This window comes from Notechis scutatus, chromosome 3 (genome assembly GCF_049901735.1).
Source record: "Notechis scutatus isolate UNSWTSFEM ecotype Mainland chromosome 3, rNotScu1.2, whole genome shotgun sequence".
Classification (NCBI taxonomy): Eukaryota; Metazoa; Chordata; class Lepidosauria; order Squamata; family Elapidae; genus Notechis; species Notechis scutatus.
Window position 1 is genome coordinate 22,714,784 of NC_142011.1, and position 72,089 is coordinate 22,786,872.

At 39.1% G+C, this 72,089-nt stretch overlaps 1 protein-coding gene across 1 annotated transcript; it reads left to right on the forward strand.

The window, feature by feature from the left end:
• Window positions 1–30,625: 30,625 nt before the first annotated feature.
• LOC113410342 (opsin-5-like) lies at window positions 30,626–60,172 on the forward strand. The gene is made up of 5 exons (XM_026664866.2): window positions 30,626–30,713; window positions 41,060–41,222; window positions 42,698–42,825; window positions 55,135–55,463; window positions 59,448–60,172. The coding sequence occupies exons 1-5, from the start codon at window positions 30,626–30,628 to the stop codon at window positions 60,036–60,038; spliced, it is 1,299 nt and encodes a 432-aa protein (XP_026520651.1). The 3' UTR covers window positions 60,039–60,172.
• Window positions 60,173–72,089: the final 11,917 nt, after the last annotated feature.

Sequence of the window (72,089 nt, forward strand, 5' to 3'; positions counted from 1 at the left end):
TCTTAGTTGTCAGTATAGGGAAGGAGAGAGAAGGGGAAAAAAAGCCAAACCTTTCCCTTTTCACTTTCCTTCGCTGCTTACGACTCTTCTTTGGGAGCGATGTTATTTTTTGTAAGTTTAAATTCCAGGGTACCTTGGTTGTTGCCAAAACTTTCACTTCTTATCTTCCTCCTGCACATTCTTTTCCGGTCGAGTTCTCCTTTGTAGTGGCCATTTCTGACCACCGCTGCAACCGCCTTCGGGAAAGGGTGTAATGGCCAGCTGAGGAGGAGAGATGCGGCTCTCCTTGACCCTGCTGGTGGTCTCCCCCCTCTTCACCACCTCTACAGGGTGGCTTAGCCCTGAAACCAGCCGGCTCGGGGCGCTCCAGCAGCGAGCCCAGGCAGAAACCGTGCACGATCACGGATTTCTGTCTGTCACCGAAGCCCTTCAACCCGGAAGCCCTGGTTTAATCACTGATTTTTGATACAGATTCTGGTTCTTTGTTTCTCAGTGGCACTGGACAATGGAAGATTTTTTTTTCTTAAGTGTGAGAAAGAGAGCAACAGAAATTATTGAATTTTTGTACCAGTGTTTTTATGTAAAAATGATTCAATCTATGAATAGGGTGAACAACATTCGTAAAAAAACATGTTAGAGCATATATGAGAAAAATAGACATATTTGTGCCTTCTAATAATGTTTTTGATTGGCTTTATGGTTCTTGTGATTGAAAGTGCAAAAGTAACATAAATCCAATCAAAGCAGATAAAATATTTTTATTTTTTAATATTTTATTAATATGGCTGCCTGTGTTATACAAAACAATCATAAGTGGCTAACATATACACAAATAATAAAACACAAGATTAAAAAAAGATTAAAACCATTAGCTTTGTAAAATGGGATCAGGGTTTAGTATGCCTTCAAAAGTTCCCAATCAGTTCTAACTTCAACAATGACTTTTTGAGTCTATGGAAATTCTCAGAAGCGAGAAGCGAAATGTCTTCAAAAAAACAAACAAAGAAACAAAATCCAGTTGCCTTTTGAAAAAACACCTTTAGGATATGACTTTGTAATTGTAATCTAAAAGACAATATTAATGAATGTTGACTTGACAATTATCATTTGCATATACTTATATAGCTCCTATTACATGATAATAACCATGTTAATTTTTCTTATGTTTATTTTATCTGATCTGTATAGCTTTTCATCCTCAATCTAGAATGAATGAGCTACATGCAGATGAAAGATTCTGTAGAAATGAGCAATTATGCCTCTGGATGGATATCTGAATCAAAATGCTTAGATAGGCCCTGTGATCCAGTTGATTGCATCTTTTGATTCCTACCTGATTATCCTTTTTAAAAATTCTATCCCTCTTCAGCACTTCCAGTGCCATATATATTATTCCTATTTTATTCTCCCAATGGCTCAACAAGATAGTCTATGTTGAAAAATAAAAATGGCCTAAGAGCATAGACCAGTGTAAACAGATGATAAAATTTAACAATGGACTAGAATGAAAAATGACAAATATAAATGATGGTTACTGGATTCCCTCTCATAATTAGGTCATGGACTGCCATATCATTTTTTTCATGAAATATTTTTTTAATCCCACGTATAGGTACAGAATACAGAGACTGGCTCAATAACAGTTAATGTGAGAGGGATCTTGGATTTCCAGTGAACAATCACTTAAATATGAGCCAGCACAGTGCTGCAGCAGCCAAAAAAGCCAGTACAGTCCTAGGATGCATTAACAGAGGGATAGAATCAGGACCACAGTAAGTTCTAAAACCACTTTACAAAGCCTTAGTAAGTCCACACTTAGAATACTGCATCCAGTTTTGGTCATCATATTATAAAAAAAATGTAGACACTCTGGAAAGAGTGTAGAAAAGTGCAACAAAATTATAAGGGGGCTGGAGGCCAAAACATATGAAGAATGGTTGCAGGAATTGGGTTTATCTGGTCTACTGAAAAGAAGTGCGAAGGGTGACATAATAGCAGTATTCCGATATTTGAGGGGCTGCTACAAAGAAGAGGGGATCAACCTATTTCCCAAAGCACCAGAAGGCAAACAAGAAACAATGGATGGGAACTAATCTAGGAGAGAAGCAGTCTAGCATTAAGGAGAAATTTCCTAACAGTGAGAATAATTAACCAATGGAACAGCTTGCCTTCAGAAGTTGAGAGTGCTCACTGGAGGCTTTTAAGAAGAGACTGGACGGCCATTTGTCTGGGATGGTGTAAGGTTTCCTGCTAGAGCAGGAGGTTGGACTAGAAGACCTCCAAGATCCCTTCTGTTATTATACCACACTGTTTTTAAACCATGCATACTGTACTTCAAACTACAATTGAATCTTAGCGCAAACATACAGAATGACAGATTATATCAAATCACATCCATATTGAGGTCATAGACCAGTGTAAACAGATGATAAAAATGAACAATTGACTAGAATGAAAAATGACAAATATAAATGATGGCTGCTGGGTTCCCTCTCATAATTAGGTCATGGACTGCCATATCATATTTTTTTTGTTTAGTTTTGGTCAGGAGGGGAGGAAATGACATAAAGAAAAAAATATGGGGGTGACATTAATAAAGGGTAAACTCAGAATTTCCTTTTAAAAAAATCTAAATATGATCCATAATCCTTGTGGGTGGATGCAGGCAAGAGGATGAAAAAACATTCTATTAGTTCAGAACTGTTTTGAAAGTACATAGAAAGCCTGGTTAAAGCTATGACTTTTTTTTTTTTTTTTTGAATTTCCAAACACAGCTTCTTTCCGAAGATTAATTGCCATTCAAAGAAAAGGAGGCCTTTGCTAAATTATCTAGATATCACTTGCTTTTCTTCTGGTAAGACAGCAGAGGTCCCTGAAACTTTATCTGTACATGCTTACAGCATCTGTAGCAAGTATCAGTGGCTTTTGGTTCATATCATATATATAGAAACAGGAAACACTCAAACCTGTTATGAAACAGCCCACAATTGTTACTCGGTGAGCAGACACACCAGAACCATCCATGTTGGTCTGGGTGGATATTTTCAGAGCAACTTGGAGTTATTCATTTCTGGGGCTTCATTTACATCTTCAAAGTATGTGAGGCTGTAGGTCACTTGAAAAGTCAAGAAAAGCCTTTAATTTGTTTGACATCTTTTGGGGGCAATGGAAAACAAGAGCAAATGAAAAAAGAAGCATTGATGGAAGCATTTAGAGCATATGTTTGCATCCCAAAATCTGATGCCAACCTCCAAAGTATTTCTAAAAGTCTGTAGAGATTCTCAGTCATCCAGGTCTTGGTTGTCCCAAAAGTGCTTTTTCGGGAGGCAATTGGACTTCCTTGTTTTTTCTTTTGAAGACATTTCGCTTCTCATCCAAGAAGCTTTTCAATGACCCTCTAAAAGGATGTAAATATTATATTCCAGCTGTCTGCAAGGAATATAAATCCTTCCATTTCCCATTATCCTGTCAGAGCTGATAACGCCTCTTGGATAAGAAGTGAAACGTCACCACCTTGAGTTATTTGTAAAAATAATAAAAATGGGATACAAATAAATAAAGTTGTGGCAAAAAAAGTTGTAAAATCGTTTAACAATGATCTCACTTAGCAACAGAAATTCTGGTGCCAGTTGTGGTCATAAGTTGAGGACTACCTGTGCTCTTTCATTATTCCTGATGTCTGCAACATCATCTTTCTGAACTGAAAGAATCTTCATTTGTAGTCCTATTGATGCAGGAAGTCCATCGGAAATCTCAAAAATAGCTGTATCTGCGTGATCAGATCATCCTTTTTATCTGTGTACAGTTAAAAAGAGATGAGGCTTCAGTCATATTGTTGTCATGTTCTTTTGTCACACCCAAGACACGCTTAACTGTAGACCACTCATCTTTTAAATTTGCCCTTAAAAAACAATAAACGATTGGGCCATAAGTAACCATGGAATGGGAGGAGCTCAGCTGTCTGTAACACAGGATTCAAAAAAAAATATTTCATGAGAAAGTTTAGATTTGGGTACCTACAGTAGTGGCCAAAATTGTGGAAAACTTTTGGGAAAAGTGTATTTTTATGCTATGACTACTAAACACGGAGATCTTGGTCTCATCACTCCAAATAACTCTGTCCAGGTAACATGGGTTTTAGCCCAGTTTAGTCTTTTCAACCTTTGTTTGAGAGATAAAAGTGGCTTTTTTCATGGCATTCTAGATTTTAGGCCAAATTCCTGCAGTCTGCGTTGAACAGCCTTTGCACTCTACTTCACATTGCATTGTGCCATTTCATCTTGTATACACCCAGGTGATTTTCTTCTGTCACGTGGGCACAGTCTCTTAATTCTTCTATCATCACTTGCAGTTGTGCACCTTTTCCTGCCTTTACCAGTGTGGTTTTGTAGTGATTGAGTCTCCTTATACCTCTTCAAAAACTTAGAAATGCCACCTTTGGTTAAGTTTTCACCAATTTTTCTTTTAATTTCTTTATAACTGTTGCCTTGTTCACTTAATAATACTATTTTACATCACTTTCTGGGTGACCAGTCAACTCTTTGCACCATTACTTTAATTTTAATATGTTTTACAAGCTCACTAAATGAAAGAACCCAACCCCCCCAACCAACTTGATAGCGATCACATAACACACTGACAAATGTCCTCCTCTCAGCTTCAATACTTGACATCAATAACTGAACCCTACTGTGATCTGATTGGCTCATTGCCAAAACAAGATGACACCTGATTGACTCTCTAATCTAAACTTTGTTGCATTACATTCTTGATTAAATTATCTTTCCATTGATATATAATTTTATGGTACTACTCCCCCCCAAAAGTGGTGTTATTAGCCATCAAACCTCAAAAATACATTTCCCCAAAAAAGTTTCCACAATTTTGGCCGCTACTGTATATAGAAACAGATATAACATGCCAAGTTTCACACAGGAGGAGACGGGAGGAGGAAATTCCGGAGCTCAATCTCTCCAATCTGGTCACATCCAGATGTGTTGGGACTAGAACTCTCAGAATATCTGGAAGCACCACCGATTTACAGCTTTATATGTTTATCCTACTCTATTTCTTTGACCCTCCCTTTTCTGTTTCCAGTTCAGCATAGTTTTTCATCGTGCTCATGCTCAAATGAATTTGAGGGGAGGGTTTTGCTGTTGTTAAACAAAAAAAACCCTTTAACTTGTTGAGAAAACCTTAAAAGTTCTCACACCTAAGTTTCTGAAAAGAGTGTGAAATACAAATCCAAGAATACATACATTCATATCAGTGATGGTATGCTACCGGTTCGGCCTGGTTTGGCCAAACCGGTAGTAAAAAAAAAGCCTCCGATGATCAGCTGAGAGGATGTGTTAGGTGACTGCGTGTGTCAGATGCGTGTGCGTTAGATGTGTGCATGATCACTGAACTGGTAGTAGAACAGGTAGGATCCCACTGCTGATTCATATATTTAAAATATTTCATATATTTAAGTTCGGGGTGCTATCAAAATCCAAGGAAGGCCAGGCTTTTTTAAAGTCAACTTGGAATGTAACTCATAGGACAAAATTCAAGCCTGGGTTTGCACAAGGAAGACAGAATCAAGCTTGATCTTTTTCCCCCTTTTTCATCCTCTGAGCTTTTCCCAGTAATCTGAGGATGAAGAGGACGGTGCAAAATTGGGAAGAAGCGAGACCCAATTTCCATCAAAGCAGGGTGCTGGACTCGAATCAAATTGCCCTGTGAAGAAAACTTGTTGCAGTAGCAGCCCGCAGAAGCAGCCAGCTCATTTGCAGTTGGCTCACATCTCAAAGTCAATAGCTTGTCTGTGCCAAAATGAAATTTCATTTTTAAAAACAACAGAGGCAGAAGTCTGGGTTAAGTGCAGTGGAAACATGCCCACCTGTTGCCCAGGAACATTTTCATTCAGTTCTCTGAGAGACGAATGGGGGGCACTGAAGAAGACAAATTGGCTGTTTGCTGCGCAACAAGCTGTGGGGATTAAACTGTTTGCAAACAGCTGCAATAAGAAGAGGGTTGAGGGCAAGGGATGTTTCTCCATTGCAACGGTGTATTTAGTATCATCGGTGCTTATGTCATGCCAGCAAATCAGGCCCAGGGGGAAAATTAACTGGATTAAAACACTTTCATGTACGGTAACTTTATTCCACTGCCCCAATACTGGCCAACTGAAACAATCCCCCTTTGCTACCAATGCATACAAACAGAAGGGTGTACCTTAGGCAAGGAGCAGTCTACAAAAGTTGAGCTGCCTGTCAAAATTGCAAGGCTTGCTATTGGTTGCTTTCCTGCATACGTTATAGGCAGTGGTGGGATTCAATTTTTTTTTTACTACTGGTTCTGTGGGCGTGGCTTGGTGGGCATGGCATGGCTTGGTGGGTGTGGCAGGGCAAGGATACTGCAAAATTTCCATTCCCTCCCCGCCCTACTAACCTGGTTTCCAGATCTGTCCTCCTGTGCAGGGCAACAAAAGAAGATCCAGCCAATCAGCTGGGACTCGGGAGGCAGAGAATAGATGGGGGCAGGGGTGGTATTCCAAACTACTCAGAATTTCCACTACCGGTTCTCCAGAACTGGTCAGAACCTGCTGAATACCTGGTTATAGGCTTAATTAATGCTCTTGCTAGATCTTATATTTGAGGCTGATTTTAACCGTGTTATTGAAATGTAGGTATTGATGAGTCAATACGAAATGCTTGCATCTACCTCTGTTCGTCTTTTAACTGTTTTGTTTAAATTATTAAAAGGGACTGTTTTAAAGTTGCGAGTGTTGCAAGCTGATCCATTCATCTTATCTGTCCTCTATCCATGGACAGATTGTCCAATAAAGCAACATCTCAGGTTGGTGGCCCTGATCAATTGTCTCAAGGTATGGTCTACAGTCTACCTATCAAATTGATTTTCCTTTTCTGCAGTTCAGGATTGTGAAAAGATTTAAATTCTTGAAAAAGGGGGGTTCTTTTTTAATAAAAGGATACTCATGTCTGCTTAGCCTTACATTCTATGTCTGATCGGTTTAGTCTGCCTTTAGGCCATTATTCCTAAGTGTTCCAATTAAAACTTTGTTATATACCCTTACACAGTGCCGAAAATCAAGTTGCTGGATTTGAGCAGCAAACATTCAGATAAGCACTGTTGATGTTCAGTTGCTAAGTTATGTCCGACTCTTTGCAATCCCATGAATCAAAGCACTACACACACACACACACACACACACACACACATACACACACACAAACATCCTCCACTGTCTCACAGAGCTTGTCCAAATTCATGTTCATTGCTTCATGACACTATCTAACCATCTCATCCTCTGCAGTTCTCCTTTTCCTTTTGCCTTCGATCAGATAAGCCTTACTGGCAGGAATGAGATATAGAAATCTATAACCTTGTACTGCCATCAAGTCATCCAGATCTTTGCCATCAGTTTTTCTAGCCTTAATTAAAGATACTTTATTCAGACTTTAAATTTAGAATGCTGGAAGCTGAAGGCTTTATTGGCTCTGGCCCTATTAAAAGCACCTGATGTTACCAAAATATTTCCTAGCGGGGAAATGAAATGTGTGTAATACTGTACTTGTTTAATCTTTATACACCAGATTGCAGTTAGGCCAATAAAACTTGGCAATTTCAAGGCCAGGGTTAATTCTTTTTTATTTTTCTTTTTTTTTTAAGGAAAACACTGCATGAGAATTCTACCCTTTTTTTGTCAGAGATAGTCTCTTCAAATAAAAAGGCTTATTTCTAGAGCACACTAAATATTTTGAGATTAGGCATATAATGATACCAAGATCCAGATCTTAAGGTTGGCTTAACTTGAATGGGGGACATGGTGGCTCAGTGGCTAAGACGCTGAGCTTGTCGATCAGAAAGGTCGGCAGTTCGGCGGTTCGAATCCCTATCACCGCGTAACAGAGTGGGCTCCCGTTACTTGTCCCAGCTTCTGCCAACCTAGCAGTTCGAAAGCATGTAGAAATGCAAGTAGAAAAATAGGGACCACCTTGGTGGGAAGGTAACAGCGTTCTGTGTGCCTTCAGTGTGTAGTCATGCTGGCCACATGACAGAGACATCTTCAGACAGTGCTGGCTCTTCGGCTTTGTAACAGAGATGAACACCGCACCCTAGAGCCGGAAACGACTAGCATGTATGTGCAAGAGGAACCTTTACCTTTAATTTGAATACAGAGTAGCATATTACCCAATGACTAACTCTTGGTTAAACCATTACTACAGTATGGAGACAACTGATTAGAAAGCAGGAGGGCTTTTGCAGAGAAAAATGTGTTTAACTTCTCATCCCCACTCTAGTATGGAAGGTTGTTGTTGTTTTTAAATGAAGATGTTGAGAAAACTTCTGTTTGGTTTTTCCCCCTGCTCTAGTACGTAGTAATCTTCACTCCATTAAGTCACCATGGATGGAATGGAGTTAAGGGCCCATTATCAGCCACAATAAATATTTCTTGGCTACTGAATGATAAAGAGGCAGGGGACTGTCAAAATTGGCTGGCTGTGACCCGCATCACAACTTATGAAGCATTTGCTGGTATTTTCTTTAGGCAAGCTTAATGAGAATCCTGGTTTAATATGTTTTGCAAACTGTCCCTAAAGCTGTGATTCTACAATTCCCATTAAGCTACCATTTGCCTAATGCCGCAACTGTAAATTAAATATGTGGGGTGAGTAAGCACCATGCATTAAATGTATTCATTTCATTTTAATTTACTGGGCAAACCCAGCCTATAATTTCTCAAATTCCATTTCTTGGAAATAAAAAACAGCTATAGGTAAATGTTTATAGTCTACCTATCAGTATATGATTAAGTAAATGGTTGCAATCACACAGGGAGAACAGCAATAAGCATGCTCCAAAACCATCATACCCCAAGTCTATACAGTGAATATAATATCTAAACAAGACTTCCCTCAATATGGTGACCACAAGGCCTACAGATCCCATCTTGAAAGGTTGTAAAAAAGCTGTCCTTTATTTATTTATTTTGTCAAGCATGCATTTGATAATATATGTATGTATCTATATATGTATGTATGTATGTATGTATGTATGTATGTATGTATGTATGTATAAACATGATTATTGATACATTAAATAGATACCTTTATTTTTAAGCAGGATTTGGCTCAGAACCATTCTGCACTCCTGCAACTCCCAAGTAGTAAGAACACAGGGGATCACTGCATCATGGAGATCTCTATTGCATTTGCAATTAAATTATAGTAATTGTTTTCTAAATAGGCATCTAACTATATTCATTAGCATATGAAGATTAATTTATTTTTGATAACAAAAATTGGAATTACCTCTCATATACCATAAGAAGGTATGGGCACCCCAAAACAGAAGCTGGATGTACTGCACGTATCATGCAAAGCCCCAATTTTATTCTAACCATTGAAACAAGCTAGCAAGATCTGATTCATATGGAACTGCAATGCAGAAATTATGATTTACAAAACAGAATGTCTGGGTTCATACCCGAAGCATAATTAAACTGTATTATCTAATTACACCCAGAAGTCAGTGAGCTGTTCCAGTGTATCATGAAAGCTTATAATGCTGCAGAATAACTTACAGGGACACTCCGCCAAATAAAGTCTGCAATACTTGCCTGTAAACGTAATTACGTTATTATTATATCTCATGAGAGTTCAGCACTCTCATCCTTGAGATTTTACATAATGGTCACACAGGAGTGGAAAACTTCTTGTGTAAAATCTTGTATGTTCTCTTGGGAGACTTTGCAAGCAGGTTCTGCATGAATCTGTCTTGAGATCTGGTGATTCGTGAGGTTTCTGTCCTCCGTTATACTGTATGTTTGGTTTTTAATTAGATTTGTTACTTTCATTTTGATTGGAGGAACTTTTGATATCATTTCAAACGTTTTCAAATGAGAGCCTTTGAAGGGGTGCTTTGTGAAGAACATCGGTACCAACTCTGAAGTGTGGAAGGATCAGCAAGGCTGTTTAAAGGTTTACCTTTGTGTGCATATATGTGTACAGACAACATATATCCTGGGACTACCAGCACAGTGGATGTTCATGTACATACATGTAGAGAAAACTCTCAGAAGCATTTGCACCATGCTTGTTCTTCAGACAAGAAGCTACATCGTACATTTGAGGAGCAATATACTACTTGGTTCATAACAATGTATTTTGGCAAAGCATCTCTTAAAATGTTTCGCGTGGCCTTACAATTTAAGGAAGGCACTGAAAGAGCCATGGTGCGAAACTTTGCTTTAGATGTCAGTGATTCTTACTATTTGACTAAAGATCCCAAAAGTCAACTTTGTCAATGAACAGATGGAAACAGAATGAGGGGCATAACACCTTCTAGTTCCTTATAACCAGGAGTAGAAGAAGATTGACTCCTGGCATGTTTAAGTAAAAGGGAGGAAGAGAATGGGAAAACAGAGATGGCACAGAGACAATTATATACTCTAAACATGGTGCGGGTATTTTCCATACAGGAGTCTATTTTAAAAACTGTCCATTACCACGAAAGAAAAAGAGGAAAAGACCAACATTTAAACACCAGGGCTGACACATAGAGCATGTAGGGCTGGATTCCTTGGTAGGAGCTGATCTCCATTATAGGGATGATGATTTCCAATTTGCAATAAAGCTTCTATGTGCTGAGTTCATGATATTTTGCTGTTTGTTAGCCACAGCATGCAGGGATGGGAGTTGAGTGTCTTAAGAATCATGAATCAAGCTGTGCCTGCAGGAAGCTTGACAGAAAAGGTCTCGAGTACAAATGCATTACCTCAAGGAAAGTCACAGCTCCAGAAGGCAAGGAGCTATCAGATCTTCCCAGAAAATGAAAAATAAAAATGAAGCACTAGCACTAGCACTAGCACTTAGACTTATATACTGCTTCATAGTCCTTTGCCGTCCTCTCTAAGCGGTTTACTGAGTCAGCATATTGCCCCCTACATACTGGGTCCTCATTTTACCAATCCCAGAAGGATGGAAGGTTGAGTCAACCTTGAGCCAGGCAGGATTGAATGGTTCATAGTGGGCAGTTAGCCTGCAATACTACATTCTAACCTTGTGCCACCACATCAACATCCTCACCCTTGTAGACCTCTAGTTTCAGTAACATTTTGTAGGCAGCAGAGGCCCTTAAAGGCTTTAGGGATTATTGTCTGCTTACTGCCTTTCATAGAGGAAGACGGGTTAGCCCTGTAGTCTAGTTATCACCCTTGATAAGCCAAAACAAAGAAAAGCAAGACTATATTATGGCTTACCATGTTGTGGGAATGCAACTTATGAATAAAAGAAGGCCATTTGTGCTGCCTTATACAGGTGTTCTTTAAACTTGGCAACTTTAAGATTTGTGAACATCAACTCTCAGAATTCCCCAGGCAATACCTTAAAAGTTGCTAAGTTTGAAAAACACTGCTTTATATAATGTCGTGGACACCTGCCCCAAGGTAAAAACATAACAAAAATGATTAAAATGGCATTAGATCATGAAAGACTTGGTTATCTTGTTTTGGTCATTTTTGTTTTATGAAAAAGAATACTTCAATTATTTTTCAAAAATGGGATGATCACAAGTCTGCAGGTAAATATAATTCATCACTGAACTGTGCCATTTGCAGTAATGTTCTGCCAGGAGAATTTAACAGAATTCTGCAGAAAATGTTAAATAGATATTTTTCTGCTTTTCTCCCTATAAGCTCTCACTGAATTTAAAGAAAGAGGATTTGCCCTTGGGATTTCTTTCAGAAGAGAAGAGTATTTTGATGAAGTTCTTATAAGCAGAAGATTAGTTCTGGAATTTATTTACTTACCAAGTTGGTTAAGAGGTTTGTATGTGTGTATTCTATCTTTACACAAATATATACCCTTCATATCAATCCCTTCAGGAGGGCAGAAAAGGAATCAGAAATCAAAGAACTGGAAGGCATGAGATAAGAAAAAAAAGAAAAGAAAACTAGGTAAACTTGAATTTCTTCATGCTTTCTGTCTTTGGAAAGTCTTTGTCCTTCCACCAGATTTATGCAACACTTCACACATTGCCTATTGTTCTTAATATATATATATACTTCTCTCTTTTTGATGATCTCATCTATCCAATCCATCTGTAGATGTCTTTGTCTTCCTACTTCCTTCATATACTTGTTTTGTAATTCTATCTGTATTGGAAATCATCCCAAGATGCAGATTTGTTTGTCACTCATTCATCCTTAAATGTAATTCTTCTTGTTTTACTATTTCTGCAATCCTCCTTATACTTCTTAAATTACTCATATCCACTGCAGTCAACTTAATTTTATATTTGTCTTGTGATACCCATCTGCACTTCCAATTTATAAAGTAAGTAGGTACATGCTCATATATATGGTAATGTTTATTTATTTTTTAAAAATCATTCTTTACAACAAACCAAATGTTACCCACTGCCTTTTTACCAGCATATCTTAATGTTTCTCCATTCATGTTTCCAACTTTAATAAATATTCTATCAAGGCATACAAATTTATCTAAGTTGCTGTAGGTTTTTGTTATTTATGCATACTTGCAATCATTCACTTCATTTTCTCTGCCAAACACAACTACTTTTATCCTCAATATATTAATTTGCAGATCCATACTCTGCACTGGAACATGTAGTCTATTTAATATTCATTGCAAATCATTTAGGTTTTCAGTAAACAACAAGGTGTCATCTGCATATAAAACACATATATATTTCAATTTTCAACCTACACATGTCTAATGTAACTCCAACCAGCCATAAATACATTAAATAAACATGGGGATATCACATAACCTTGTCTTATTCCCTGCCCATTTCCTAAGTGTTACATTTTATTATCATGGATGTTTTACTTTCAGCATACATATCTTTTATCACCAACAGTAACCAACCTTCAACTACATGTTTGCACAAAACGTTCCTTATTTCAAGCCTATTTACTTGATTATGTTATCATATGCTTAAAAGATTATCAACAAATGCACAATAAACTTGCATTCTTATATTTCTCAATTATTTGCAAAAACCTGGTTTGCACAAAATAAAGAGTGAAGATCTGGTCTGATCAGCATAAAACTTTGCCAAACTTTGCTCATGCTCATGATCACAACTTACAACCTTACAGTCAAATTTCTGCCAAGTACCTTCCCAAGTGCATCTAATTCTCCAGTTTTTTTTCTTTTGCTTTCACTCTCGTTACCATTCTTGTTGATTAGTGGAAAGACAATGATTACTTTCAATCACCAAGAATAGATTAAATCTTCACACACAATATACCTATTCCATAAGAAAATCATATCCTTATAAAAATTTAACCCTTATGCCGTTCACATCTGCAGTCTTAATATTTTACAATTTCCTTTTCATTCATATTAGTTGGATAATAACATTTATAGCATTTTTTTTCTACTCTTCAATGTATCACTACAACTCTCATACAATACTCCTTTCAGCATTCCATCACTTTAGTTTCATCCCAAATAATTTCATCCCCTTTAATTAAACAGCATTCCTTCTTCTGGACGCTCCATGTTTATCCCTCTCCAGCTGCTTCCAAAATCATATCTATTTCCATCATAGTTTTTCTGCATTTTTCTGCTTCTTTGAATCTTAATCTTTCTTGTTTTCCTTGACTACATTCTTTGCAGCTCTCTTTTTTCTCATATTAACTTAACATAATTCTTTCATTGTTCTTTTGCAGGAATCAGTTTATATGGATTTTTCTCATCAAAGTAATTACTTATAGTAATGATCTTTTTCATACTTCTCCATGGATTGCTGTATCACTCTAATAATTGTTTCCCCTCTGTTCAAAGCAGTTTCTGTATAATAATTCCTTATGTCCTTTTTCTATTCCATTCTGTTTTATCTTACAATACTTTTTGATACAGGACTCGCATTTTTATTTATTCCACTCCTTTTCTTTGTTTCTTCTAGGTTCATTTTTCCTCCAAATCTACTCTTGTTAACACCCAACAATCATTTCTTTCACATGCTGAAAACCGATTAATGTGTTTATTAAATTCACATATCAATATTCTCTTTTATTCTTGGACCTCCAAGAAGCCCAATCACATTTGGCTGTGCTCTATCATTTTGTCTCCCGCCAGTACATAGCACATGCTCAGAATACTTCCTTTCACTGTACAATCATTGAAACAAGAGAAACAGGTGGTATAATCAAAATCCAGAAGGAGTTTTCAGACATCTTGAGAACAAGGTAGAAAAGCAGAGGGAAAAATGAGAAATTGCATAGATTTTGGCATTGTAGTTAAAATAGTGGTTTATAGGGATTTGATGTCAGGCACAAGTAACTAGGAACAGCAATTGAATTCAAAGCACTAAAAGTTTACCTACACAAGAATCTGGTCTACTAACAGTCAAACCAAATTGGCACTAGATAAGGGTCAACAGAATTCACAGGGATGGACTTGGGTCTCTTGTGATTGTGTAGCAATTCTGAACTGATGATGCATTTAATCCCACCTTCAGGCTCAGCCTGCTCATCTCCTATACTTCAGGAATTACCAAAATCTTTGTGGTTGATATAAAATAGGTGCCACATGTGGATGCTTTCTTAACCCTATCCCAACTGAATTCAAATTTTTAAAAACCCATACAACTGTGCTTGTGCTGGGCTCAGCAAATATCCCAACCCAATACTTGGAGAAGAGACAAGTCAGTTTTCTGGGAAGCCAAGACAGTTGAAGCACCCAGATCTTGGGGGAGGCTGTGAGTATCATAGCACCAGGACAGAGATGACACGTTTCTTAGGTCCCATCAAATGACTTTTTTCTAACAGAAGATTCTATAACGGCATTGATATAAACTACATGATTCTGCTTCATTATCTAACAAATATTAGAAACCAGTGTCTAAATATGTGACTTTGATATGAGATTTAATCTATTTGTTTTTAATTGGAAACCATTTTTGTCACATGGAAATAATGTGTGAAGACGGTTTGCATCTTCTGCTATTTTTCAGACATTGTTATATTTAGAATTAAAGGAGAAAAACCTAGAAATTTCCCTCTACTATCAAATGTCACTGAGTGGGTACAGATGACTTTTGTACAGTAATCACATTATAAAAATCTGATATATGTTGGAAACAGTTTTGAGACAATGGAAATGCTCTGTGATTTGGTGATTATTTTCTATTGCATTACAGTCAATTACAGGTAGTCGTTGACTTACAACAACTTGTTTAGCAGTTGCTCAAAGTTACAGCATGGGGAAAAAAGTTTAATGACTGGTCCTCATATTTCCATCCATCATAGCATCCCCACAGTCATGTGATCAAAATTTAGGTGCTTGGAACCAGCATGTATTTACAATCTGACTGCCATTTGCAATCTCTTCAACTGACTTCTGACAAACAAAGTCAATGCAGGAAGCTGGAATCATTTAATGAGCACATGATTCACTTAAAAACTGCAATGAATCACTTAATAACCATAGCAAAAAAGGCCATAAAAAGGGCCGTGACTCACTTAATGTTAGTACTGTAAATTCTGGTCTTAATTGTACTTGTAAGTTAAGGACTACTTGTAAAACCAGGAAGGAGAATAAAGAGAGAGGTTTCAGAAGTGTAATGAATTAGTGAATCACCTCCATATTCTCACCAAATTTGGTAAAGATGGCATAAGTTACGGCTATGAAATTACAATATTTTTATATAAGAATATAAAATACTTTTTGATATAAAATATCTAAAAATCTGGCATATGCCCTGCCAGATCCCAAACAACATTTACCTGTGGCAGCACACACCTGGCACCAATGTTAAATTGGATTTTAGGCATCACAACTAAAAGGAGATTAGGAAGGTGTGTTCTTTCCCACGAAGGGCTCAAGGGTTTGGCTCTTCGTTAATTCTCTTCTATTAGGAAATGATAAAATATTCAAGAACCTGGGAAGGAGGACTATGTGGATCAGCTTGCTGGTACAAACTGGGCCAGAATTGGATAGATTCTTCCAAATTAGAAATAAATAAATTCTTAGTAAGACCACAACCTGCAATACTGCATCCAGTTTTGGTCACCACATTACAAAAAAGATTTTGTGACTTTGGAAAAAGTGCAGAGAAGAGAATTAAGATGATTAAAGGCCTGGAGACTAAAACAAATGAGGAGCTATTGCAGGAATTGGGTATGGCTAGCATAGAGAAAAGAAGGACTAAGGGTGACATGATACCAGTATTCCAGTATTTCAGAGGCTGCCACAAAGACAAGGGGGTCAACTTATTTTCCAAAGCACCTGAGGGCAGGACAAGAAACAATGAGTGGAAATTAATCAATGAGAGAAGCAACCTAGAACTTAGGAGAAACTTCCTAACAGTGAAGACAAGTAAACAGTGGAACAATTTGCCTTCAGAAGTTGTGGATGCTGGAAGTTTTGAAGAAATGACTGGACAGTCACCTGTCTAAATGGTATAGGGTCTCCTGCTTGAGCAGGGGGTTGGATTAGAAGACCTCAAGGTGTCTTCCAGCTCTATTCTAATTGATTGATTTATATTAGCACCACCATTATTCTGTACTTGCAGTCTGGGACAGACCTTGGCTTTCTGTGTGAGATAGTTGAAAAAAATCCTTCCTGTACTCCCCACTCCAACTCATCCTATACAAACTTCTCCTTTTTTCAGGACTAAACTCTTCCAACTCCTGTAGTCTTTCCTCATAAGATCTAATTTCTAGTCCCCGGTTCACCTAATTACCGTTCTCAAATTGAGGTTTCAATTTCCAGAACTGGACACAAATGTCCAGAACTGGACACAATATTTGATGTACAGTCCATTCAATATATAAAATACAGGAACTGCTATGATCTGGAAAGTATACTTCCATAAATAAAATCTCCTTCAGATTTGACTTCTGGGAGTTGATGGATACATCCATGTTATTTTCCTAGCAACAATATAGTCTACTCTTACCTTATTCTTGGCTATTTTCTCATTTTCTAGTCGAGTTCCATTACTAACAATGTCTGCTTAGGTGTTTTTTTTTAAAGAAGAGGCAAAGTTGGACATAGATGCAGCTTGAATTGCATTTATCATTTTGCCAGCCATGCCAACACTGTTCGCTTATATTTAGCTTGTGATCCACTACAGTTCCAAAATCATAATTACCTTTTTAAAGCTAGGTGTCCCCTACCCTATATTTGCTCATTCAAATTACTGTTAACTGAATATCTTCATATTCTCTGTATTCAATTTCATTCTGTTAATTTCAGCCTGCTTCAACCTAGCAAGCTCGTTTTTAATTTTGTCTCCCTCTTCAAAAGCTTCAGCTATCCCACTGGTTTTATACTACTTGAAAATTTGGTAAACATTCCCTTCATCAAATCTGTAATGAATATGTTGAAAAGTACTACTTCCAAAAAATGAATCCTTGGGATAGTCCCTTTCAGATTGTCCTCTGATTTATTAAGGAAATATTGTAATAATATTGAGCCTTTTTTTTCTGAGTTAATTCTGGTTCATAATTTCTGATTCACTATTAATTCTGATTAATGATTTCTCCTGAGTTTTCTTAAAAGTATGGCTGGACCATAAGCAATTTCCTTCAGTATGATAGAAGGAAATGAATCTGGCCTTGGATATCTGAACTCATTTAAGTCACAAGAAAGCCTTCACTGTATTTTTTTTATCAAGCACCAGCTAAAATCTTGTTCCTTCAACTAGCAGTTCATAATTGGCTGGCATAACATATATCTTCTTCTCAGAGACGTCAGAGTCAAATAAGAAATGAGTAACTAACCTTTATTATTTGTGATATTCCACCGAGCAGCTGGTATTCTGTTTCTTTTTCCTTTCCTTTCATTTTGAATCTAGAAGAAGACCTTTTTGTACTTGTCACTTTTGGCTCACCTCAACTCATTTGAGTTTTAGCTTTCCTGAAACTATATATAATCCTGACCTGTTTTCTTTTAATATCTGTCTTTTTAAAAGGGATTTCCATCTATTCTGAGCTTCTTCTCCTATTATGGAATCCTTATCTTTGCTCTGAGTTATCAATATCTGCTTTCTGACCTTGGTCGTATGTGTACCAAAATATCCCTGTCCCATGTGCATTGCCAGTTAAATGTCAAGGCCTCCTAACATTTGGGGAGTAAGATCATTGATTTAGAAAAAAAAGTATTGTTATGGGTCGAGCAATCCTGATTCCTATCTACAGAGCCTTTATGTTTTTCCTTTCCATTGGAAATCTTCTGCTATCACTTTCTGAGTCTGAAGTATTACTTCAGACACCACAACCATCATAAATATGAGTAAGTTAACAAGTGCCTGAATTTTGATCATGTGGCCATAGGGATGCTGAAATGGTCATGAAAAACGATCAGTTTTTCAAGTGCCATTGTAACTTTGAATGGTCACTAAATGAACTGTTGTAAGTCAAGGACTATTTGTATAATGTACAGCCTCTTCCACCCCCACTCCCCCCAAAAATAGAGTTATTTCCAAGCAGTATGCATAAAAAGCAAGGAAGAGGGAAGGATGGAAAGTGAGCCTGGCAGGTTTTAAGGCTCTTCAGATTCTGTGTGATCAACAGGAAAGGGCCATGACTTCATTTAACATCTAATTCTCACTAGAATTGCTATTCTAGTATTAAGCAACAGAAAGATTGGGTGGAGGTGGTAGATCTCTGCATTTTCTCAGCCTCGTACAAGATTGGTATTGCAGACACTTAACACTGCCTGATTATTTTGCCTGAAGAGTAAAGTAAATTTCCAGAAGTGCTCAGTCTCTCGCCAAGATGCCACATGTGACATAGGCAGTGGGAGACTGAAGATGCCACTTAGGAGGAGGAAAATCAGAAGGGCTGTTATAAAGTCTGGAGCTGGAGTTTTAGAACTGCCATCTCTTGTTTACTTCCATCTTTGTGGGGAAAAAAACGTTCTCCGAGTAAGTGGCAAGAAGGGCAGAGAGCTGCAGGATAAGTTAAGGGAGGGGGAGAGGCAAGACATATAGTGTGATATCATGACACAAATTCTTAACGATATAAGGACAATAGTGTGCATTGGTAGGGTTTGCCCAACAGCAATAGCGCTTAGACAGGGGTGGGATTCAAAATTTTTAACACTGGTTCTGTGGTCGTGGCTTAGGTGGTGGGCATGGCTTGGTGATCATGTGACTGGGTGGACATGGCTTGGTGGTCATGTTATTGGCTGGGTGTGGCCAACTCAATATCACATCGAGGCACGCATCTCCTCGCCTGGCCTCTTGTGACTGTGGGGATGCTGCAACAGTCTTAAGTGTGAAAAATGGTCATAAGTCACTTTTTTCAGTGCCATTGTAACTTTGAATGGTCACTCCACACAAGCAAAGTACCAGCAAAGGAGAGGAAAAAAAATTCCAGAGAAGGTCCTGAGATAGGAAGTCTAGTCCTGCCAAGAATGTAATAAGGGTTAACGGAGAGGCCATTTCTGTAAGCAACACCAGAATGTTTCCTTCCTGCCTTCCTTACAGGATTAGGCCAGTAATTTCTTCTAACAACCGGTTCTCTGAACTGCTTAGAATGTTACAACCGGTTCTAGTGAATAGGTGTGAACTGGTAGAATCCCACCCCTGCACTTAGACTTATATACCACTTTACAGTGCTTTTACAGCCCTCTCTAAGGAATTTACAGAGTCAGCGCCTATTGCCCTCAACAATATAGGTCCTCAGAAGGATGGAAGGCTGAGTCAACCTTGAGCCTGGTGGGATTTGAACTGCCAAACTGCTGACAGCCAGTTATCAGCAGAGGAGTATTGCACTCTAACCACTGTACCACAGCAGTGAATGACATCACAAGGCACAAATTAATTTAATGTTAATATAACTGCCTTGAATATGTATAACTAAGTTCAAAACAAGCATGACCTGTGCAAATTACATAAAATCTACAAATTATCCTTAGCAATATTCAGCAGTAGATTCCTTTCTTAACACAAAAGCTTCCCTCATCCCCCAGATTTGTTCCTAATCATCTGCAGGAAGTCAAGAAGACCGAAATGATAATTACCCCTTGGTTTGAAGGCCAACATCCTGCCAATGTAGCAATGTGCAGCCAAGTATTGTATGCGGTCCAGTTAAAATCCATTGGCAGGAGGCATTGGCAGTTTAACACCAATTAGTGCATTAAAATACTCTTGCCCTCTAAGCCAATTTGCTTGCCACTTGAAGTAATTAGCTCCATCTGTCTAAGTAGAGGGCTGAATCTGAACTTGACTTTAAAAAGACAGAGAGTCACAATAACAATTTGCGGTTGTTCCATTTGTGAAAGAGAATCATCAGGCACTTTGTGAAAAGAAATACTTTAGGAAATGTTCTAGGAATTCAAGCATCTTTTAGAAGTTTCATCAAAGTCTATAATTAGGAGCATGACCCAGAGAGGTAAGTATTGCAGTGGGAATCAGGTACACATCAGATGTAATCCCAACCTGACATTTGGATGTCTGAAGGAAGCTTTCTCGGTGCTTTAATATGTTTTTTTTTCCTATTTGTTTCTAACCTAAAATTAGAATCAGCTTTTTTAAAACAAAAAACAAAAGCAATTCAGAACTACAAAAAGAAATAACAAATAAATATTCTTATAGAGTCCTAGCAAATCTAAATCTTTCTTCTCTCCAGAGATGTTATTGGAATGGATGATGAGACATTACTATGGGTTCAATGTAGAAATGAAGCTATGAAGCGAATGCTTTACTTTGATCTTCTGTTCTGCTTTTAACCTCCCCCTCAAAAAGAAAGAAACTGGGATACTACACAGCCAGAGTGGATTGCTATTTGAACTGGAGCAATGGTGCATGACAGTTATGATAGTTTTATCCAACCTTCTTTCACAACTGTCTTGGATTGTAATACAGGTCAACCTCAATCAATGGGAAACGTAGTACAATTTTGAGGACTTCTAATTGGGAAGCCTAGGTATGTCTTTACTCCTATCATGAACTGCCAAATCGGCTGCTAATAAATTTGAGAAATAAATAAATACCACTTTTCCTTTAAAAACTGTCAATTTATGGTAATAGTAAATTCACTGTTCTTCTCTGTTTCCTTCTCCAAGAAGTAATCCTATAAAAGAGCATGTTTCATTGAGGAAAAAAAAAGATGTGTGGGCATTGCTTTGTAAGCTAGAATTCTTTAGAGCAAATTTTTCCTGCTGTCTTTCTACTGTTTTTACTTGACAGGGATACACAATTATAGAAAATGGAAAGAGAAAGGAGTTGCATTCATACAGAATTTTTTATAGAAATTAATAGATAAGAGATGAAAAATCTATTGTTGTCTTATTTTAAGATAGAAGAAGCATAATTAATGACTGCGAGCCATCCAGAGTTACCCTATAGTAAGATGGGTGGCCAATAAATTAAATAAATAAATGATCTCACGATAATGAAAGCTGGTTAGATGATTTGCATGCCTGTTCATTTTGCTACCTAGGGGCTAAACTGAGAGGTTTGCTTCTTAGTTAAAAATTACTGGACAGTAAAATGCTTTAAATAAAATGCTTTAAATAATACTAAGTATTATTTTCTCTCCCCTCCTCCCCAATCTGGATTTAGATTGGAAAACATTCAAGCAGAAATCATCTTTGAGCAGAAAATATGGATTGCTAGCTCTCCAAATAGAGAGGATTCCCACCTACGAAGTAGGATCCATGCCAATTTTAAATCGAAAGGAGAATATTTATTTGGAAGCTGTCTGGGGAAGAAATATTTGTCCTGCTGGTAGGCAGTTGGCCAAGGAACAGTCTCTTATATGAGAATAAACATGCTTTTTACTTACCTTTATGTTCTCCTTGTCATACAAACTGTCAAGATAAATTCAGAGGACCAACCACTACAGATATGTAGATTAGTAAACAAAACTTTGTAAATGGAAGGCTCAACCTCTGACATTTTTAACTAAAAGTTCTTGCTTTGCTATAGAACTCTTGCAAATAAATAATAATGGCTCGTATGAACATTTGGTGTTTCTAGAGCGAAGTGCCTTAAGGGTTTTTTAATGGTGAATGATAAACATTATTTTTATTCTTGTTTCTAAGTGCTGCACCAAGTTCTCTCCATGCCATATTAAGTTACACCACCAAGATAAATAACAGTTCCAAATTGGGGAAGATGTGGTAGATGCAGCACTATCAGGAGATTGATAGATTGATTGTTCCATTTATTTATTGCATTTATATGCCACCCGTCTCACAGTTTGAGGCAAATATCCAAACAGAGATACCAGATGAGAAGGTTATTCAAGAATCCCATTAGATCCAAAAGAGCTGGCAGACTTTGTGTTTCTTCCCCTAGGCAATATTGTCTGAAAGGACCTAAGGATCACACTTTCTCTATGACAACATTGCTTTGCTTGAGCAGGGTCTGGCAGTATTGTCTGGGACGCTACACATCCTCCTCACGTCCTGTTTTCCTTGTTACCTTCTGGGAGGAGGCTTCGTGGTATCCGAAGCAGAACATCCAGATTCAGCCATAGTTTTGTTACATTACAGTATCAGCCTTGTGAACTCTCAAGCTTTCTCTTTCTGCCATGTATGCAAGATGAACAGTGATTAATATTTATATGTAAGGGTTTAGGTATATATATATGTATGTATGTATGTATGTATGTATGTATGTATGTATGTATGTATGTATGTATGCATGTATGTATGATGTCTATATGTGTGTTATATATGTGTACACTTTTGAAAGCAGGCAACAGAATTTTATTTTTAATGTGTACCAGTATGCACACAGTAAAAAAATGACAATAAATATTACCTATCATCTATCTATCTATCTATCTATCTATCTATCTATCTATCTATCTATCTATCTATCTATCTATCTATCTATCTATCTACCTACCTACCTACCTACCCATCCATCCACCTATCCATCCATCCGTCCATCCATCCATCTACCTACCTACCTATCCATCCATCCATCCATCCATCCATCCATCCATCCATCCATCCATCCATCCATCCATCCATCCATCCATCCATCCATCCATCCATCTATCTATCTATCTATCTATCTATCTATCTATCTATCTATCTATCTATCTATCTATCTAAAATAACATCCCCCTGAAGGTTTGGACCACCTGATCCTGCAACACTTGACATGATATCTGAAAACCACTTTTTCCCCTTGAATCTTTGGGAAAAATTGGATGCACTCAGTTGGTATCAAGCCTGCTAGATTAAGCCTACAAAACTAAGAAACAAATGCAGTGTAGATCAGGACTACTTTTATGGTAAAGCTACAATAATACAATCTTGCAAGTTGAATGTGCTTCCCCCCACCTCTCATTTAATCTCCATGTGAGCTGGGGAGACATTCACTTGCCTGAGACATTTTCTCAAAATAGTTTCTTGGCTGGGACTCAAGCCCCACTTATCTGATCATTGCCTTGGTAGTGCTTCTTCCTCCTGTCCTTCAAGGTTGTTCCTTATGTCCTGTACATTTGATGTGCAATTGTCTGCTTTCGCTCACCCATTATGTTTTTGGGCTATAAGCCATGGTGGCACAGTGGTTAGAATGAAGTACTGCAGGCTACTTCTGCTGACTGCCAGCTGCCTGCAATTTGGCAGTTCAGGTCTCACTGGATCAAGATTGACTCAGCCTTCCATCCTTCCAAGGTTGGTAAAATGAAGACCCAGATCGTTGGGGACAATATGCTGACTCTGTAAACTGCTTAGAGAGGGCTGTAAAGCACTGTGAAGTGGTATATAAGTCTAAGTACTATTGCTATTGCTATCTTTTTTGTTCGGTTTCAGGTATTGTTTCTGTTTTTAATATTTATGCTGCCCAGAAAAGGAAGGAAGGAAGGAAGGAAGGAAGGAAGGAAGGAAGGAAGGAAGGAAGGAAGGAAGGAAGGAAGGAAGGAAGGAAGGAAGGAAGGAAGGAAGGAAGGAAGGCATCATTGTTCTTATTTATCCTGTGTTATCCTTAATCCTATATGGTCAGTACCAGTGATAGACTTGTTACTAAAGCAGAATAGAGCTCAGTTGCAGGGGAAATTATGCTGGCCCATTTCTGTCTTGATTCAAGGATGGCAGACATGCACATTATGCTTTGGACCAGGGTCTCGTGTTCTGCAGTGATATGCAGGTGTAGGACAGAATTAATGCAGGATTTAGTAATTTCAAGCTAATTATGAAACCAGCCTCCCCCAACTCACTGAACTTTTGTTCCTTAAAATAAATAAATAAAGAGATTTTCCCCCCCCCTCCCCAAACACCCACACTCACACACACTTGTTATCAGCAAGGGAAAGGAGTGCTCTGTGGGGTGAGAAGACATTCCACACGTTCCACTCCATTACCCTCTATTAACTTTCTAAGCACCCTGGAACCTTTGCATAAAATACCAAGAAAACTAATTAGGGCAATAAAGCATGATGATTTTTGTCAGGCAGTCAGAGGAAATGAGCAACCCTTCCTGATTTTCTCTTTACTCTTTTTTTTTTATGCACATACATTAACAAGTTGAAAGACTTTGTAATGAGAAATTACTTCACAGTCAACAACAGAAAGGAAAAACTTGAAGCCAGAAAGGAGTAAAGTGTTTTGCAGAAGAATGGAACATACAGCTTAGAATGGTATATCCATTTCCCCTTCCTTTTCCTAGGCCAGTGATGGCTAACCTTTTCCATGTTGCGTGCCAAAAGTGTGTGTGTGCGCGCTCGTGTGCCTGCACCCCTGATGAAATGGTGCCCAGCAATATTGCAAGAATAATATTGTACCAACAGGTGGAAGCTGTGGCCAGGGTGGCCCTGGCAGCTTCAGCTGCTGTTCCTGTGACAAGTACGTGGAGTTTGCCTTCTCGGCAACTGTGCCTTCAAACACCTTTCAAATAAAAATGCATTAGGTCTCTTCTTCTTTGTATTAGTAATTGCAATAGCACTTAAACTTATATACAACTTAATAGTGCTTTTATATCCCTCTCTAAGCAGTTTACAGAGTCAGCCTATTGTCCCCAATAATCTGGGTCCTCATTTTACTGACCTCAGAAGGCTGGAAGGCTGAGTCAACCCTGAGCCTGGTGAGATTTGAACTGCCAAACTGCAGGCAGCCAGCAAGCAGCAAAAGTAGCCTGCAGTACTGCACTATTCCATAACGTAGTAAAAATAAAGTGCGTGTCTGTCTGTCTGTCTGTCTATCAGTCTGCCCATGCACATGCCTTCAAGTCAGTGTTGACTCCTGTAAAGTATCTGGACAAGTAACTGCAATGTTTTGTTCAATAAAGCAAGTGAGTAGCCCTCCCTATATCAAATTAAAACACGACAACATAAAGGACACAATGGCACAAGTGTTAACTGTGGTGAAGTTGGTTTGTTGGTTATAGGTAGTTTGAAATGTCTCGCCTCGTTTCCAGATCTTATAAAAGAGTCAAGGGAAATGTCTCTGAGCAAATGGACAGCACAAGGATCTCTAGGAACTACCTGATTTATAAGGCATGTGATCTATGATGGACATGATACAGATTTTAGGGGTGCAGATGTAGATATCCCATTGGAAGTAGAAAAGGCATTGAAGTGATTTAATGCAGCCTTCCCTAATTTAGTGTTCTTGAAATAAGATTGACTACAATTTCCATTTTCCCCAAAACATGCTGACTGATAATAAAGGTTGTAATCAATATATTTAGGGAAAGTTAGCCTAATATCCGCCCCAAACTATTATGTGCTTAGATCAAGGAGAATAGTAGGTTGAAGATAATTGAATTATGTTCATGATGAAATCAAAAAGTATGCTTCAGGCGAACCTGTCTTTTGGTCAGGGCAGGTTCTATAAGCTTTGTTGCTTTTGCAATTAAGTTGTTCAGTTGTAATGAGACTGAAACCTATTTCTCACTTGGAGAATTGCAACCACTTCAGATTGTGGCTGGGGGCTCACAAGATTGTACTTACTTTAGTGGAATAAAAGCAATATATTTGAGGCAGTTTACAAAACCATAAAAGCAATATAAAGCAAAAGGATATCTTATAATTCTGATGAAAAGCTTTCTTCTGTTAAGAGGATTCATAAAACGTAGCATATAGAAAGTCAGACATCTTTTCAGGGGTGAAATAAGTGTAGAATTTAAAGTAAGTAGGTTCAAAATATTCCCCACTTTTACCCTATATAAGAATGATTATGTAATTCAGAGACATCTACTTTCCGGATCAATTCAGTTTCTTTGTAGAGAAGATTGTACATAACAGAATATCTGTTTTCATTGTAAAAATATATTATTTCATAGCCTATAGCTAATGCTACAAATACAATTTGATGCCAGGAAAAAATAGTCATTTAGTTTTTTTCTTCAAAACCCTAGTATTCTATGATATCTCATGCCACTCTATACCTAGGGAGGGGCATTCAGATTTTGATGTATTTTATTTCTTTTCACATTAGTTCTCTTCAAATAAAGCAAATGCACAAACATATCTGACTGAAAATTCACATTTGTGCTGAAATCAGAATAGCTTGCTGTGACTCACATGCTTATACAAAAGAATAATTTATTTTAATTCTTTGAATAGTGATTTATAGAACTTTTAGAAATAATTATTCCTATAAGCAAAGAGGATTATTTATTTTTTAATGATATCACAGATATATAAACAATTTGAAGTGGCAAACATATCTAATACTTCCTATTTTCTCCACAACAATAACCCTCTGAGGTAGATTGGGCTGAGAGAAAATGACTGGGCCAAAGTGACCCAGCTAGCTTTCATGCCTAAGACAGGACTAGAATTCACAGTCTCCCAGTTTGTAGCCTGGAGCCTTAACCACTAGTCCAAGATGGATCTCTTATGAACTTGTTCTGTCTTCTCTTCATATATATCTATATATATAAAAGCAAAATACCACTCATACATCTTCACAACATCTCCAGAACCGTAAAGCTTACAAACTGCTACCCTTCAAAAAGACCTTGACTATGTATCAGAATGGTCAAACAAATGGCAACTTCAAATCTCAACAAATAAATGCTCTGTCTTATTGGCAAAAAAAATCAGAAAATAAAATACAGGCTGAATAGTCAAGACCTTGTTGATGATCCAAACTCTGTCAAGGATCTTGGAGTACTCATCTCTAATGATCTAAGTGCTAGAGCCCACTGTAACTACATAGCCAAGAAGGCATTAAGAGTTGATAACCTAAACTTATGTAGCTTTTTCTCTGGTAATATTACACTAATAACTAGAACATACAAAACATTTGCTAGACCAATACTTGAATACAGCTCATCAGTCTGGAACCCACATTATGTATCTGATATTAATACAGTTGAGAAAGTCCAGAAATATTTCACAAGAAGAGTTCTCCACTCCTCTGCTCGTTGCAGAATACCTTATGCCACCAGACTTGAAATTCTAGACCTAGAAAACCTAGAACTACACCACCTTCAGTCCGATCTAAGTATAGTATATAAAATTATATATTGCAATGTCCTACCTGTCAATGAATACGTCAGCTTCAACCATAACAATACAAGAGCAAACAATAGATACAAACTCAAGGTTAACCGCACCAAACTTGACTGCAGGAAATACGACTTCAGCAACAGACTGGTCAATGTCTGGAATACCCTACCTGACTGTGATTTCTTCCCCAAACCCCAAAAACCTTAACCTTAGACTGTCTACTATTGACCTCACCCCTTTCCTAAGAGATCTGTAGGGGGCGTGCATAAGCGCACCAACATGCCTACCGTCCCTGTCCTATTGTTTCTTTTATTTTTTATTTTTCTTATATGTACCCATGTATTCATAACTATGTTTTTAGTTATACCTATTATCTTGTAAGCAATTGACAAATAAAATAAATAAAACTTGAAATTTGGCACCTAGGTTCCTCTTGGCTTCTAGGTGCTCACTCAGAAAGGATTTTTCGAAATGACCATCAGAGCATTAGTATTTTATTATTAATTATAATTAGTATTTTAATATTATTATATTATTATTAACATGCTCTGATGCTAAGGAGTTCTACTCCCCCTCCCCTGTTCCAAATGCAAAACACAAGCAGAGGAGAGGAGCTTCAGTTTCCGTTTTAGTTTCACAGCACCAAGCAGTTAGCACAGAGCAGTTTTCCTACTATCATTTAGCTAATGAAAAAATGGTTGGATTTTATCAACTATAAAGTATGTAAATTAGGAGCTATTGAAAAGAGTAGCGGTGCTCTGAAAAATTCCTGATGGTGTACCCCTTTGCAACCATTCTCAGATAACTAACTGGAATATGAACTGCTTTTCAAAAAAAAGTGCTAAAAGGAAAAGGATTTCGATCAAATTCTCATGGATGGCTGCAGAATTCAGAAAAGCATAAATGTGAATATCCCACTTAAAGAAAACAAATGGTAAAGCATAACCAAGAAATTCTAAGGGAATTCTAAAGAACTCTTGAGACTGAGCTAGAAACAAACTAGCATACAATTGAGGATGAGAAAATACGCTTTCCAACATTATGCAGCAATAGCAAGCTATAAAATATATTTAATAAGAATTTAATATAAGAATTTAATAGATCAATATAATATAAAATATATTTTCCAACATGATGCAGCAATAGTGTGTACTTCTTTACTCCATACTTTTACACAATAGCTTTGAGGGGTGGGGGACTCAGGATATTGAACTTTCTTTCTGAGCCATTTAGTTTTTACAATGAACTCAATGGCATCTGCAGTAAATTGTAGGGATTCTAAAATTGTGACACCTACTGTACATAGTAATGAAAATATTGCCATTATGTCCTTACGTCCCAACACCAACTCACGTACAGAAGTCATGTCATTTATATGATGAAGTCATTCTGCACTTTTGTTGTTTGTTCCCTCTTGCCAGTTTCCTCCAAGAGGAACACCCAGGAACATACAACTAATGTCTCTACTCAAATACTTGAGCCAGTTTTTACTTATTTTATAAATGCAGGCAAGCACTGCCTTTAAATCCCATTGATTTCAGTTAAGTGATAGATAAAACACGCTTATCACTGAAAACACCGCTGAAATCAGTGATACTTAACAAGTGTTTAACTTTAGCTGGATCATGAGGGGAGATTTAGAAAATGTCCAAAAGTGATGCAGATTCAATCTGTTTTATTGATCTGCACGATGCACTATAAATATTTATCTCCAGGAACAGAGCATGTTTTAAATTGAGGGTTTTATAATAATGTGTGGGTGGAACTTCAGAACTAATAATACCTCATCTTTGTTCTGAAGATTGAAATATACAGCAGCTTTGAGCCCTGCAAGGGCAAATCTCTCTGGAAGATTGCTCAATCCAAGTCCAGTGAAAGATAAATTAGAGAGAGAGAGAAGAGCCCAGGCCTCAGTGCTGCCCACCAGTGGTTTGGATAGCAGTTAAAACAATCACAGAGTTTAAAATCTCGACCAATTTTAACTACCATAGTTTTTTTTCCTTCCTTGTATTGTGCAACGTCTGTACACTCATACAACACTCAGTGCATTCTTTGTATTGTTTGCACTGTGCAAACAAATAGTTGTTCCCTGGAACTATTTCTTCTTGTACCTATTTTTTCTAGACCTCTTTTATGTTGTTGTTTTTTTAATGATTGTTTCCAGTGTGGCTTCTATGAGAAAAAAAGTACAGACTATTAGCAAAAAAAATTATAAACTCAAGTTGCTAATATGAATGTCTTTATATAAAGCCATTATATAATCATACTGTAAATACACTTTGGGTTGTTTTAGCTTTTCTCTACTGGTAACATCCAAAGATGCCAGAAGCCATAGTGCTATCCTTCTAAATTTGTCCCATTCCAAAATTAATTTGGGTCAATTATAAAAGATTGAAAAGATACAGAAAAAGAGAGAGAAATAAGCGTTGGTGGGGGAGCAAAATTGATGTATAAAAGCTTAGCACATCTATTTTGTTCAAAGGCCTCCAACTCTTCCCCCAAAAAAGCTTTATAAAAGTTCACACATTCAGGTGTTTCCCTACCAAATATGGATTGTAGGAAGGGGTGGAATCAGGCAATTTGTGGATGATGGGCTGTCCAGTTGTGCTTTAAAGATATAATTTAATCTAGTCGGGGTACAGAGGTTCCAGAGCACCTGGCTGAAAAATATTATCTTGATTTGCCTCTCTTTAGATTGAACAGGTGAAGCTTACTGCAAATAGCATAAATTCTGCAACAGGCAGCCCCAGAGTCTATGTGAGCAGAGGAGGCCAGAAGCTTGGCTGAACTTGGAACAAATAGTATTCATGAAAGCACAGCAGCTGAATCTACTTAGTGGTGTTTTCTGCCCAAATCTCTTCTCCTCTCTCTCTCTCTCCCTCTCCCTCCCTCTCATATATATATGCTAATTAACATATTTTATTATTAAATGCATAAAGCCATAATTAAGTAAGATTACCACAAATTGGGTGGCCCAGCCAGTTTCTATTATCTGCCGGTTGCACAGCCCATATCTAAGTGCCAGCATCCAGTTCATCTTTTTCTTCACTGCAGTGTGCTTACAATCCCATGGTTGATTTGGTTGAAGCTGACAGCCAAGAAAAAAACATGCTGCCTTTGGACAGTGTTCTGTTTGAGAGTTGGAAGCGGGGGTGTTGAATGATGCAGTCTGACCAAACCGAAGCTGACTGGCCTTTGCTTCCTTTTCTGTTTTATCTCCAGATGGAAAATGCCTCCAATGCCCCAGTGTTCTTGTCAACCTTATCCGAAGGGGAAGATCTGATCTTTGGAACTCTCTATTCATTCTTTGGTAAGCTTGAGAGGAAGGGAAGCATTTTTGCAAGAAAACAATTTGGAGAGTCTTTCGCCCTGCTGGACGAGGCCAAGGCTTGTATTACTCCACCCCCTCTACCCCTCTACCTTTTAAAGTGATTCAAGTTAGTGATCATTGTGACAATAAATTTGATAGGTTCACTATGGTATGTGCTGGGCAAATTGCTATATTCTTGGGACTGTTCTAACTCTTCTTCCCATCGACTCCTAGCATTGCAAATGTTCTTTTTTATAAAAAAATATTGGGGATTTTGGAATTTGCTTCAAGAAGCATCTTATTTTTTTTTGCAAGTACTTGATTAGTTGGCATGGCTGAAAAATCAATCACAAGGTTTTAAAATCTATCAAGGCAATGCTCCCTAAGAGAGCATCCAGAATTTAAAATCTCTTAAAAATTAAAATCCAGGCATCAGAGTATTTGGTGTTTTTATTATTAAAACTTGTAATAAATGGATAGCAAGTTCCCTTCAGGCTACACATCTCAGTATACATCTCCATCTCAAGCAGAAATACATTGTTTGGGTGTGTATTCAACAAGCAGATGGCCTGAAATCCTCCGTTTTAGCTAGAATAAAACATGATTAATATTTTTAAAAATAAAGCAAAGTTGCTGAACAAGAGGCTGGAAACCATTGTTACCATTTCCCTTCCTCAAATTTAAACTAGAATAGAATAGAATAGAATAGAATGGAATGGAATGGAATGGAATAGAATGGAATGGAATGGACTTTGGAGGTCTTCTAGTCCAACCCCCTGCCTAGGCAGAAAACCTTACACCACTTCAGACAAATGGTTATCCACTTGCTGGAAACACAATTTTCAGGTACCATTATTGCAACAGAGGCCACATCTGTTCAGAAGGGTATCTATTTTGGGTGTGTGTGTGTGAAAAATTAACTAAGAATGGCACCAAGTTTAATTTCCTTTCTGTACCTATTTTATGATGTCACAAAGTCTGTCTGTTAGTGCTTGAGATACTTATGTTCCCTGGACCATCAGAGTTATTTCATTATGAGTAGAATCTGTCTGCCAAGAACTATATATTATCTTTTATAGTATCTCTATGGAAAATTCATTTCAGATACTTTCTGTGTGTAAAATATCTCTATATTTCTCTCCTTTGCCATGAAAAGTTTTACATATGGTTACTTAAAGGGGGGGGGGGGAAAGTATTCTCTTCTCCTTTTTAAAAGAATAATATTATTACTTGTCACAGTGATCTATCTTCCAAATGGAGTGGGAGATGCTACTCATCTCACACTGCAGGCCAAGGATGTGATGTTGTAAAATTTATTTTTATTTTTATTGAGTTTATTTTTCCACCAGTTGCTACTGAGTTATGCTGGCTGTGGGGTCCTTGCCTGTCCCACATGTCATGTTTTAAGGGAAATACAGAAGGTTAAAAACTTTGTCCTGAACATTAGCTGGTGGTAGCAATAATTACCAGATAGTTCCAGAAAGGTGGGCTAAGGGGTATATAGTCAGAGAATATCTAGAAAAGAAGGTTAAGACCTCCTGTCTTTTTACTCGATAGACTAAGTTATTCTAGCCATGTATCATCCCAAAATATAATCATTTATAATCATCTAAATGATGCAATTTTTCTTTTTTAAAAAAAAAAAATCACAAAAGTGTGAGTACAACATGACCTTAACCAACTGCCCTTTTCAGGTTTCTGAGCTAGTCTGAAAAAAAGATATCCACTTTTGAAATCTACTTATTAAAACAGCCATATTTTTTTTACCCCAGGCTTCTTAAGCATTTTCTACCAACTCTTTTGTCAGCCTTGACAAACTTAATTCTTGTGTGTTTAACATATTTACAGATTGCTTTCTAATCCTATTCATCCACATGCCATCAGATCTAGCAACAGCAGACAGGGCATCCTTCGGCAACTAGCAGGCCTCATCACAAATGCATTGTTCCAGGTTTTTCTTTAAACAATGTTTGCCCAATGCCTTGATCAGCAATAGCCTGTCCCCGTGCAGTCTTATTTATTTAGGAGATTTATATTGCGGCCTATTCGCACATGGCGACTCAAGACTGCTTACAAAAATATAAAAACATCACATAAAAAACAATGAAATTAATAAAAGAGAGAATCATATATTTAATAAAATAATAAAATAACCCCCACCCCTTGCCCCGACGACAACACATAATACAAGCTATTTAATGGGCTCCATCCCGCTCTGGCTTCCCTGGGCCCACTGGCAGAACCAGGTCATCAGTGCCTTCCAGAAGAGTGTTAGAGTGGGAGCCGTTCTAATCTCTGGGGGAATGATGTTCCAGAGAGAGGGAGCCACCACAGAGAAGGCCCTTCTTCTAGGTCCCACCAGGTGTATCCCCCTAGGGGATGGGACCCGCAACATTCCTTGCCTCCCCACTCTGGTGGGTCAGGTAGATGTGACCAGCAAGAGATGGTCCCCCAGATAAACTCGTAGCCTGTTCCAGTTTAGTCTAATGGATTGGACACATTTCCCTACAACTAAAAACAACCTGTGGATTACTGAGAACATTGGAGCTAGCCTTCTCCCTGTTATGCTTGTTTTCTATAAACCCTGAAAATTCCCCACCTAATGTAGAAAAATAATAATCACCATTCAATCCTGCAAATTGCAGACAAGTTGATTAGTAGGTATTCCTCCTTCTGGGGGGGAAAAAAAACAGAGTCCGCAGCATCCAGTTATAACTGGACGGATAGAATAGCATTTCAACTGAATGCACAGAAACCCAGCCTTCTGTCTTCCCAGGGACTTGTCTGTTTTAGTCTTCCAGAAGCAGCAGTAGAAATTAATCAGTGACAGTCCTGTCTGCTTCTTGGAGATGCTTAATGATGCATTGAAAAAGGGATCACTGTTGTCAGAGTGAAAAGGGATTGATGGTACCTTGGCAAAAATAACCTCTGAAATGAAAGGATCAACTGGGAATTTGATCAGGCAGGCAATCCAGATCTCAGGGCACAAGTCAACCAGGTCCCATATTATTATTGCTTGATTTTTGTCTTTTAATGAACCCTTAATCCCTTGCATCTGGGTAGAGTCAGGACAACTGAATGGAGCTAAGTGTTTAGTGGCCGGATACCCTTCCTGTTGCCAATGCAGAGTTAACAGCAGATAATTACTCATGGTGCCCAGAGAGAGAAATATCTGCCGCTACCTAGGATCGAACTCACAACCTCCTGATCGTGAGGCCAGAGTTCCACCTCTAGGCCACTGCACCAGTTTCTAGTGTCAATATCTAGCTTGGAAATATGTAGAAATATTTAATGGGGTGTGCCATAAAAATTATTAAAGATACCCATCTTCAAAAAGATGTTGCTCTGGCTACTGTTGCTGCTATTGCTGATGATGATGATCATGATTATTTTTATTTCATCTTCATGTAAAACATCTTGGAAGCAAATTTCTTTGTACTCTTAACCAGGTCACTCTGATCAAGATCAGGTTGTCTATTCAATTTCTGTCTCACTTTTAAGGAATTCTATATTCATATTTGCAGCAAGTACAGCTGAATTCTGCAGTCTGCATACATTAATGAAACTGATAATATTTGCACAGCTTTCTTTTTTGGCGTAGTTTTGTATGTAACATATTACTGTTCCATACTTTTTAGCTGACACAATTGAATACATAATACTTGAGATATAGCTTTTCCATCCATCCCAAAGGGGTCAGATTCCTTTCATCTTTTTTTCCCATCATTGCTGAGCAGTCTTTAATCTCAGTTTCAAATTCTCAAATTCTTCCATTGACAAATTCACATATCTATACTCATAGTCAGTGTAGTGCATGGTTTTCCAACTTTGGCAACGTCAAGAAACATGAACTTCAACTCCCAGAATTCCCAGCCAGCATGGCTGACTAGGGAATTCGGGGAATTGAAATTCATGTGTCTTCAACATGCCAAGGTTGGGGAACCATGATGTAATGGGATATGATATATATAGGGACTCAATTCAACATTATGGATGGATCTTGACAGACTAGAACACTGGGCCATATTTAACAAAATGAAATTCATTGTAGAGAAAAGTAAAGTCCTACACGTGGGCAAGGAAAACCAAAAGTACACATATAGACTGGGTGAAACCAGGCTCAACAGCAGCAACTATGAGAGGGATCTTGGAGTTTTAGTGGACAACCAGCTAAATATGAGCCAGCACTGTGTAGCATCAGCCAAAAAAGCTAATGCAATCCTAAGTTGCATTAACAGAGGGATACAATCAAGATCAAGGGAGGTACTAATACCACTCTATAAAGCCTTAGTAAGACCACACCTAGAGTACTGCATCCAGTTTTGTTCACCACATGATAAAAAAGATGTTGAGATTCTAGAAAAAATACAGAGAAGAGCAACCAAGATGATTAGGGGACTGGAGACTAAAACATATGAATAAAGGTTACAGGAACTGGGCATGGCTAGTCTAGTGAAGAGAAGGACCAGGGGACACATGATAGCAGTCTTCCAATATTTGAGGGGCTGCCACAGAGAGGAAGGGATCGAGCTATTTCCTAAAGCACATGAAGGCCAGACAAGGAATAAAGGATGGAAACTGAACAAGGAGAGATTTAACCTGGGAATAAGGAGAAACTTTCTGACAGAGAACAATCAACCAATGGAACAGAAGTTGCCCTCGGAAATTGTGGGAGCGCCATCACTTGAGACTTTCAAGAAGAGATTGTACTGCCATTTGTCAGAAATGGTGTAGGTCTCCTGCTTGGGCGGGGGATTGGACTAGATGACCTACAAGGTCCCTTCCAACTCTGATTATCTGTTATCTGTTATTAGCAAAAAAGCATATATTTCCCACTGCTCCTGAAAGAACAGACAGCAAATCAGCTTGAGGATCACAGAGAAATTGGTATGCATATAGCTCTTATTGCTCTTAATTCCACCCCATGCCTCTTAACACCTCCAGCTCACTCAGCCTAATGGTAGGTTCGATCCCAGATACCCCCAGCACCTCCAAGCATTTCTGATGGAGAATCTCAAGTGTACATTCAATAAAACTTCCAAATGTTTTTCAAAAGTGTTCCACAAATGTGTCCTAAATAGCTATCACTTTTGGCCAAAAATAGAACTGTCTGCCTTTCTGTTACCAAATTAGAATTAGAATGTGACTTTGAATATACTGTGCTAACTGGGTGAGGAAAAAAAAATAGTTCCAAAGAAGAAAGTTTCTCCAACAGTCCTTGCGGTTTGTTTATTCTCCATTCCCTCAAATAACTTTCTTTCTGAAGACCTGCATTCATCTGTCATTGACAGATGAATGTCAGGGTTCTGACTGATGCCTTAATTAAATCATGAGCCTCAGGCCAAGCTTCAAAAGAAAACCAGTTATTTATTAGGATCTTCATGTCGGCATGGACCAAGTGGAGCCAACTCTGACCTCACTTAATTTGCGCTTTCGCTCTGACCCTGTTTCCCCCTCCCCCCCAACGAAGCAATTTCACAGGTTGTAGAAGTCACTCTCTCCAACCACTGTGGGATTCCAAGGAGGTAACCTTGACGTGCACAGCTGGAATGTGCTTTGTTTTGACTGAAATGCAAGTTACTTGATGCAGCTGCGAGGTTTGATTCCCCATCCCCCTTGCCTATGGCAACTCCAGAATAGGTCAGGGATGCTTCACGAGTTGACAGATAAATCATACAACAACAATTTTTGAATCTGGGACCCATGAGTCACATGGGGTTAAAATTTGGAAAAGTTGTAGTCATGTTTGTGCTGCTGCAATAAGCCACAGTCATGTGATTGTCATTTCCAATGGTCTATGCCAGCTTTCTACAAAGAAAGTCAATGAGGAAGCTGATAGGAAATAAGAAATCATTTCCATTCCTACAGCTGCTTTACTCTGGGCATGCAGTCATTTTCTGTTTAGGTAAAGAAATATCTCTGAAACCATGACCAACACACACTGGTTGTCTAGTTTTATATACAGCTTGGCTCCTGAGCATTTACAGGATTATCTCTCCCAGCAAGATTCAGCCTGTCCTGTGTTTTCCTTTATTAAAGAATGGTGATGGTCCCTGTCTCACATGAAATGAAGAGTTGTAGACCCAAATAGCTTGCCTTCTAAGGTTTGAATGTCCCTAAGCCCATGGTTTTTAGAAAAGCTTTAGTAATTTGATTATGCTGCAGGATTTTATTTATGTAGTGATTGGTTGATACTGGTTGATTTCATTGGATTTGGATGCTACCCAGAGGTGGGTTGCACTTTCATTGACAAGGGCCTCACAGCTTCAAACAGGCAGCTAATCGACTCAGGAAGCTCCGGGGCAGTGCAGAACTCACCTGGGCAGCCTGGGTTGGGGGAGGGGGAGTTAGTTATTTAGGGAAAGCATAGAACAAGGGTGGGTGGGCAGGCCCAGCCAGAGATCACAGCTAGCAACTTGCCCATACCTCACCGACCATCCAGCTGCCCACCAGTGACGCCACCTGACTTTTAGCAAATATAGGGGTGCTAATAACATCAGACTTCTGAAAGAATAGAGTTTTGTGTTAAATATGTTACATTGTTTTCTTTGCATTTTATTTATTTTTCTGGATTGCAAACTGCTTTGAGCTCAAGTTGGTAGGCAATATACTACATGAATAAAATAAATAAATATGTTTTGGGAAATGTTTATGGAGATTCAGGTCACAGTTGTCCCAAAGGTACTTTTATTCAAGAGGAAACTGGACTGTCTGGTTTTTCTTTGAAGATGTTTCGCTTCTCATCCAAGAATCTTCTTCAGGTCTGACTGGATAGTGGGGAATGGAAGAATTTATATGCTTTGCAGACAGCTGGTCATTTGCATGCTTTTAGCAGGTTGTTAAGGTCACCTGGAGGTTTATCTGTGTCATCAGGGTCACCTGAGTAGTGCAAATTGGTGTGGAGCCTTCTTGGAACTGTTGAAAGGGCTGTGTTGTAGTGTTGTATATTTTGGAAAACACACAGATCTTTACCCTCACATTATTTCCTCAGAAGGGTCTGTCAGTTCAAGCTATTGTACCTTCTGCACATTCACAGGACCTTTTTCTCCTCCCAAGCTTTAGTTCTCCATCTCTAGCTATTGTCCTCAATGAATGTGAGAACTGTGGCTTTTTGATATTGCAAAAGTATAACTGCCAGCATCCTCAGCCAGAATATGAAACAGCTGAGAATTTAGTTGGGCAACCTTTGGAAGCACTGACAATGTCTCTTGTTCAGTTTTCCTATCATAACAACATTATTAATCTACTTGCAGCTCATCCAGGATAATGTGTAAAACTCTGGAGGAGATGTCTGTGGAACTTCTCAATGATGCAGCTCATGGTTGTCTCAAAGATGTTTTTCCAAAAGGCAACTGGACTTTCTTGGGTTTTTTTTCCTTGAAAACATTTCATTTCTCATCCAAGAAGCTTCTTCAGTTCAGTTCTTTTTCAGTTCCTTTTAAAAAAAAGAACTGAAGAAGCTTCTTGGATGAGAAGCAAAACGTTTCCAAGGGGGAAAAAACCCAAGAAAGTCCAGTTGCCTTTTGCAAAAGCACCTTTGAGACATCTGAAGGAGATGGTAGATGGTAGATATATTGAGTGGGTATCTTGCTTTATGCAATCCCAGATGTGGTAGAACTATAGGACTATCTGCTTATCAAAACTCAGCACTCTTTGTATTAGACTTTAATAAAGTTCTGAGTAAACGAATAAGGAATTAGCGTGTCCAAAAATTATGAAGAGGAAACATGAATATGTAGATCCCATTTTTTTTCAACTGAAGTGATTTATACTCAGAACTCCAATGCATGTTGAGTAAGAATGAGCCCCAAAGGATTTGGGCTAAGATAAAATCACTAGAGCAGCTATATTCCATCTTCGGCATGTTACTGTTATCATAATATTTAATTTGCATCCCAATCTATCAAGCAGTCATTCCAAATGCCCCAAACCTGTCCTCAGGGCCTCCTTTGTGAATTATGTAGGAAAACACTTTTTAAATGAAATTAGCCTGACTTAATGGAAAAGGAAAATCCTAGGAATTAAATTTTAATTACCAGTGTTGTCTCAATTCTGTTCAAACAAAATAACATCTTGTCTGAGTAGCTTCAGTTGCATAATATTTTTTCCTCTCTTTCATTTATTTTGGCATGCAATATATTATTGTATAAAATAATTATATAGGAGAGAGAGAGAGAGAGAGAAAGGGGGGAGGGAGAGAGGGGGGTTATAATTTATCTCAAACCAGTAAAATAAATCTCTGCCAGAAATGGTTGCAAATGGCTGTTTAATTAGAATGAAGCTTGCAATCAAAACCACTCAAAATAAACACTATTCTTTTCAGCATTTTTCAGTAGGGTACTGGTTCTTAACAAAAGTTAACTGAATTCTACTTGAGAAATATTGTGATTAATATAGTTTTGGCCAAAGGACCAAGAAAGACAAACTTTTATAATTAACAGCTGTCTTATCCACATTTTATGGGGATTTAAGTGCAATAGAAATGGAGGCACCAGGCAGACAAAGGATAAAATATGGAAATTGACACAAACTAAGTTGAAATGGCCATATATCAAAAAGCTTGGGAAATTCTATGGGATCAAATAGGGAAAAAACATTGCTGGTGGATTGTACAGATAGCCTTTGTGAAACATTGGCCCAGATCCTATAACAAGGTTATATTAAATAAGAAGGAGGTAATATATTATGGGAACACCATAAATGAGTTAATTGACTTAGTCAACTAATCTCCAGGAGATTAAATTTAATCCAAAAGAAACTGAATCATCTACAGCAATGTTTCTCAAACTTGGCAATTTTAAGTTGTGTGGACTTCAACTCCCAGAATTCTCCAGCTAGCAATGATGGCCTGGGAGTTGAATTTTATGCATCTTAAAGTTGCCAAGTTTTAGAAACACTGATTTGCAGGATTAAATTAATCTACCCAAACAGTTGTGTGGTGGGAATATTTAATTTGTTTGCATATTTAGTCATCCAAGAAAAAATTATTGGAGAAAAAGAGTGGCTGAAAAACTAAGACTCTCCATTTTACAACTTCAGTATCAAGTCCTTGCAACACTGAACATATGTTTTTAATACTGACTGGCTCCATTGCCCAAGTCAGCCGTGTTGCTGTCTGTGTAGCATTGGCTACTATTTCCTGACATGTCATCTAACTGTCCTGATTCATGGCTTTAAGGGTTACCAGAGAAAGCAAATGGGGACTCTAGAACAGGGGTCGCCAACCTTTTGGACCTCAGGGACCACCAAACTCACAATTTTAAATCCCGCAGACCAGAGACCCTGTGAAAATCCCCCAAAAAGTCTGCAGGAAAATTCCCCACCCCATTTTCCTACTGATTGATCTTTATTTGGGATCACAGGATACCGTCTCCAGCTCCGTTCTCAGGGGGAGAGAAAGAGAGAGACCTTTGGCTTCATGCAAGGAAAGCAGCAGAAGCAGCAGAAGTCTTTCTTTCTTTCCCCCAAACTCCACAGGAAATGAGTCTTTGTGAGACTTGTGCCAGCGCAGCCTCTTGAAGCAGGATGCCTTGCAGGGTCCCAAAGACTCATTTCTGGCGGCGTTTGGGGGAGAGAAAGAAAGACTTTTGCTGCTTTCCTTGCGTGCAGCCAAAAGCAGAAGTAAAAAGAAGCGTGGCCAGGTGAGGCGCGTGGGGTGAGTGGGGCAAGTTCCCCCCTCTGCCCTTTTCCCCCTCCCCTCACTACCTCGTGTTGTTCGCAATGCAAGCAACGCAAGCCTTGTGTTCCCACAAGCCATGTGAATGGTGCAGCCTTGTGTCCCTACGCAGCCTGGTTTAATTGCTTTGGGGGGTGCTTTGGGGGTAACATTTCTCAGAGAACCACCAAAATTTTCTCACGGACCACCTGTCATCCCCAGCCCACTGGTTGGCGACCACTGCTCTAGAATCCCAAAAATGTAGATTATAATTTAGCAATGATTGTGTATGGCTGGAACTAGTAGTAAGGATATTTGACTGGGTTAGTAACTGAGTTAAACATACTGTGTGAACAGAGCCATGTTCTTGCAAAGAAAGAAACAAAAGAAGATTCAGGCTTTAAAGCAATTGTCCCCATCTAATGCCTTCCAGAAATGTTGGGATTACGTCTCTCGAAATTCCAAGTCAACATAGCCAATGACACACCAGGAGAATATCAGGTCAGGAAGGAGTACCCTAAATATGTATAAACTTTGCTATAATTATCATGACTACTGTATATAATGGTTGCAATTAGATGTCATTGTAGATGCAGTTCTTATGCAACTTATAACAGTTTATAAATATAGTGAATGAATGTTTCATCTTCTTTTTTCCAGGTTCTAAACCACAATTTTGATTTGCTTTCAGGTGTAGTGTCTCTCTTTGGAAACTCACTTCTCCTATGGGTTGCCTACCGGAAAAGAGCCCTCCTGAAGCCTGCAGAATTCTTCATTGTGAATCTTGCCATCAGCGACATAGGCATGACTTTGATCCTCTTTCCACTGGCCACACCATCCTTCTTTGCCCACAGGTAACTCCACCCATTCAGCCATTTAATCAATGCAATTGAATTTCTTTCTTCCCTTCAGAAGATCAGTGTGGTTTCCATTGACTAAGTTTTCTTCTTGGTATTTTTTCAACAGTGTGGTAATCAAGAGCTAACATGGGTAGATTATTTTGAAGCTCTCAACAATGTTTACATTATGTTATAATGTTTATATTATTATTATTATTATTATTATTATTATTATTATTATTATTATTATTATTATTATTATTATTATTATTATTAATAATAATAATAATAAGACAGAAGGGAGAAACAGTAGATCCAGAGCAGAGAATGATGGAGTTTAGTTATTTCCTCCATGACCTCATTTTAAAACTATTAATAATACAGGATAAAATCAAGGACTTCGGCTGCCTCAGGATAATGAGAAATGTAGTCACTACGTATCTGGACATGTATCCAACTTGGGGGAAACCGACTTGGTCAAATGTTGATCAAGCAGAGATTACCAAACCAAGCTGGTATCTTGGACAAGTTTATTTACTTATAAAATGTTTAAACTTTCCAAATCTTGAAATTATTTAAATGGTACAGAAACAGCAATAATAAAGCCAATGCAATAATAAATATGCATGAGAATAAAGTTAGAATTAAATACTATATTAACACTTTCACATCAACTTACCTGAAACTGAAGACTCCCATCAATTGGGACTCAAAGATGTTCCAGAACAGCCATCTTTTTAAAGGGTGGGAGATGTTTGAGAGTGGTATACATAGTCAGCTACAAAACATCTGTCAATCAGAAAGTAAACTAGTAAGATTACACTCACTCCCCTCCCAAACCTCCTGGGAAGGTTTTTACAATCTTAGCATACCTTTATTATTATTATTTTCTGGGGAGGTGGATGCAATTACCTGCTAATTTTATTCTCTAACAATACTTAGCCTCTACCTGGACTTCATTGGCACAATGAGGAAAAGGGAATGGTGCCTTATTTTGGTAGCATATTAATTTTTCCATCCCCCCCAAAAAGAAATGTTTTAAAAAATGAGAACTACATGCAGTGTGGCAGTGTAGACATTAAGGAAGCATGGATGGGAACATTGATGCTCATTGGACATATATTGGCAGTCCTAGATGCTAAAACAAGGGGTTGGAATGGCTCAGTGGTTTAAGACATTGAGCTTGTCCACTGGAAAACTGACAGCCCAGGTTCAAGGCCCAAGCACAGGATGGGTTAGCTCCCACTACTTACCTAGCAATTTGAAATCATGCAAATGCAAGTAGATAAATAGATACCACATTGTTCTGTGCATCTTGGCATAAAGTCATGCTGGACCATGGAAATGTCTTTGGACAATGCTGGCTCTCTCAGCTAAGAAATGGAGATGTGTACTGCTCCTGGACATTTTCTTAGCTGCTGAAACATTTCTTTCCAACTAGAGACATAATTTCTTCTGGTCATCTATTTTGCCATTATCTCTTTTTTTAGGTGGCTGTTCAACCATGCCATGTGTATCTTCTATGCCTTCTGTGGAGTTCTCTTTGGTCTGTGCAGCCTCACCAGCTTGACTGCACTGAGCACAGTTTGCTGCATGAAGGTCTGTTACCCAGCTTATGGTAGGTGGGACATGCGTCTTAAATGCCCTTTTCTTGCTGATTGTCTTAATCTTAATCCTGTTCATCTTGACTCTTGTTCCATCATCTTACATGATCTTTTTATTTTATTTTATTTTATTAAGCAATTATAAGATAATAGGTATAAGTAAAAAACAGTTATGAATACATGGATAAGAAAATAAAAGAAACAATAGGACAGGGACGGTAGACACGTTGGTGCGCTTATGCACGCCCCCTGCAAACCTCTTAGAAACGGGGTGAGGTCAATAGTAGACAGTCTAAGGTTAAAGTTTTTGAGGTTTGGGGAAGAAACCACAGTCAGGTAGAGTATTCCCGACATTGACCACTCTGTTGCTGAAGTCATATTTCCTGCAATCAAGTTTGGTGCTGTTTACCTTGAGTTTGTATCTATTGTATTGTTATGGTTGAAGCTGAAGTATACATTGAAAGGTAGGACATTGCAATATATAACTTTATGTACTATACTTAGATCGGACCGAAGGCAGTGTAGTTCTAGGTTGTCTAGGTCTAAAATTTCAAGTCTGGTGGCATAAGGCATTCTGCAACGAATAGAGGAGTGGAGAACTCTTCTTGTGAAATATTTCTGGACTTTCTCAACTGTATTAATATCAGATACATAATGCGGGTTCCAGACTGATGAGCTGAATTCAAGTATTGTCTAGCAAATGTTTTGTATGCTCTAGTTAGTACTGTGATATTACTGGAGAAAACGCTACACAGGATTAGGTTAACAACTCTTAATGCCTTTTTGGCTATGTAGTTACAGTGGGCTCTAGCACTTAGATCATTAGAGATGAGTACTCCAAGGTCCTTGACAGAGTTTGGATCATCAACAAGGTCTTGACTATTCAGCTTGTATTTTATTTTCTGATTTTTTTTTTGCCAATATGTAAGACAGAGCATTTATTTGTTGAGATTTGAAGTTGCCATTTGTTTGACCATTCTGATACATAGTCGAGGTCTTTTTGAAGGGTAGCAGTATTGTCGGTGGTGTTGAATAGCTTTAAATCATCAGCGAAGAGAATGCAGTTGCTTTTAATATGATCACAGAGGTCATTTATGTAGAGTATGAAAAGAGTTGGTCCTAGAACACTGCCTTGGGGGCCACCACTGTTGACAGGTACAGAATTTGATAGGACGCTCCCAATTTTGACCATTTGTTGTCTGTTTGACAAGAATGCTTCTATCCAGTTATGCAGGTGTCCAGAGATACCATAAGATTCTTATTCAGAGATACCATAATCTTACAGTCATAGTTCTCTTTGTGATATCTCCCTTTGGAGATCTTTCCATTAGACTGTCTATTCGTCAAGCCTTTGAAATAGCAATAATTGGCATAAAAAAAGAAGAAAACCAGCAGCTTCCAATTTTCCCATTTCATTTGCATATGTAGCTTAGACCTCAGGTTCTTTTGCATTTAACCTGTCAATTCTAAGGATCTGATGGAAGAGGCAACTTATTTTTCACCCCTGCCAAACCTTGGAGTATCTTATAGTTTTTCTTCTTTCCCATCATCCTTGATCTCTTTCCAGCACTGTTACGTCACTAGAAGAAAGTGTTTCGTGTTTATGATGATGAAGGGAAAATCCAAAATTGCTCATATTAAAAAAAAACGTTTTGATGGGAGATTCACAGAATCTAAAAACCTAAGCAATTCTCCTGCAAGGGTCAGCCAGTGCTAATTTCTCTGGACAGTAATTCAGTGGAAAAATTGGCCCATGTAGCAGCTTTCATCAATATCACTCTTCTCACATTATTCACCAACCAGAAAGTATACCAATCACTGAAAGGGAAGGGAGGGAAATCAAAATGTACTTGTATCCTTTGGCAAGACTTAATGCACACGTTCTTTAGGTAGACAAACTAAGCAATATATATAATCTTTGGAATAAATGGATTGAAAGAAAACTATAACCCAGATAGAGGAAACTGACTTAATTTGCAGTCAAACTCTGGGAATTATGTCCGATACATTTCTTCCAAATCAGGCTGTGAACAGCATCAGACTTTAGTCGACAAATCCCTGTGTTGGCTGGCATCCATCCTATGCTACGTGTGATACAAGATTTATTTATTCTCATTAATGTGCATCAATGTATTTTGGATACATTTCTAACAGGAATGGAAAACCTGATTGAATCAGAACAAGTTCTGTTGACTGAGTTTAAACTGAAGAGATGATGTGCCTTTATACAGATCATCACAAAATAGAAAAACTTCTGTATACAAAAACTGCAGAGAGGTGGATAAAATGCCAAAAGCAGCATTTTTTCCAATGCAACGTAACTTCTGCTCCTTTTGTGTTTGTGACATGGCGACCCATTTACAAAAGTAATGGAGTTTGCAGTACAATGCTGCTGTGGTCAATTGCCCTCTTTCAGTCAAAAACAGGGTAACTGATCCAGTGTTTTCTATAAACACAAAATAAATAATTTAAATGTAATGAATCTTGTATGTCTATAGCCCTTGCTTGTGTTAAATAAAGTATTTAAAACTTGGCTAGATAAAAGATATTGAAAGACCTAAAAGTGGACATGTGTGAAAGAAAGAAAAAAAACTAGCAGGTGTTCATTGAATAAATCATAGTTAAATGAATCATAGCTACATATAAACCATCTCTATCCTAGAAGAGGGTGTCAACTATTCTTCAAAGCACCAAAAGGCAGAACAAGAAGCAGTGGATGGAAACTAACCAAGGATAGAAGCAGCCTAGAACTAAGGAAAAACTTCCTAACAGTGAGAATAATTAACAAGTGGAACTTGCCTCCAGAAGTTGTGGGCTCCATCACTGGAGGTTTTCAAGAAGAGATTGGACAGCCATTTGTCCAGAATTGTGTAGGGTCTCCTGCCTGCTCTTAACATGGCTGGATTGATTATTACTTAGTGGGAGATCAGCAAGAGATATCAGACTTTAAGCCAGCATTGAAGGTCAGTGGTGAACCACTTCTAAATCCTTGCCAACAAAATTACATGGGATTCCAATATGACTTGAGGATGTGGATTTATATCAACTGCATTTTGGAGTTCCTAGTGATTGATTTGATAAGATTACAAGGAAAAATTATAAGTTGACACACAGGTTTTAAAGTAAATAAGCTGAACAAGGAGAAGCACCTTTCTGTCCTTCTCTCCAACCACTCATCCTTTTATTATTGTAGACCAGCCATTCCCTTATTCTGAGCCAACTGGAGAAATCCTACGCAGACCTCAAAATAAAAATGATCTAGTGCAGTCACTATCAAAAGTTTAGGAAATAAAGGGGGCGGGAGGTGAAACCAAATGTTGTTCTGACACAACCGGGTTCCCAGAGAGCAAATACAGACAAAGGCAGCAGCCCCCACCTTTCAAGGTTTAATCATGAATGCTGTTCCTTTACAGATAAAAGGTTGCTTTCCAACAATTATCTCCAACAAGAAAGAGCCTTGCCAAGTTTTTGTCAAGGCTGCCAAGAACTCAGAGATAAGAACTAATTTGCAAGATTCACAAACTAAGATGTCCACCAGTTGAGCTAAGAGCTTCTTTGCTGTCTGCAAAGAACGCTTTTTCAAACCTGGCTTTTATCCTCTTGAGGGAGGAGCCATTACCTTGCAGCCTTACTCCTGAGTCACCTGTGCTGCTGTAATTGTTCTTTCCTCCGAGTAATCCTTCATGCATGTGCACTTGGCACAGGCTCCTCGGGAGCCTCCTTGTCACTGCTGCCAGCCCCCACAATCTCTGAAGGCAGCAGTCCACTCCCTGATGGTCCTGGCCCCTCATCAGAGTCATCGCTCTCCTCAGCCATCTGCACCTACTGCTGGCTAATCACAACAAATGTAGCCAAATAAGCACAATTCCCTACAACTAACTCCCAAATTAGCTTTCTAATAAGTGAAAAATAGAGAAATGCTTGCACAACAAACATACTGCATTGCTATCGTGTCACTATTTATAACAGTATACATCTTACTTTCTTTTTAAAAATCTATCATGAGGAACTTCATTTACACCGTCAAGACGGCACTTAAAGGCCCATTCTTCCAAATTATAAAGTTGACTGGAAAAAATGGAAGAAAGAGCTGAAGACCAATTCTAGCTATTAACCATCAGCCACCAACCAGCCTCTCTCCCTTGTGCAGTTTTGGCTTGTCTTCTAAGTACCGTGAAATAATGTAGCCTCAATAGCTTATCTTTCCTCTAATGCACATCAGCCCTTCCCCATGAGGCAGTGAATAAAGTCAGCATATCTCAAATTGCTTAGTTTCAAAGAAATGTTATTCCTATGTATGTCTGAAGACTCGAACAGTGCAGGAGTTTTTTTTGGAGTTCTAAGTCTTTAAAGAATCAAAGTGTTTAAGATTTAAGAAGGAGATGAAAAGGGTAGAAAGGAATGTGGCATACACCGGTTCTTATGAAACAAATTTCGATTTATAGGAGTTTGATTTTTGATATAATACAACACCTCTGCTTCTTCTTGTCACATTTTACATTTTTAAATATAAATAAATTACTTGATTGCATTCTTTAACCAGCACAACATTTTTAAATAAAATTCTCTTCCACTCATTTTTTTTGTTTTAAAAAAGAGATTTACCAATTACAAATGCAATCTAGGAGTAGATTTTCAATCTGAAAATGGTAACTTTTTCTCTTAAAAAATTAAATGATGCAGCTGATATTGCTTCATAATTTCAATCAGTTCCTCAACTACTTTGAACATTTATTTTTTGCTTCTTGTCCTTCAACTGTTTCAGCCTGGGATTTATACTTGATTAATTCTGTCACACTGTGCAGACTGTTCCTTAATTACGAGCAAAAAAGAGTATTGCTTTTGGGGGGTGGATTGGCAATAAGGAGAGAGAGAGGGAGGAAGGGAGGGAGAAGGAGGGACGAAGGGAGAGAGAGAGAGAGAGAGATGTGACTAATTGCCTGACTATTTGCATGCATATCTTCTCCTGTGTAAGTTCTTCATGCCAACATGACCCACTCCAGAAAAGAGCTGTTAGTAGAAAGAGTGTTTGTGCACATAAACTTATGGGAATTAGTTCTGATATCCACTGAATGCAAACATCATAGTGGAGCTAATCTACCTTTCTCCCTGGGTTTATCTCATACACAAACGCATAGGTGAGAGTCAATGAGTCAAAGCATCTATTTTCCAATGTGCACTTGACTAACATGGTAGATTATAGTCAATTTTTCTTCTTCTTGTGCCATATCCATCATTGGATGTTGGCGATCATGTTGGTGTTCCTATTTTTATCAACAGCCACATGCAAAAGTGCTGTTGAGTTAGTTTCTGTATATCCAACATAGGGCTTCAACCAATTAATAGCATGCCTATAGATCAGGGCTATCAAACTTCTAGCCTGCAGGCTGGATGCATCACGTGCGGCCACACCCACGCCCAGTTTAGTGAAGGGGAAAAGTCCTGCTAAGTCATGTGGTGCCGTCATTAATTTGACACCCCTGCTATAGATCATCCTTCTAATCTTGCACTCTTCAGACTACCATTTAAGATAACTAAGGGAGTTGTGAAACAAGGCGAAATAGACTTGTTCCAAACTAGCAAAGGAATAACCACACGTCTGCACACTCCCTGTCTATTTGTGCAATTTATATGCAAAACATATGCTAGGAAAGCTGGATTGGAAGAAGATGAGCATGGATTTAAAACTGGAGGAAGAAACATCAATAATCTGTGCTATGCTGATAACACCAGTCTGAAGGCTAGTAATGAAGATTAAAGAGTATAGTATAAAAAAAGAACTACGATTAAATGTAAAGAAGGCTAAAGAAATGACAATAGATACATCAACCATCGTCAGAACTGACAACAGACATTGGGGTGGTGGATAGCTTCGCTTTTTAGGATTGATCATCAACGGCAAAGTCAAGAAATATCTCTCAGACTAGCACCTGGTAGGATTTCAATGAAAGCCTTGGAATGATGGATCTGTACCAACAAAGAATAGAATTATTTAACACTAGTTTTTTTTCTGTGACATTCTATGAATGCAAGACCTACTGTAGACTTTGAAGAAACAGGAAAGAGTTAAACTTTGGTGCTGAAGAAGCCATTTACCCTGGATAGCCAGGAAAACAAACTAATGAATCATTGAACAAATGAAGCCAGAATTCTCCTGGAAAGCATTATTGATGATGCTCCAACTGTAATATTTTGGATATATCACCTAAAGATCCCTGAAAAAATCTATAATTCTTGGAAAAGCTAAAGAAAAGAAGAAGAAACTAGCAGCAATGTGGATGGATTCAATTACAACAGCAATCAATGGATCATTAAGAGATCTAAAAGGCCCTCCTGAGGACAAATCACTCTGGTGAGAATCTATCCATATGATCACTAAGAGCTGACACTGAGTTAATGGCACTTAATCAATGGGTGGAGTTGTAGACCAATCATCTGGAAAGCACCAAATTGAGGAACACTGCTGAAAATGATATATCCTTTTTCCAATGTGATGGTTGAATTAAGGCTTTGCAAGTGTGGATAGTAGGCCTAAATATAGTTACAACCAGCGGTGGTATTCTACCAGTTCGGCCCAGTTCTCCCGAGCTGGTAGCAGTGATGAGCAGCGGAGATCAAACCGGTTCTCTCTGACACTCTGTGTTGGGCCGACCCACCCGCCTGGCTCCCACACTAACCTTTATGTCTTGTTTTTGAAGCACAGCTGCTTTGCGCGGTACAGCAATTGTCGCATGGCAGCTGCTGAACCACCAGGGAGAGGGCAGGATTGCAGGAGGTGACTCAAAACACCTCTGTGCCTGCACAAAGTGCGTGTTTGGTGGGCACAAAGTGCATGTGCACACGCAAAGTGCGCCCACCAAGCCACGCCCACCAAACCAGTGGTAAAAATATTTGAAACACACCACTGGTTACAACCCCAATATATCATGTTAAAGATACACAGGTATCCATTAGGGCAAGAAGGAGAATGCTAGACATTTAATAGGGAGGCATTTATTTTGCGAATACAAAGGTATTTAACTAATTAAATTAACCCCTTATTTGGTGACTTTATGTTTAGTATTTAATTTGTTTATCAAATTACACAATTAAGTCATAGGGACATGAACTGAAGAAGCTTCTTGGATGAGAAGTGAAACATTTTCAAGGGAAAAAAAACCAAGCAAGTCCAGTTGCCTTTTGAAAAGCATCTTTGGGACAACTGGATGATTCAGAATCTCCATAGACAAAATGGTTGCTGCTTAACTGGAGTTAGTCCATAGCACAAAACTATTACAAATCTTGCACTATTCAAAGAATAGCAGAAGCATTATAGCAAATATCTGTAGATATTGTAACGTGGATGTTAGGATGCTCCAAGAAACTTTGGTGTTTCTGATAAACATGCTATGATTCTACCTGCTTATCCCAAATTGATTCCAAAGAACTTCTTTACTTCTGGCTAGCAAGTCTAAAACAGGACAGAATGAATAATGCTTCTATTGTATTAGATAAATCAGCATCAATATGATATACGCTTGGCTTTATAAAGCGGGCACTGATGTATCCATAAAATCACTCACCTTCAAGTAAACGGAAGTTACTTTTATATACAGAGAGAATACAGTCCTCAAATCCAAATCTTTTGATCAAACCTGACATTACAGATAATGTGTCAAAAGGGCTTCTGAAAATACTGGCCAGTGCAGCTTGACATGTCCATGTAAATATGCAATTTCGAGTTAAGGGCCGTTTGTCATAGTTGCTATAGCTTTTTGCAAGAAAGCAGAGGGACCAACCGTGCATGCAAATAGTGTTTTTAAAAATAATCTCCAGCAGTTCTTTGGAAAAAGGTCATTCAGGCACTATGTAAATCTCAGAACCTAAAAAGCTGATTCTTGTCCCTTGGTAGCTGGTATATTGCTATTCTCTGAGATCAAATTATCTGGGAAACAAAAACTGAGAATAATCATAGTTACTCTAAATAATGACACTGGTTGGGATTGTAAAGGCTAAAATAGCTTCTAATAAGATAAGGCAACAACAATGTTCCCCTTCAGGGACGGAGTTCAAAAATATAAAAACAGCACTCACAACCTTGCAATCAAAGCCTGGCCTTCCCCCCTCCCCCATGCATTGTGATAGTCCAGTCACATGGCTGTGGCTCAGATCACAGGGTTGATTCCCTGTCATGCCCTTGTTGGAGTCTGATTCTGAGGGAGAGATTGAGCAGCTGACAGGGAGTGGGAGTGTGGATCCGGTGGCTGTGGAAGAAATGGGGGAAGGGCACAGTCCAGCTGGGCATTCAGAGGAAGACCCAGGGCCACCCCCTCTTCATCCTAGGGCACTCAGGGAGGAACAAAGAAGGGAGCAATGTGGCTTATGAGAGAGAAGAAGGCCCTGATCCCCTTCATTAGTTGCAGCTGGGAGAACAGGATATAAGTGGGGCTCCTTGCTGGAAGCAAAGTGTGCATTATCTTGGTCTGGGTTTTGGTGTCCTCCCAACTGTGGGTGCTGTATTATCCTTTGAAAGTCTGCAATTTGTCATCCTGGCCTGCCATGTTAATTACTTCAGTGTGGTTTGTGTTGGTTTTTTATTTCTAATTATCTAATTATCTATATCTAATTATCTTTACTTAGGGTTTGGACTTCGTAGACTGTTTTTTGAAGAGTTTGTTATCCAGCTGAGGATAATTGGACATTGGGGCCAAGTTAGAGGCATTAAAGGGAATTTATTCTACTTTGGTGACTTTATTTTTGTGTCACACCCTGGGTCATCACATTCCCTCTCACTAGACACTTTTCCCCAATCTGTCATGTATTCCAAATTATAAACATGCTTTCCAAGTCCAGAACCATATGTTCAATTGAATATTGATGTTATCCATCCAGTCATGTCCAACTCTTAGCGATTCTATGGGCCAGGTCTCTCCACATCACCCAATCTTGCACTACTTCTTTTGAGTTTTTCTGTGCTCTGACTGGTTAAAATAGAATAGAATTCTTTATTGGCCAAGTGTGATTGGACAAACAAGGTATTTGTCTTAGTGCATATGCTCTCAGAAAAGATACCTTTGTCAAGAGTCAAAATCATAAGGTACGACACTTAATAATAGTCATAGGGTACAATAAGCAATCAAATCATACTAGGAAACAGTCAATATAAAAAATCGTACGGATACAAGCAACAATGTTACAGTCATACAGTCACACAAAAAAACCCCATCCAAGTTACCCAGGAGCTTGCTATTCCTGAGACCATCGTCTGGGAACTGTCCTTAAATATCACATTTCAGTTCTTACTATGTTACAGAGCACCTGATTATGACATCGAACATGCAAACAAGCTAAATACACTACTAACATGGGCAGCATCCTGCCCACATGCTTTTATCTTTCTTGGTGACTTTAATCTACCTCATATTAACTGGACCCTTAAGGAATGTACAACTGAACCCACACATGTAACCTTCTACAATGCAGTAACAAATCTGGGACTAGAACAACTAGTAACCAACAACATTAGACTTAACAACTGCCTCAATCTCATCTTCTGCAATAGTTTGAATTCATTTTACAGAATACAAATTAAATAACCCTTTTCCAACAGTGACCACAACATGGTTGACTTTTGTCTCAACATACGTCCACACAAAAATCATCACAATGATGAAATCCCCAATTATAACTTCAAAAAAGGCAACTATGATCTTATAAGCAACGATCTCTCATCCCAAAACCAGAAAAAAAACAAATTACACATAACAATAAGGAAGCTTCAATCCAAAAAGAAATAACTTTGGCGGAAAAACAAATCTGGTCACGTTGCCAACTTGAAAAGCCAATACAAAAATTTATGCCACCAGATAAAAACTGAATGCACCAATTATCACATTAAACAAGAAGAAAACCTTCTACGCACCAATTCCACCCGTGCTTTCTACAATTTTGTAAACAACAAACTAAAAGACTCAAGGTCCATCCCACCCCTGAAAGGACCTAATGGTAAAGACTGCAATGATGACACTATTAAAGCCAACCTCTTTAACACATTCTTTGGCTCAGAATTTGTAAACAGCAATGGATCATGCCCAGTATTTCCTAGTCAAACCACAGAAAACTATAATGATCTAATGCATATCGATTTTACAGAAGACAATGTTGAAAAAGCACTACCCAATCTAAAACCATCTCTATCTATTGGACTGGACGGAATATGTGCCTACTTCTTTAAAAAGCTATCCACTGCCATTACCGAACCTCGAACCTCTAAGCCGAACCTCTTTGAAAAATCTTTCAGGACCAGCTCCTTGCCAAAACTATGGTCACAAGCCACGGTCATCCCTATCTTCAAAATGGGAGACCCCAGCCTAGTTGAAAATTACAGACCAATCTCTTTATGCTGCATCACCTGTAAAGTCATGGAATCAATTATTAACCAATCCATCATCCTCCACTTAGAGACAAACAACCTACTCTCTAATAAACAATTTGGTTTCAGGAAAAAACTATTATGTAATCTGCAACTCTTACACTGCAAAACCATATGGACTACACAAATTGATCAGGGCAAAGCAATAGACGCAATCTACATAGACTTCTGTAAAGCCTTTGATTTACGACAAACTACTCCTAAAACTAAAATCTTGCAGTATCTCTGGACCATAACTAGATAGAAGCATTCCTGTCAAACAGACAACAAATGGTCAAAATTGGGAGCGTCCTATCAAATTCTGTACCTGTCAACAGTGGTGTCCCCCAAGGCAGTGTTCTAGGACCAACTCTTTTCATACTCTACATAAATGACCTCTGTGATCATATCAAGAGCAACTGCGTTCTCTTTGCTGATGATGTAAAGCTATTCAACACCACAGACAATACTGCTACCCTTCAAAAAGATCTTGACTATGTATCAGAATGGTCAAACAAATGGCAACTTCAAATCTCAACAAATCTCTGTCCTACATATTGGCAAAAAATATCAGAAAATAAAATACAGGCTTGTCAAGACCTTGTTGATGATCCAAACTCTGTCAAGGACCTTGGAGTACTCATCTCTAATGGCCTAAGTGCTAGAGCCCACTGTAACTACATAGCCAAAAAGGCATTAACAGTTGTTAACCTAATCTTACATAGCTTTTTCACTGGTAATATTACACTAATAACTAGGGCATACAAAACATTTGCTAGACCAATACTCGAATACAGCTCATCAGTCTGGAACCCACATTACGTATCTGATATTAACACAGTTGAGAAAGTCCAGAAATATTTCACAAGGAGAGTTCTCCACTCCTCTACTCGTTGCAGAATACCTTATGCCACCAGACTCGAAATTCTAGACCGAGAAAACGTAGAACTATGCCGCCTTCAGTCCGATCTAAGTATAGTACATAAAATTATATATTGCAATGTCCTACCTGTCAATGAATACTTCAGCTTCAACCATAACAACCCAAGAGCAAACAATAGATACAAACTCAAGGTTAATCGCACCAAACTTGATTGCAGGAAATACGACTTCAGCAACAGAGTGGTCAATGTCTAGAATACTCTACCTGACTCTGTGGTTTCTTCCCCAAACCCCAAAAACTTTAACCTTAGATTGTCTACTATTGACCTCACCCCTTTCCTAAGAGGCCTGTAGGGAGCGTGCATAAGCGCACCAACATGCCTACCATCCCTGTCCTATTGTTTTTGTTTTTTTTCTTATATGTATCCATGTATTCATAACTATGTGTATACTTATACCTATTATCTTGTAAGCAATTGACAAAAATAAATAATTAATAAATAAATAAATAATAAATAAATCCTACTATTATATACAGTCATGGTGTTAGCTTTGATAGTGAAGTTCAGATTATAAAATACCAATATTTCACAAACGCTGTTTCCCTTTTATAGTCATCTCATGTAGCCTTCTTAGGTAGCAGAAATATTGAGAAAAACCACACCCATTGGTACACTTATTGACCATTGCATCCAATTTACAACAGCCACATTTGCTTTATGATCCCCTCATTCATTTAACAACCATCAAGAAAAGCATCGTAAAACTGTTTTATAGCTATCGTAAGTGTAGTAGACTGACTATTATCAGTGCTTCCATCCCAAGACATTTCAGTCAACACTGTTGAAAATGTGACCTCCTCAGATTCTCACTGAGGTAAAAAAAAAAAAAAAGTAAAAATCGACATATTTCCATTTCAGACTGTTAGCTTTGATTATGCTACTCCGTCCATTTTCTTGCTTCCACTTCAGGCAAAGAATCCTTTAAACGAATAAGCAGATTGCTTTATTGGGAAAAACTCTGACCGGTCTCCTTCCCTTTCTTTCTTTAGGCAATAAATTTTCTCCGCCATATGCTGGGGTCTTGCTAGCCTGTGTCTGGATTTATGCATTCATCTTCGCAGTGGCTCCCTTGGCTGACTGGGGCAGCTATGGGCTAGAACCTTACGGGACGGCGTGCTGCATCAAATGGAAAGCCTCAACCAGAGAAGCCAAATTCTACATCATGGCCCTCTTTGTCTTCTGTTACATCATTCCATGCATCCTGATAATTATCTCCTACTCGCTCATCCTTTGGACGGTGAAAGTGTCCAGAAGAGCAGTGAAACAGCATATGTCACCCCAAAGCAAATCTAACAGTGTCCACAGCCTCATTGTCAAGGTAAGGATTGAAGCACAATGGGGATAGGTTTCTGATACCCATATGGAGGCAGTATCTTTGGAAAAATCTCTTAAGTTTAGGGTTTGTATTCTGAGATGTTTTCCTGCAAGAAGGAAAATAAGTCGAAATGGTACCTTAATGTACTGACAAAGACTATTTAAGCGTCAAATGGGGAAAGAACTGTGTTAAGGTGGAAAGTTAGTCTCTCAGTTCCAACTCAGGCTCTGGGCTTCTATATCTTCAAAAAATATGCATCTATAACAGATGCAAAATACATAATTCACATCATTTGCAAAAATGATGTCATGACGCATACAACATCATTTCTCTCTGGCACAGGCATCTGGGCTTGCTTACCCCAGTGCCTTTTTTCAGTGTTGGGTTATTATGGATTTGCTATGAAGGGTTCAAGGTATGTATATATATTTATACATTGCTGTGATGACCCAGGGTGGGATACAAAATAAACATAGTCACAAAAAACAGGTGAATCCCCTTTTATTCCTTCACTGAGACAAAAAACTCCCACACAAGCAGTTACAAGAAGGAGGAAATGCCATTTAAATTATGAAGAGTAAAAAACAACACAAACCAGGCAAGATAAGGGCTGGAAGACATCCACAGATATCAGAACACACACTGGGAAGGATGCCAAACTCAGAGAGGGACAATAAACTAGAGATATTTCCATGCTTTGTTTCCAGCACTCGCCCATACGCATGTCCGTCCTCTTATCCAGTTGTCACAGCTGCAGCCCATGAAAAGGATCAAGGTCCTCTCCTCCCCGGTAGACCATGTCTCTCCCTTATCCTCTCCTCCCTGTGTGCCCTAGGATGGAGAGGGGATGGGCCTAGATCCTCCTCTGACTGCTCAGCTGGCCTCTGCCCTTTCCCAGCCTCCTCCACAACCTCTGGAGCCACACTTCCACTCCCTGTTGGCTGTTCCTCCTCTCCTTCAGAGTCAGTCTCCACCAGGGGCATGACACATTGCTATAAGTCATGTTTTCCTCAAACACAATCTAAGCAACAATTTTACTGAGTTTTCCATAGCATATTTAAATCATGAACCATGTTTTACAAACCACAGAGCTTAGAGTCACAAAGCATTCTGATTCAAAAAGAAACAAACTATTTTACAGGAAGTCCTCCACTTACAACCCTTCATTTAGCGGCCATTCAAAGTTACAACAGCCCTAAAAAAAACGGTTTACAACCATTGCAGCATTCCCATAGTCACATAATGTATTTGTGATGGCTCCACCTTTTTGAGGTCAGGTGATCAGAATTTGCAATCTTCCCAGCTGGCTTCTGACAAGCACAATTAATAGGGGAAGCCATATTTGCTTAATGACTGCAGTGATTTGCTTAACATCCATGACAAAAATGTCATGAAATCAGGCACAACTTATTTAGCAATCACATTGCTTAGCAATGGAAATTCTAGTCTCAATTTCGGTTGTACAATAAGTCAAAGAGTACTTACATGTTCCAGTTCAATGTATGAATGATCTCCTACAGTAAAAAAATTAAATAATGTATAACTATAGAATTAATTATCTCTTTTTTTATGTAACTCCTTCAACGTTGACTGTATCTTTGACTGAAAATCTGCCCCCAATGACATCATTTGGCTTAAAAAGTTGATGACAAAAATGTATAGGCCCTTTCAAGGTATCCAAGGAATATCTTGATGATTTAAGAAAAGATACTGGTCAAATACTGGCAAAAAGAAAATGTGGTGTCGAAAGTCAGTAAGCAAACAAGAAGCAAAGCATTTAAGTGGCCTAGATATATATCACTCTTTGAGTGATGTGATGGCCTAGAGATGGAGCTCTCACAGTCAGGAGGCTGTGAGATTGATCCTACATAGCAGCAGCTATTTCTCTCTTTAGGCACAAAGAGAAAATATCTGCTGTGAACTCCACATAGGCATCAGAAAGGGCAGCCAGCCAGTAAATGCGCAGCTCCATTCAGTTGCCTTGATTCTACCCCAATGCAATGGATTACAGGGTCATTAAAAGTGTGTGTGTGTGTGTGTGTGTGCGTGAGAGAGAGAGAGAGAGAGAGAGAGAGAGAGAGAGAGAGAGAGAGAGAGAGAGAGAGAGAGACTTTTAAACCAGGGTGTCCAACCTTGGCAACTTTAAGATTGTGGACTTCAACTCCCAGAATTCCTCAGCCAGCTTTGCTGGCTGAGGAATTCTGGGAGTTGAAGTCCACAAGTCTTAAAGTTGCCAAGGTTGGACACCCCTGGTTTAAACACTACTTGAATAACTAATGCTGCTTGCCAAAGCATCTTGGGAAATACAAAGCATAAAGAAACGATGATGGCATGGTGCAATGGATCCCCCCCAAACTGTACATCTGTCTGTTTCAAACAGAGTTTGATCTTCATCAAGAAAACCACAACAGCAGCAAATAAGTTATGTTCATGCTGCTATTGCTGGGTGTCTAAAGAGAGCCTATAGTGTGAGTCTGCACATAAATGTCATAAGAGGGTTGTGAGTGGAGGAAAGCAGGAGAGTGCCCATCTGCTTAGAAAGTTATTCGAAGTCATACAGCTGCGGTATCCACTCTCAGTGACATCCCTGCTACTGGTCTAAATGCACCTACCGCCCTTTCTCGGCAATAGTTTATTATTCCAGAATCCCTGAGAATCCTCATATATGAAGAATCTTCAATTTGGGGGATTTAAAAAAAAAGAAAAATGCTTCCCCCACGAAAATGCCATTGGAAAACAGAGGTGGTATGATGAAGCGGGCACAGCAGCAGGCAAAGATAAAATGAGAGAGAGAGAGTTCTATTACATCAGGATGATTTGCTCATTCATGTTGCACGGCTGCCTGTCATGATTTGACAACTTAATTTAACTGTGTACACACCTTACCCTCTTGATCAGCAAGCAGTATGTCAGCAGCATATCACAGCCTGCTTATCTAAAGAGAAGAGAAACTCCAGGGCTTGTTTATCATCTGGTTGAATGCACTAACCAAATCACCAGTTGAATTAATTAACTCATTAATTACAGGCTAATTAAATATACATGCCAGCAGCATATTATTCTGAGCTACCGTAGATAGTTTCCCTCCAGAAGTGTGATAGATACTTATTTATCTTCCGGCAGCTAGATCTCTTGAGTACAGAATGATGCTATGATGATGCTATTCAGTTGCAAAACATTGCTTAGCTCTGATGCAGTCCTGCTTTTATAGGAGAAGCAACTGGAAACATTGGAAGGATAGCAACCACTTCTCTACTGTTCCCAAGAAAATTTGGATATCTCCATATAATCCAGAGAAGTCGGCTTTGATTCTAGGGAGATTTTTACCTTATCTTTTAAAGAAACAAAGCAAAATCTCATGCACAGGAAATGAAAGCTATTCCTTTTTCACATTCAATACATTACCTGCAAAGATAATGTTCATAAACTTAGACCATACCAAGCTGAATGAGGAGGGGGCAGGGAAAGAAGGAAGGAAGGAAGGATTTAACCTGGAAATAAGGTGAAACTTTCTGACAGTGAGAACAATCAACCAGTGGAACAGCTTGCCCTCGGAAGTTGTGGGAGCGCCATCACTTGAGACTTTCAAGAAGAGATTGGACTGCCATTTGTCAGAAATGGTGTAGGGTCTCCTGCTTGGGCAGGGGATTGGACTAGATGACCTACAAGGTCCCTTCCAACTCTGATTATCTGTTATCTGTTAGGAAGGAAGGAAGGAAGGAAGGAAGGAAGGAAGGAAGGAAGGAAGGAAGGAAGGAAGGAAGGAAGGAAGGAAGGAAGGAAGGAAGGAAGGAAGGAAGGAAGGATCTGAAGTTGATGATCTTCCATTTTTTGTCACAGAAAAGGCTGTGTGGGTACTAGAATTATTCCCCATTGTCTGCACTCTTGTCTTATTGCAATGTAGGAATCCCCTTACAGAACCTTAAAATGAAGCAAAACGTGGAGCATATTACGATTTTCCTCTTGGTTGTTCCTTCTCTTTTCCAGCTCAGTGTTTCTGTGTGCATTGGATTTCTGGCTGCTTGGACCCCCTATGCCATTGTTGCTATGTGGGCAGCATTCGGCGATGCCAGCAAAGTGCCAATCCTGGCCTTTGCCCTGTCTGCTGTCTGTGCCAAGTCCTCAGCCACCTACAACCCTCTGGTGTATCTGCTCTTCAAGCCCAACTTCCAGAAGTTCCTTTCTAAAGACCTCTCGTTCTTCCAGGCAGTGTGTGCAGTCTGCTGTTGTTGCAGCCGGTCCAGGGTCATCACCCTTCGATCCTTCCACACGCCAGATGGCCGGGCTTCCATGAGATTCTCTGCCGCTTTCACCGACCACCGCGGATCCTGTAGGAACTGTTCTGACACTTTCGAATGCTTCAGCAATTATCCCCGGTGCTATAGGCTCACCCAGAAATCTGATACAGCCTCCAAGACTAACCCTCTTGCCATTCTGAGAGATGGAAGAGCTTGCCAGCCAAGTTTTAAGCGAACTGTGCAAGTCATGGTGCTCCTGACCAAGAAAAAGACTGGAATAGGGACTAGGAATGTAGCTGGAGATGTTCTGCCTTCAAACATTGTGAGAGATCTCATGTAACCATGGTAAGAGGAAAGGGTTCAAAGGCAGGGGTAGGTCCTTTCGATCTAGGTCCACTACCTAAAGCTATCCAGATATTTGATTTATAATTTTCATCATGCCCAGTTAAACATTGTAAAGCTGGGAAAAGGTTTTTTTTTTTTTAAATCTACCTAAAAATTCATCTTTTATCCTTACATATTATTTGTTTCCAAAGTGTTCTTTGCAAATTATACTTTTTTTTTATAGATGTAATTTTGTATCGGCAACTTTACATCTGTAAGAAGAAGAAAAAAAATCAACAATGCCAAGCCCCCAAACAAAACTAAACATGATCTAAAGCAGGGGTCCCCAACCGCCGGTCCGCGGACCGGTACCGGGCCGCGGAACAAGCCTTACCGGGCCGCTGGTTGCTGGGCGCCGCCATCTTTTTGGTAAAAAGCGCTTCCGGTGAGCTTTTCCGGTAGAAAGCTCACCGGAAGCGCTTCAATAAAAGATGGCGGCGCAACTGCTCGTGAGCTTTTCCGGTAGAAAGCCATTTCTACCGAAAAGCTCACCGAAGCGCTACGCCGCCATTTTTGACAGCCCGTGATGTCACCGGAGCGCTTTTTCGTCATAAAAGATGGCGGCGCCCAGTTGACGCCGGTACCGGGCCGCGGCGCCCAGCTGATGCCGGAACCGGGCCGCGGCGTCGAAAAGGTTGGGGATCCCTGATCTAAAGGTCCTTCTGGCATTGATGACATCAGAGTATCACAAACTGTGAAATGGCTCAAATGCAGGTTTCTGCCTGTTCAGTCGGTACTGTACTGTGCGTTAGCTGAATAGCTCAGTTTCAGTCAATCCACACAGATGATGCTGAAGGTAGGAATAATTAATTGCACACAACTGGAGTGCAAAAAAACTATTTCAATCAAATTTGATTGATAAGAGCACAGAGACATAGGGCCACTTGCTTATCAGATCTGCTGACAAAATTACATGGTAATTTTGGATAAGTTTTACATCTGTTATTCAGGTGGGTTCTATGGCTCCTACAGTCACAGTGCTTATGTTTTCTGTAATACCTTAGCTAGATTTCCCTCTGGCCCATAATATTTTGAAAGATCAATTCATGCCAGCACAGAACCACCCTAGTGTGTTGACTCAGATATTATTTATCTAATTTCCTACATGTGTTATTTTCCCTATTTATCCCCGCCTTTAAGGATGATTATGACAGTTTATTAATGATAAGGAACATTGATTTCTCATAAAGTATTACATGGTAGAAAGCTAAGAAATCTAAGGTGCTATTACTACAGATGTTCCATCCTGCCCTCTCTACAGCCTTAACATCAGTTGTGGGACTCAACCGTGAAACAGTTTTACCTGAGGGGTAATGACATCTTTCTACCTCACGCAAGAGGCTTAAGTTGAGGGAACATCCTAAAAAAACCTGCAGTTTTTTAAGCAAGTAAGCATTCAATAGTACTACTTCTGATTTAAATCCATCACTGAGAAAAGAACAACTACTCAAAAACATAGTGAAGAATTTTGACCAATGGTCATTTCATGCCCAAACTGGGCATTGAAAATAATGGCCTCCAAGGACACAGCATTCTCTATGGTCGGACTATAAAGATAAAGTCTGGGTTTTACAATGAGCTCCCAAGGCATTTGGTCATCACTGTAACAACAAGGAATGGAGGAACTAAATGTAAAGATTTTTCGAAAAATAGTATTTCTCTCCATCTGAGAAGGACAATCCCATACCTTTCAGGTTGGCACATATTAAGAAAGCTAAGTGCCAGTGAAATACCAGGACTCTGTAATAAATAGCTTAAACTCACTAGAGCCTTTTTGGTGACAGCTATTATGCAATGTTGCTCAAAAAAGACAAAAATAGGAGCAAATAGGACATCGACAATGTTGTTGTGTCTGGTTAATTCCATCCTATTTTTCAACCTCTACTTTCTAAAAGGTACAGCAGAACCAACATTTTTAATGGCATATTTTAAAACTGCAGAACAAATCTTCCTTTATTTTTATTTTTTAAAAGTTTATCTTAAATAAGGAGATTGCTGTATTTTTTTAAAAAAAAACAGCAATCTTTTAACATCTTTAATGATTCTTCTCATAAGAAGAAATAGAATACAGAAACTCGGTGGGCATTGGGACATGAACTGTGGTTATTTTCTACAAAAAAGAAGGAAAGGCTTAAGAAGCAAATATGCTTCTGGATGGTAGAAACAAGGCACGTGTATTATGTCTGAATGATCTAATGCCCAGTATAAGAAAATTAAATTAATTGTTACTCATCCCATTGTAGATATTTAAGGAGATGCCTTAATTATAATTTTTATAATTCCTTGTCTTTAATTTAAAATATTAGACTAGGAAGGTCACTCATTTTGTCAACGGGATAGTTCTTGCATCATCATCATGGTGAAGAGCCGTGGTGGCACACTAATTAGAATGCAATATTGCAGGCTGACTCTTCCCAACAGTCTGGAGTTCAATCCTGACCAGCTCAAGGTTGACTCAGCCTTCCATCCTTCTGAGGTTGTTAAAAGGAGAAATAAGATTGTTGGGAGCAATATGCCAACTTGGTAAACCACTCAAGCACTGTGAAGCGGTGTATAAGTCTAAATGCTGTTGCTATCTGCGTGGTCTTTGTATTCCCAGCCTGTCTCAGAAACAGATCTTCTGTGAAGGACAAGAGGAGAAAATGGGGTGCCCCAAAACCTAATGTCCTTAAGGATCAGTAGGCTCACAGCTGACTTTTCCTCCTAACAGCAAAGGTTCAGCATTGCCATAGAAAAGAAGATGAGAGTAGAGCAGCCTTTACAATCTGTCTCCATGCCCTTTTATACATTCTGGCTGAGATTAAAATTATGCCCAAAATGTAGAATAGGCTATATACAACCTGTTTTCTGAGGGCCAGAAGCCTTGACTGTCTATTGCCCTCGAAGTTCCAATAATCTGAAAGTTGAGATGTAGCGTAATGAACCCATTCATTTCCTGGCCTCTGTTCAGAGAGATGGATGGCCAGGTAATTTGATTTCATTACATATTTTCAATTACTAAACAATCCTGAGACAGATAGGAGTTGAGCTAGAGACATGGGACTGCTGATTTTGGGCAGCTGTTACATCCAACATCTAGTTTCTGATTTTAAAAAGCAAATATAATTACTATTTTGACAGTACGGTAGAGACCAACACTTCTGACCATGGTATCATCTCATCCAATTTGGTTCAGCACATGCCAGGACTCAGAAGAGCAAATGTTAGGATTATCTATTGCTAAGTTTTATTGTACAGGTTTGGTGTGAAAATATCATAACTACAGTGTCCAGCACTTGTTTGGAGTCCACACCCAGTGTAACAATGCCAACAAATAAATTTTCAGCCAAATTTCACTTTAGCCTATTTCTGCTAAGCACTTTATGTGTTACATCCATAGTAAAAGAAATGCTAACGACTCTCAATCCAAGAAATGCTAACGACTCTCAATCAGTGCTGGACTGCTGAAAGGTAGAAGAAGTCATAATAACCAGATGAGATTTTCACCTCCCTTCTCTTATGAAGGTGTTTCTCATCTCTAGTCCATCTTAATTTATTTTTTCCCTTAGAGTTATTTGTTACTGAAAGAATTTAGCAGATGTAGCTATCTTTCCTACTAGTAACTATTCTGAGTGTATCAAGGGAGACTATCAAGGAAGATGAGCACAATTCAAAGTGCACTGACGATTTCTCCTCAAATGGGGACGAAACATTTGCAACCAAATTGCCAAGCTCAGAGGTCAGCCCAACAGCCCAACTACCAACCCGAGCTACTTATATTCAAATACATTTCATATTACTTCTTTCTGTATTCTATACTCTGATTTTTCCCCTCAATCTGTCCAGACACAGATGCTGTTATTGTGTGTGTGAGTTCCTGGAGAAGAAAGTTGGTTCTGTACCTTTTTGTTGAACACCAGAGGGAAGGGAGTATTTAGCCAAGGAACAAACAGCTTGTCTTAAAGTAGCCCATCCATTGCAGACTTACTGGAGGAGAGATTAGGTCTCCCTCTTATAACTAAGAATACCTGGCATCAAAAGTGTGATTTGCACAAATTTGTGTGTCAAGAAGAGCTACAGAGTCATTAAAAAAATCATCCAATGGCACACCAACCTACAATGCCTTGGGGAGATTCTGAAGCTGTTTTATGCTATGTCAGACCATTGGACCATCCAACCCAGTAGTGTCCACTTTGACTGGCAGCAGCTCTCCAGGTCTCAGGGAAAGAAAGAAAAAATTCTGCCACCCGAGACCATTTTAATCAGAAACACCAGGGATCAAACCTGGGATTTTCTGCATGCAAAGCATGTAACTCTCCCACTGAATTAAGACCTCCTCAAAATGATCTGCCTTCACTTCCACTTGATTACATTCACAGTGTTTATTTAGCGTGGAATAAAAAAAACTAAGGAGAGGAAATGAAGTTTGTTAAAACAAAAATGAAACTTCTCAGTGGGAGCCACTCCAGGAAAAAAAAGAAAGAAAGAAAAACCAGACAATATCTGAAGTGCTTTCCTCTTGTATAACTGGGGCACCAAGCACAAAATCCGTAAGCACGTTACCGCTGGCAAGCAATCTCCTCTGCTTCACTGAAGCATTTACTCTTCATGGGGAGATAATGTCAGAGGAACAGCAACATCTAAGGAAGACTAGATGAAGGGATACAGAAAAATAACACACATATAAGCTACAATGGCTTTTGCTTCTGGGAAGAAATCTACCCGAAAAAGCAACATGTGTGAAAACCTAATGGAGACCATCATCTCCTCCTCTGCTGTTTACAGCAGAGAGGTATAATTTACAACACCCATGGAGTCCTTACCTCAACACTCCCAGGAAGGGCCAACCACAATATTATATTATTGGGCATTTGCTAGCCATTTCAGTTCTTAGCTAGGTGAATGTGCTACTGCACCCCCCCACCCCTTCTGCAAAAGCAGCAGCATTTATGCAAACATATAATCCAAAGTGGGGGTGGGGGGGGAGACAAAACACAGAATGATAACATTGGATGTGCTTGATTAGTTGAGAAAAAGTTTCAGAATCAGGAAGGCTCTTTAAAATAACACAGGGTTAACTTGATGAGGTTTGCAACTGAAGTAGGAAGCTGTTCCGTGTCGCACCATGTTGACATCGGTACTGAGAAGAATGATTGCGAGTGACCCCCAACAAAAAGTCATGATTATTGGGTGTGGCCTCCAATGCATATATCCTTGCATTGGGTAGAATTGTAAATTTCCGTCCGTTGGGAGGTACGAGAGGTTGCATTCTAGAAATAGATTAGATAGGTCTACTAGGCAACCGAAGTTTGCCATATGAATGCAAACTACAGGCCATAGTGGTTTGAAAATTTAATTTATGGTATATGTTTAACCACAGCCTTGAGGTGTGTGTAAAAATAAGGCTAATAACTAGGGTTGTCAACTTTCCAAACAGTCAGACCCTAATCTCTTAGTCTTTAACTGCAATTTGAACTGTAGATCAAAAAGCCATATAAAATATTTACCTCCTATGCAGTAAAGACTTATGCTGGGTGCAAGTTTGATCATTGTTCTCTATAGATCAGGTTTACTGTTAAGTAAACTGATATCAGTTCCCTGGGTGTTGGTGCTAGGTTAGTTGGCAATCCTACTAATGACCCAGTTCAAACAAGCCTTTAGATCCGCACATCTCACTTGGCCAAACAACTTTTCCCAGAGCTACTCCTGAAGGTAACAGATCAAAAGTAAAACATTTGCCTAGCTATGATTGCTTGATATATTCCCTTTCTGAGCTGTTCTTCTCTTCATGATATCTCTTGCGTGCTTTAGTCTCATTTAGGCTGAGAGAGGAAGACCGATAATGCAAGCACTTCATGTATTTGTGCTGGCGTCTTCATTGAATCCCTAGCTGCCACTTAGATGCCTTGTGCCTGAAATTTTCTTGTGCAATTTCCATTGGGTAGAGTATTCTTCCTTGCTTGCTGTCCTTAAACCTAGCATGTAGCATTACTCTGAGTTGTTGGACAGTTGCTGCACTTTAGTCCAGAAGTGACCCTACTTCTGTGGTGTTTGCAAAAGTGATCGCTGTGTTATTTGAACAACGAAACGCACAAAGATCAGTGAATCTCTCAGAGGCTTTGCAAAGCACTTTGGGATCCATCCAAATGGCAGGAGCTTTCTTAGATGTATAAGCATAACTTTTTAACATGGCAATACTGGTTATAGCTCTACCAAGCATGGCAAAGCATGAGCCATGCAAAATGTGGCAGAGGCATTGGTCTGACTAGTTAGTCCGCAATTTTAACTAGCACATGGCTTTTATGTGAGTGGGGCACATGAACAAAATGGGCTGGGACTTCCAATTTGTGTCAGATTTCCAGAATTATAATGCAAATGGGTGCACCAGATTCTGTGATGTTATACATGAGCATGTGCAAATAAGCAAATAAGCCCAGACCTTGCAGAGTTGCATACACATTGCCAACTGTACTACCATAATGTGTCTTATTGGGATCCACAGAAACAACTGCATAAGGCTATATTAGCCAACCAGCCTTAGTTTACTGGAGAATAGAGTCCTAGAGGGCTCCTGATATGAAAGAACCTTGTCTACTGCTGCAGTGCCTGTCATCTGAATGGCCTGTATATACAGTACAAATTGGGCAGGAGATACTTGGCCTGGCCTGAAAATAAGTGGAACCCAGAATTAACTGCTCACTGACTGTAAGTCAGTCTGTGGCGGTCAGAGCAAATTAAGCTGGCAACTCTGTTTTGTGCAGATAAAGTTGGTGGGTTGTGATCCAGATGTTGACCCTGTGTACTTACATCCATTCCTGAATCACAAGAGTTGGGATTCTCTGCTTTTCATCTCTCTGCAGAACTCCAGTTGTTCAGGTATAGCAGCTCACTAGCTAAAAGGACATACCCAACTGCTAATATGGTATGCCTGATTTGGTGGTAGATGTAAAAATACATAGGTAATTTTCAGCTTGTGCAATCCAGCTACTCTGTGTGTGGGGCATCTTTCTCTCTGTATGTGGTTCCTTGAAATTTACCAATACTGTAGGGGAAATGTTACACTCATCCCCAGGAGCTGCTTCACAATCGCACAACAGGGAATCTATTCCAGACAGAAAAATAGGATAGATGTGAGATCCCAGAGTGTGATTTTGCTCAGGACCCCAATATTCCTTTATCCCAACACTGGGTCCATATGACAAATATAAGCGCACATGCAAGTTTTTGCACAATGAGGACCTCAGACATCTAACCAGCCATCTAACCTGTTTCCCAGAGATTCCCATAGACAGAAAGCTGGATTAACCAAGTTGTTCTGGGCTTCAGATCTTATTGGTGCTACGTAAAGAACAAAATACTGTGAAATCGCTATAGCTAGCAAGCAAACAAACAAGAGCAAATTCCAACTGTTTGCAAGTGCTTTTTTTACACCCTTTATAAGCTGGAAATCCCAACCCAAAACCTGAATTCCTCACTCCAGACTACACCGTGGCCACTGTTAAAACATCAAGGGCTACAGCTGCCAAATCTACAGCATTACCCACCCCTGCCACATGAACAAATAATCCAACCCAAACCCTGTATGAATATCTCTGCTTATGAACTCAATTGTTGTGCAGAAATGGTACTTTTTTTTTTCCAAAATAAATCTTGCTTGTGCAAAACTATTTGCCACTGGTTTGGTTAAGTGTTTGTCTGTTTGTTGAACTCCACCTTCTGCTGAATGAATGAACAGAAGTATTGACAAAAGAGCCTTTGGGGCATACGAATATGAGAAGGTTTCAATCTGTACACTTAATAACATCATCTCAAGGAGAAGGAAGGACACAGAGCCCTTGTCAGCAGCGCTGCAACCAGGAGCATGCTTGAAGCTTGGGAGGCAAATTCATATTCTTCACAAATGACTCCTTTCATCCCCAGAATGACCAAACCTTTCATTTTACCTGAACTGAGAACAGTTTCAGCATCTCTGGCTCCTTATCAATGACTAATGAAGCTCAGATTCTAGGAGAGTCCATTTTTCAACTTGCCCCTGTAGCTGTGCCTTTCACGGTAACCAGAGACACAGCCAATGGTGGGGAGAAGGCTGATCAGTCGATGGGAGAAACCTATGTGTTTGCTTTCTAAACACTAAATGCAGTTAAGGCAAGGAAGCAGGCACACCTCCTCCCCTCTCCCCCCAGTCAAGTCTACTTTGATCAGATCAGAAAATATTAAACTTTCAACTTTCCGGTCATGGAAGAGAGGAAATATCTCTTACCTTAATAGGGAATTTTTAAAATGGTAGAGCAATAAGAAAATGGTAAGAATTTCAAATTGGCAGAAAATGTCAGCTGTTTCAGAGCCAGCTGCATGGCTTCCCATTATTTTGAAGCAAGAAATACCTAAATATTGCAGTATACGCATTAAAGGATGGAAACCGATCAAGGAGAGATTCAACCTAGAAATAAGGATAAATTTTCTGACAGTAAGAACAATCAACTAATGGAACAGCTTGCCTTCAGAAGTTGCGGGAGCTTCATCACTGGAGGCTTTCAAGAAGAGATTGGACTGCCATTTGTCAGAAATGGTGTAGGGTCTCCTGCTTGGGTGGGGGGTTGGACTAGATGACCAACAAGGTCCCTTCCAACTCTGTTAAATCTGTTCAAAGTAATCTTAAATGTTATAGCTCCCCCTACTTGGAAACTGTACCAGACAATCCAACTGCTACTCCTATATGTAACCTAATACCACCTGTTAGTATCTCCATCCCATCCATGGGGAATGTTGCCTACTCCCTCCCACCCCACTCCAATTTATACTTTAAATGTATATAGTAAACTTAAGCAGACTAAGATTACAGAACTGAAATAGTTATTCACTACATAAAGGAGAACAGGGATCAACAGGGACAATCAAAGAACAGTCACAGGCTAACAGCAACCCTTCTGTAAGCACATATTAGAGTGTTTGGAACTGCCTAATACAGAAGGTCCATATAAAATTATGCAGGAGGGTGAAAGTGAAAAAATGGCTGGATGACCCTGGGCCAGTCACTCCTTCAACCCAACACACCTCACAGGGTTGTTGTGGGGAAAATAGGAGGGAGGGAGGATATAAATTAAATAAACAAATGAAATTAGTAGAGAAAAGGTGTCTTTTTCCTGTTATTTCTATAAACTATAAAATTCAGGATCATTTTCATAATAACAGAATAACAGAGTTGGAAGGTCTTCTAGTCCAGGGGTCACCAACCTTTTGGACCTCAGGGACCACCAAACTCATAATTTTAAATCCTGTGGGCCATTAATATGAATTTTGACTAACAGTGGCTTGCTTACGTTGGTGGGAGAGTAAGTCCCATATTCCAGGGCTGCAGTAGTCACAGGACTGGCCCTTTGGTCATCCCGGAGCAGCTGCTCCTCCACCCAGGTGCACCGGCCTACCATGGACTGGAGGAGCTGCTCCAGGATGACCAGAGGGACAGTCCTGTGACTGCTGCAGTTCTGGAATATGGAACTGACTCTCCCACCAATGTCAGCAAGCCACCTGGGGCGGATTTCCCTCCCCCACCATTGGTCTTACCTTCCAGTTCCAGCTCCTGTGGCTCTACTCAAGGTAAGGTTTGTGCTTGGCCGAAGGGTGGGGGCCAGAGGGTGGGCAGACCATGTGGGCGGTGCAGCCTTGTGTTCCCAGGAAGCCTGGATTAATTGCTTTGAGAGGGGGTGCTTTGGGGGGGATGACCAAATTTTTCATGCGGACGACCAGTGATCCCCAGCCCACTGATTGGTGACCATTGCTTAGGAGAGAAATCCAAGGGATCAGTATCAGAATATCTTGTCTGGGATCTTCCAAAGCTTTGGCTGGTGCTCTAATGAGAAGATACTGTACTGATGCTAGGTGATTCAGCAAGCCATTTTAGATCCATGTAGATTTAAAATTTCATAAAAGATGTACAATAGTGTGTAAGAAAAAAGACTTCCCAAGAGCAAGGCAATTGCCTGTGAAAGGGTTCAGCAAAGAGAAAAGCCATTTACAGCACAAACCAAGGCAGGGAGCCTTCAAAGCCAAGTCATGCTAAATTCAGTGCCTCCTAGATTAGTGCAGCTTAAATACATCCTGAGGGAGGCAAATAGATCAAGGTGTAACAGCAGAGATAAGTGAAACAGCTAAGTCAAATGTAAATAAACAGTTGACAGAGGCAAAAAGAAAAAAGAAAAAAGAACTGGAACTTGCCAAACAAGATTGGTGGGAAGAAGAGAAAACAGGGCAGATAAAGTGGAAGTCAAGGCGCTAAAAAGTTAAGGCGCTTCAAATTCCATCCAGGTAGGCCATGGGTTTTAAACAGGCCCACTCTTTTGAAGGAAAGATTTAGAGTTAAGATGGCGGCCCCAACCATGGGATTGAAGACCTAACCCTTTTTTTAATGAACATTGAACATTCAATTCAAAAGAAAAAACAAGAAAGTCCAGTTGCCTCCATCAAAAAGCACACCTTTGGAAGAACAGTGAACATGTAACAGAATAACAGAATTGGAAGGGACCTTGGAGGTCTTCTAGACCAACCCCCTGCTCAAGCAAGAACCCCTATACCATTTCATACAAACGGCTGTCCAATCTCTTCTTAAAAACCTCCAGCGTTGGAGCATCCACAACTTCTGAAGTCATGTGCATGCTCTAAAACCCTGGTTTTAAAGATTAATATTCAACTGAATCCAGAATTTTAACATTTAAGGAGTAATAGATAAACAGGTTTTTTTTTAAAGTCATGGAAGGTTATTTCAATATAAGATTACTGAGATGAGATGATTATAAGCATAGAAAAGGAAAGGTTCAATATCCACTGTGAATGAAATTCACAGGTCTTGCTGAGATGAATAAGCTAACTTCTTTGATAGAGAAAAGACACTACCTACATTTACTAGTGACTAAAAACCTCTTGTGGACTTTTTGCATAAAAATAAAAATAATGAAACCACCACCCCCAGGCCGGGCTCAACAGAACGTGTGATTTGATGATAAAGAAAGAAAGGAAAGAAGAAAGGAAGAAAGACAGACAGAAAGAAAGAAAGAGACAGAAAGAAAAGAAAAAGAAAGAAAGAAAGAAAGAAAGAAAAGAAAGAAAGAAAGAAAGAAAGAAAGAAAGAAAGAAAGAAAGAAAGAAAGAAAGAAAGAAAGAAAGAAAGAAAGAAAGAAAGAAGAAAGAAAGCAGTGAATTCCTGCTAGTGATTTATAGTGCCTTTCAGAGCTTTCTAGACATCATAATGACATATATAACAACAGTAAGGGCAAACTTCACATTGCCTGAGTGACAGCTACAAAGCAAATCTCTGAAAAGGACAAAGGAGCTGGCTGTTCCTCTACCTGTATCCCCAATGCCACAGCCACCTGGCATCTACTTCTTCATTTGGGATCAAAATGACCCCATTGACACCCCATTGTCCCATTTTGGAAGTGGTCTGTCTCACATTAGAATCATGGTGCCTCCCCACTGGAGCACAGCTAACAAATACTACAGATGTATTTCTCACCATTTGGCCTGGCAGTGGCTCCTCAGTACCGCCTGAGTGTCGAGATGAATTGATCAAGCTTAATGCCTTCCATGGTGGTTGCCTTCCATAACAGCCATCAAAGGCACAGCTTCATTTTCTTCTCCCCCATCTCTTTTGCTCCTTTCACAGTGACTAATCTGAGCCTGTAGACCCATCTGCAGATGCTGGGCCACCATTATAACCCTTGGTCAATGAGCCTTGATAAAAATGAAACCACTTGGATATTAGGCAAGGGAGCGAACTCCTGAGTTGACAAGTTTGGCTTGCTTTTGGGCAAGAAGACGGGAGCATTTTTCAGCTTTCTCCAGAATCAGTGAACAAAACAGACCATCTGCTCTGACAGACCGTAATCAGCTGCTCTCACCCCTGTAGCCTCCACGCCACGTGGTCTTGGCCTGCTGTGGACCATTTCATTCTCTGCTCCAGGAGAGGGGGGAAAGGGGAGCCATTCTCTAGCGTAGTGCCAGCCCAGCAGACCAAAGGACACACCACACAGGA

Excerpts from the sequence above, each read along its gene's own strand:
- LOC113410342 (XM_026664866.2), top strand. The coding sequence starts at position 30,626 with ATGGAAAATGCCTCCAATGCCCCAGTGTTCTTGTCAACCTTATCCGAA. Across the intron at positions 41,223-42,697 it reads CCATCCTTCTTTGCCCACAG|GTGGCTGTTCAACCATGCCA; the intron begins GTAACTCCACCC and ends CTCTTTTTTTAG. Across the intron at positions 42,826-55,134 it reads GGTCTGTTACCCAGCTTATG|GCAATAAATTTTCTCCGCCA; the intron begins GTAGGTGGGACA and ends TTCTTTCTTTAG.